The sequence below is a fragment of the Lethenteron reissneri genome, chromosome 24 (assembly GCF_015708825.2).
Source record: "Lethenteron reissneri isolate LAM-NWPU_2019-01 chromosome 24, ASM1570882v1, whole genome shotgun sequence".
NCBI classification, from domain to species: domain Eukaryota; kingdom Metazoa; phylum Chordata; class Hyperoartia; order Petromyzontiformes; family Petromyzontidae; genus Lethenteron; species Lethenteron reissneri.
In genome coordinates, this window is record NC_083802.1 from 18,728,203 (window position 1) to 18,784,976 (window position 56,774).

Sequence of the window (56,774 nt, forward strand, 5' to 3'; positions counted from 1 at the left end):
CAACTTTCCGGGGCGACTGCCAGTCGCACCAACTCTCCCACCTCGTCGTGTTTTATCCGCCCGGCGCCCTGCTCGTGGTTGTGAGCTTCGACCCTCCGCCTCAAAACAAACACACAAACACACAGATACACACAAAGATCCCCTGTATAGCCTTAACAAACTCTAGGGCCAAGTGCTGTTAGTGAGCACTTATTAAAGGCAGAAGGGTGTGGTTCGGGCCACATGCCCACGCCTAGCCACTGCCTTGTTGCTGCCTTGCCACCGCCACACGTGGTGCTAATTTAGGCCAAGCTGACTTAGGAGAAGCCGAGGCCAGGATCAGATTCGAGTTTCAGCTCGGGATACGCAACACAGCCAACAGTCACAACTTTAATTACTGAGAGGCTGTCGCACTACGCCGTTGCACCCCTTGTTCTCCACACTCTCTCAACAGACGCGCACAACAGCCGCCGTTCGCCACTAAGTAGCGGTGATTCAACACGGCGCTTGTGCCAGGCTAGGTGCACTGTGAGGCCAAGTGAAGTGTCCATGGCCCGCTGGCAGGCGGTCACGCAGCAGACCCAGATGCCATGCGTTGACGGACATGACTGGCAGTTGCACCAAATGTGCTCCCCAATGTGCCAACTCTTTGCGCTTTACCCAGGATCAGAATATGTATTTGTACTGGAGGAATCCGATTAGCTACCAAGCTCTTTCTCACAGACACCCGCCCGGGGCTCTGCTCGTTGTTGTGCGCGTCGCTCCTCTGCCCTCCATCCTTCACGAACCTCCTCCACAGAGGCCGATCTTGACACTGCTGGCTCCAGTCATCGGCAAGTCCACTCAGCTCCACATCCTTCTGTACCACATCAGTCAATCTGTGCTCTAGCCTGTGTCGTGCCAGTTTAGCCCCCTCGATCCGGCCGAACAGAGGCTGCTTGGGCATGCGGTGGCTGGGCATGTGGGCTACGTGACCCAGCCAATACAACTTTGCTTGACGGAGTAGCTCACTGATGGGACTGTGTTCAGGATCTGTGAGCTCACACAATCCTGTATGATTAAACTCACACACAAGACAAAGATCCCACGTATATCCTTTAACTATTGCGGTCCCCAACCTTTTTGGCACCAGGGACCGGTTTCGTCGAAGACAATTTTTTCATGGACCGTGGCAGGAGGGGAGTCATCATTGGGTCTTTCCCACTCTTCAAAGAAGCTCTCCGGCTACGTTTGTCTTTTTTACTAATTTTGGCTACTAGGGTTAGCAGCTTGTGGGCTTACCAACACTGTGACTGAGACAAGTGCGCATTGCGGGAAAGAGGCGCGGACTCACCGCTCACCTCCTCCTGCTGTGCGGCCCGGTTCCTAACAGGCCACGGACCGGTACCGGGGGTTGGGGACCCCTGCTTTAACAGATTGTTACGGAAAGTGCTGTTAGCGAGCACCTGTGAAGGCTGGCACGGAATGCGAGTGATGTTTACACACCGCAGCAGGTCCCACGTACTCATTTGAGGCCGAGCCGACCTCAGGGAGGCCCAGGACCCGTTCAGATATCGCCACTTGCGTTGGCCGCGAGCTAGAATCGAACTCGGGTTTGCCGGGTTCGTAGCGCATAGCGTTAGCCGCGACATGACCGCTCCAACACACTCGCACGCACACACAGGCACACGCGCGTATACACTCATCCGTATACTGACTCGCCTACACCTGTATTTAATTACACTATGGTGCCTGTGACCATGGCTATCGGTAATGGAAACAACTCAGGAAGAGACCAATTGTGTCAGAATTAAACTACTGTATAATACTACGTAACATACCTTATTTGAAACATGACCTATATACAAGTCTTGAAAGGCACCACCTTCATTGTATAGCGAAACACACCTCTAAAAGAGCTATAATCCTATACCCAACACAATACCTTAATTATAAGATGTATGCTGTGGGAGGTTATGGATTCGATTAATTACTGTAGATATGTGAGAAAAAAACCCTCTGCAGGCCAAAATATTTTACCTATGTTATCATTAACTCCGGGCCAATTTCCCCACCATTTAATTCCCTGGGAGCTGCAATAACACAGGGTGTCCACAAAAGTATAATCTGTTATTAAAGGATTAGAATTAGACAGCAGTTCTGAGCCCGTTTCAAACCAAAGATCTCCCGTGTAGCCTTAACACTTGCCCCTACACACTGTAGGGGCAAGTGCTGTTAGCGAGCACATATGAAGGGGTGGGTGACCAGCACCGTACTAATTTGAGGCTGAGTCGACCTAGGGGAGGCCCAGGACCGGTTCAGATAATCCTCACCGGTGTTGGCCGTGAGTGGGAATCGAACCCGGGTGGCCGGGTTCATAGGACCGTGCGCTACCCGCTACACTACCGCTCCCCACTAAGCCCGGTCCACAAAGCTACACACACACGTGTGTCTGCACTTGGTAGTGTGAAGGTGTTGGCAGGGTGACGAGTCTCGTCCCTCGAAACCTCCAACATCTCCACCACGATGAAGGTGGCGCACGTTGTATCGAGATTTAGAGATGCCCAGGTGTTCACCGAGATCTTGGATGCGATTATTCCGATTGATCCTGTGCTGTTGAAGACCACTCAAGATGTTTTGGCACACATTTCATCCTTCACATAACCCCGACATTCAGCTTGCTCTTCAAACTGCCTGCTAATGTACAATTATTTGAAAGCGGATGCTTTACTTGCGTGGTGGTGGAAAGCGCTCATAATCCGGTGACTTTGAGACAGGGTTGATAGACTACAAATAGATCATTGATGTGCGAGATACTCAACTTGCAGGCCAACAGGCAACCTTAAAAGGCAGTCGGGCAAATAGATCACTGCCATCTCTATGTGTTATCCCTTCTGAGGTGAAGTTTTTCTAGGCATTTTAGTTCTCTATCTCGTGAAAAAATGTAAACAAATTAGGGCCCCACCATCCCAAGCAGAATCCTGATGAAAATGAGCCTTGAGAGTCAAGTTTTCCTGAGCAAAGCAGAGTAAAAAATATATATTTTTAAACGTGTAAGGTCTTGTTAGGATGCGATTAATCCACAAGTACAGAGCCACCAAAAGATTTGCACAACACATTTACAAAAAGCATTGGTGTTAACATGAAAGAATTTTAATTGCCAGAAAAAGAAAAACATCGTTGTAGCGCCAAGCGGATAATACCGAGCAAGCGGAGGGAGGCGGCGTGAGGAGAACGTGGTCCCACGGCGACCATCAGCCACGCTTTTGGAATGGAAGTCGTGAGGCAAAGCCTCCACCTCAGGACGCAAGCCCCGTTCCAGTGTTGCCAGATCCAGAGAATCAAAACCTCGAGGGCCTGTGGTACTCAAAATTGGGTGCATGGTGTGAGGGGGCGGGGGATTCTATAAATCCTGAAGGGGTCATGGTCGGTGACCATGAAGGGGACTGAGAAGAAGAGGCCTCACTCGGGTCAACGTTGTGGACTGCAAATTGTTGGATTTGAGGATCTGTGGCATTTTCAGAGTAGGCCATCATTCGTGTTGCTCTCAAAGCGTTGAGAAAATAATTCTCTCGAATCGCGGCCAACGGATACAAAACCTCCAGATTGTACCAAGAAAATTAGATGGGTGTGGGTCATCTCCATTTCCAAGAGACACTTAGAAAAAAACAATGATTCTCCAATCAACCAAACAAGGCACGTTTGCAAGCATTGTTGCTGGCTGAGGGAGGGGAGGATAAAAATAAACCCTCAATGCTGGAACCTTGAAAACGAAATAGGACTTCTTGCCAATGATAACAGTTTCCTCAATGCAGTATACATCTTACAGTATACTGAGAGAAGTAACCTCCGATCTGGAAACACTGTCCTGGGTATAAAAAAAAAACGGAGGCAGTCAACAAAAACTGTAATAACCAGGCTGGGTCCTGCCACAGCCGTCCTCCATCGCCTCGTGTTGCAAAGCGAACACATCATTCTATATATATACGCGTGTCTTTATTCTCAGTGGGATAAAATATTACCCTTATATGGCATACCGAAGCACCAAAAAGCGAGCGTGTCTACATATTTCCGAGCGGGAAGCTTCACCGCAGCTCTGGCGACGAACGCGCGCAAACCTGCCCGCCATCCGCCGCTAGGGTTTCCAAACACGAGAGATGGTGGTGGTTGTTGTTGTTGCTGCTATTGTTGTTGTTTTTGGATGGAAGCTGCCAGCCACCACCTGTGCGTGCCGCCTGCCACGAGGCACGATTCACAAGTGACAACATGCTTGCGAGCCACGCCGCTGCAGGACATCGTCCGCTCAAGCGAGCCACTGGGATCGTCAACCATCACCTCGATTGCGGTCAGGGGAGCGAGCCGGGGCAGAGATTCACAGGTTGGCAAAACGGTCAAAACTTAGCGCATTACATGATCTATACAGGGGGGGTTATCACCGTCTGAGGTGAAACAAAAGTCATAGGCAAAATATCTCAACAATGATGGAAGAGAACTCCATGGAAGAGAACTCCATGTAAAAGCGTCGTCTCTGCTGTCGTCTATACGACGGAGAACCCGAGAAGATCCACGGCTTCACCAAGGACAGGTTGATTAGCGAAAGACAAAAACGAGAGAGAACCATCCCGGGACCAGTGGCAACCCCGAATCAGGATTTTAAGTTTTCGTGACTGCAAGGATTCATACTCTTTGGTTTTTTCGGTAAAGTCACGTATGTAAAAAATAAAATAAATGAAAAAACAACTAAATTAAATCACTGTGATTTAATTTAGTTGTTTTCTCATTTATTTTATTTTTACCTACGTGACTTTATCGAAAAAACCAAAGAGTATGAACCCCTAATCACATCGCCTGGGGCCGATTTGCGCCTCTCCTGGGGTTGTCAGCGGCCGTGGGGACACGAAGCTGTGTGGGGACTCTCTCTCTCCAAAGATGGATTTATAAAAAAATGAAATTGGACATTAATCATCAACGAGTGAATCTGGCCCACGGCGGAGTCATGGGGGGGGGGGGGGGGGGGTGGACACGGACCGAAGAGGAGTTTGAGGGACTGGAGGAAGACGGCGAAGGACACCACCACGCCACGGCCGTGCCGACGGCGGGGCAGGGTTGAGGGCGGATGGGAGGTTTCCAAGCAAAACAAAGTTCGTAAAAGCGAGCGAGTTCTCGAAACGAGGCACAGAGGTGTTGGTGGTGGCGATTCGTGTTTTGCATCGTTATACGCTGGAGTTAAGCTGGAAAGTGCCAAGCCATACGAGATATTTGTAAGAGCATTTTGACAACAAAGACACCATTCGATCACAGGAATGTGGGCATAGCAACGCCGAAAAATCAAAATGCAACGAACAAAACCGTTTCATTCAGGAACGAATCCAGAAGCAATGTTGTAACACGCGCGCAGACACACCGTGTGTACACTGTAATACGTATACATATCCCCACCCCTCAACTCAAAAGTATATAATAAGCGCATTGTGTTCACATATAACCGTTAAGCAACCTCAAAAACAGAACATGCAGTTGCCACGAGATGCGATGGCACACTGCACGGCAAAGCCCAACACACACACACAGGTAAGAACGTCAACCTAGACCTCCACATGCATGTTACTACATGTAAATAAGGCATCCCCGTTGAACGGGAGAGCGGAGGGACACACCAAATTAAGAACAAACGTGTTGTTGTCACGTTCCATTCCCGCCACCCCGACCCCTCAAAAAATAGAAAGTTTTGCAAATAATATATTTTAGCATTTTAAAAAATCACCAATTACATCCAATTTGTGCCATCGGAGAACAGGTTGCCAGGTGACACAATGTCCCTTTACAGCCCCTACAGCAATGGTCCTGGAATTACACCGCATAAATATTTCTCCCTCGAAACGACCGCCGAGAATGGGTGCCGATCGACGCTCGGTAGCACCGTCGGCTTCTCTGTTGACATTCGGTCGCAAACCTACCAACAGCTGCGACAGCGGAACCCACATCCAACCCCGTCAATTGTCGCGCCGGGCCCATCGGTGTGACCAAATCCAAAGAAACTTACCAAAATCTTACGAAAACCCCCGATTCGTTCAAACCTCAAATGACCACCCCCATATTGTTACCCATAATCTCCAACAGCCATTACTGGGCCAATCTTCCCTGCCCAGCCAAGTTGGAGTCCCCCGCCCACCCCCCCTTCTAGAAAGGCCACCGCAAGGCATTATCTGCGCAAGAACGAGGCGAGGCTGCCTCGCGGCACCTGGCTCGTCTCGACGCGCTGCGTCGTCACGCTCGTCATGCTCTTCACGCTCGTGCCGCTCGCCTGCTGCGCCGTCGACAGGCGGACGGCGGCGACGGCCGCCTCGCCGCCGCCCAAGTGAATTCCGCCGCGGGGCTCGGGCGAACCCACGCCGGCCGAGTAGATGCCGAGACGGAGGATGGCCTCGTTGGGCTCGTTGGGCCCGCCCGACCTGGACTGGCTCGCGGCCGACGCCCTCGCGGTGGTGGCCTGCGAGCGGGTCGCGGAGCCGGCGCGGCTCGACCGGGACGAGGAATTTCCGCCGCCGTCGCCGCCGCCGCCGGGCGTGTTGTGCTTCACCGTGCGGGAGCGCAGTTCGTACTCCGAGATGGTCTCCTCTGTCGAGTCGGCGCCGCGCTCGGCGCCCTCCTGCTGGTGCGTGGACACGACCCTGGGTTTTGGTTTTTGAAGCCGTGCGGCCGTCGGTGCTGGCGGCGCCGGTGCGAGCACGGGGCTACACCGGCTCGAATGCCGGGCCGCTCTGGCCGTCCCCGCCTGGCGCCAGGCACGACGGGAGCTTTCGCTTGCCAGAGTGGCACGGCGCAAACCGGACGGCGCCGTCGCTGAAGGACCAGCGAGGGACGCCTGCACGGCGGCTGTGCGATACTTGTAATTTGACACGGAAAGGACCACACCTCTGAATTGCTGTGGCCGGTATATTGCCGAGTCGCACTGCAACATGGGGGGTGCGAGCTGCTCGTGCATTGCACTCTGAACCCGGTGAGCCGAATTCGATGCCCAGCCATGGTTAATAATGGAGAGAGAGAGGTATCTGAACCGCATTCACCAACCCGCACTGACCAGCCGTGGTGAAGTAGGATCAAAGAGCCCCGTGTCCGATGGGGTAATGAGATTGGGGAAACCGTCATCCAGCAGTAGATCGACAATGGGTGGTAAATAAAAAAAATTGAAACACTACCATCGTCTCATGGACAGACTGACCCCTGTCACGGTGATGTGTCATTTCCACCACTGGCTCAGGGCTGCTGACGTCCCCAGTTCTCGTTTGAGCAATGCACTGGGATTTATAATGTGACAACATTGCACGGTAGATTAGAATCAAATCAGATTGCGACTGTACCTCAAAATGCAGTTCGACAACCAGGGGCGGGGGGGGGGGGCGGGAAATCGTGAGCACCGTGGGAGGTGTCGCGATTCCAAGGAGAACGAGTCTCGTTCCGACTGCACACGGCCGCTAAGCTCACGAGCGTCGTCATCCACCGTGGATCTCTCCACTGCTGGATAAATGCCTCCCGAACACGGGACCATCTCCCCGCGGGGCCATCTAGGAGATGCGTGCGAGTGCAAATCTCTCGCAGGCGATCGCTCCGGTCGTGGGACAGCGCCGAGGCGTGCGGTGCCACCAAGCCCCAGCCGGCTCCCGTGGGCACGCGGGCACGGGGGTGGGGGCAGAGCGGTGGCGCAGCGGTCGGTGCAGGGCACTGCGATACGCGCGCACAACCAGACCGGCAACAGGACAACCCCGGCACGGTGCACCGTAACGAGAGAGCCTGCGGCAAGATCCACAGGCGATTGTTTAATCAAACCCAGGCGGTGCTCGTCTCGGATTCACAGCGACACCAGAAACCGCAGCAAGAGCTGCATTTGAGCAGCATCTGGCCGGTGAACGGTTTAGCCCCGGGGCTGCGAGGGCGGCTGACGGGGGACTTAGCAGGGCCTTGGCAAGGGAGCGGTTAGGGGTGTATTTCGCGGTAATATCGCAAACCCTTTGAAGCCGTTACTGTATAGAACAAGAGTTTGGTGAGCTTAGGTGAAAGCCCAACAAGCTAAAAGTGGGGGACAAGTCCCGACAGAGGGGATGTCTCAGCCCCTAGCTTCAAATTGGCCACATCCTGGTAAAGGGGACTGCGCTCTGTAGGACGTGTGTGTGTGTGTGCGCGCGCGCGCGTGTGTGCGACACTGCTTAGGGTTGGCACATTTCCAGCGTAGCCCACTAACCGTAAACCTCCTGGTGTGTGTGGGTGTGCTTGTTGGTGCATGTGTACACACGTTATATATGCAATGAGAGAGTCACGTTCGTCTCTGTGCAGCGTCTCCACGTGCAGGTGCGTTTTAGACACGACTCTGTAAATCCAAATCTTATTATAAATTGTGTTGGATCGAAAGGCCGGCTTGTGCAATGGGAACATGGAATTTGCACTACGCTAGCTTATTAGGGTCACCATGAATGAATGCCATCATTATTTAATTTTTTTCCTTCCCCAAACATGACTTCTCTCATTCATATATAGAGAGAACAAAAAAAAACGACATTTTTATTTTCCCAATTGCTTTTTTTTTTTTCAAAAAGTGAAGAAACTAAACCACCACTTGAGAAGATGCGAGGGAGGGAGCCGGACGGGGGCAGGCAGTGACAGGAAGTGACATGGAAGGAGGGAAACCGATCAAGGCACAGCCATGGAACGCGGCACCGACGCTCGCGGGACCGGCGTCGCAAAGGCACGAAGCGACGATACACGCAATGAGCCGTTCTGACCAAAAGTTTTACCTCCGAGAGCCACAGACCCCCCCCCCTTCCCCCCTCCCATCAAGTTCCAGCAATCACCCATCAAGCGGTCAGCCCCACGGAAAAAAGAATTACCGTTCAAATGTAACAAAAACGACTTGTTAATATTCCCAGATTATCGATTACGTTCTACACGGACCGTAGAGTTGTGGTTACTCCTGCTGAGCGTCGAGTTCTCCACCTTCACACCTTGTTGAGTTGCAGAGGTGGACTATCGCAAGCCCATCATCCGAGCGCCACAATTCTAGCGATGTCACAGACCTCAAAAACCTTTCTGAACCGGACAGCGAAAACGGAAACCCAAAACAAACCAAACGAGCCCCTACTTCATGGACGTAGCCCAGGCCGCAGCGTTCACGGCTGTCCAATACAAGTTGCAGGCTGCGCTAGACAGAAAAATAAAACACTTTAAATTCGCTTGAACGAGTCACCTTGGGTCGGTGGTGGTCATGGAGACGGTATGCAAATAACATTTTTGTGAGATCCTCAAGAACCAAACGATTTTAGTGACCTCACAATTTTTTACATTTCTTTCACATGAACGAAGCTGCAATCTTGTGTCAGACCGCCCCGCGCACACAAGTACATATTTGTGAAGTAAGCGCCCTTGTTAATTTTGTTTGCGTCGTTCTTTAACCATGTTTGTATTCCAAATTCAACACAGGAGCGACTAAAACTTGGTGGGGCTTGAGCAGGGTGGGCGAATCTTGGATATGGACGGGAGATCGCTTGAGCAGCAAAAGGGGATGCATTCCTTTTTTACATCCAGCTTTTGGCCGAAGCAACTCGACAGGACGATTGTCCAAAATGCTCCTTCTGCCCCCGAGCACCGCTCGCGTGCAGCTAAGACCCGAAGAAGCCTCGGAGATCCGTCAACAAAAGAAACATGCGACATAGCAAGCAGAGAAGAAAACTAAACAGCTGCCGTCTTCATCGGCGAAGGTGGAAAACGAGGAGGACGGGATTTGCAGCCCTTTGCAGAAGCACCCTTGGCCCGCTTACAAAAAAAAGCACTAAGAGGCATGAAGCCTACTACTGTACTACCAACTTTTCATGTTTTTTTTAAAAAAAAGCAAATGTTTCAAACATGCGAGGACACGAATCTTTGGTATCGACTGGAGGAGTCGCGAAGGCCCCAGGGCCTTGTGCTCGCGCGATACGCGAGTGGCGTGCGTGCGTGCGTGAGCGAGCACTACCCGCTCACTCGCACGTACGCACGCCTCTCAGCTGCCCCCCCGCCCCCCGCTTGTGTCGGAGTGAGGAACGATGCCATGATGGAGGAGAAGAGAGATGGCGGTGGGGGGGGAGGGCAGAGCGCGCGGTTCACTTCCTGCGCGATACCTGCTGGTGGAAGAGCACCTCGTTGGCCTCTACCACATCTTCATCTTCGTCGTCGTCTTCCCCAGCTGCGCCCTGCCGGCGCAGAATCTGACGCATCGCGACCTCCTGCTCGGGGCACACGCACGGGCACACGCACGGGCACACGCACGGGCACACGCACGGGCACACGCACGCACGGGCACACGCACGCACGCGCACGCACACAAACACGAATGCACATGTGCATGCATACACATACAAACACACAAACGCACACGTACACACAGTGCTCAGATAAAAAAAAACAGTAGCTTCGACAATAATCCCCAGCATGCATCTCCGCAAGCCGTCGGTGTCTGTGATGGCCGTGTGTTTGTGACGGTTGTGCCTCGGGCTCCTCCAGTCGATTTTTCTGAAGCGGTCGTCCTGTGAATAAACCACTTCCACTGGGGGGAACGTGGAATTTCCACTGCTGGCTCAGGGCAGCTCAAGTGAGCACGTTGACACTGGCATTATTTATATCGATTTATATAATATAAAAAAAACACAACCCCTGATGACCAAATGGTCCCCGTGTCCCCGTGTCTCCGTGTCCCCGTGTCACCACCGGGACGAGGTGAGGCCCGCTAGTGGCGCGTGCTGCTCCCCGCCATTACCTCTCCGTTGGCGTTGAGGACGACGACCCTGACCTCGTCGCCCGAGCCCCAGGTCGTGTGCTGCTTCATCAGCAGATCCCGCGGGGGGTTGTGCTGTACTCCTGCGCCACCCGCCCAGATCTGCCGGTGGCAGAGTGGAGGAGGGGGAGGAAGGAGAGACGGGGGAGTGGGTGGATGAGGAAGAGGAGAAGAGATGATGATGATTATGCAGCAGAGGAGAACCGAGGGAAACGAGCCACGTGACCTCTCCAGATTCACGTGGGTGACATGAGAATCGTCGTCGTTGTGATCCAGATCTCTGCTGACATAGGTTGGTGGATGACAGAGATGCGGGAGATACCAAACTTGCTCAACTAACTCCAAACTTGCTCAACTAACTCTAAACTTGCTCAACTAACTCCTCTTCCCACCTCCCCCCCCCCCCCCCGCTCCAATGATGGTCGTTATTTTTGTATTTTGGATTGGAGAGCAATTTGGGAAATTTGTTTAAAATAAATATTATTATTATGACTAGTCAAGTGTTCCTTGTGAAAGAGTCTTGAGACTTGTGCAGCAAGGCAGTGAGAGATTTGTGCCCCCAGCTTGGGCTGATTGTTGCAAGGAACATGGGAGAGGGGGGGGGCATGGGGGGGTGGGTAGTCACGTGGGCGGCTCACCGTGATGCCGTCACCGGCCTTGACGATTGTGCGGCCCGTGAATTTGTAGACTGATGTCGGCGCGGCCGTGGATCGAGCGCTTCACAGTCCACCCGCCCACCGCCTGGTCCTGCTCCCCATGGGAACGCGAGTGGGAACATGTACACGGGAACACGCGACACGCACGCGTGCGGGCACGGGGCAACACAAAGACGCACGCAGACGAGAGAACACAAATCGCACAGACACACGCACACACGAACAAAACAATTAAAAAGCTGCCGCCTTGAAGTCACTGGGGCAAGAGTCACAAACGGAGTTCAAATCCAAGTTAGAGGCCTACGACCTTTTGGGTCATCAAGATGGGGTGCGACTTTTATGGGAAGCATTCTGTGGTTGTCCTGCACGCAACTCCCAGACCGGTGCCTGCTACGGAGGAATGTGGAATGCTCGGCGCGAACAGAGGCCCCGCCAACCAGGAGGCGAGCAGCAGCGCAAACGCTCGTTTGACCTCGGACTCGACCTGCTCGAAGATTTGGCAAAAAGATACTGGAAGGAATTCCTTACATGTGCCGTGGCGCCTGCCCATAAAAGTGAAATACAATCCCTTCTGTCGAAACCCGAGGCTTTCTTCGACAAGTGGGTGGGTTGCTCATTCTTAGTTGAACACGAAATAGGCTTTCTCGACCAAAATGATCCACAATATCAGGTTTTTTCGTTGAGATCGCGTAAATATAAATGTGTCGTTAAGCCCGCCACCACCCGACACAGCCTATTAGTTAAGCTCGTGACGTAAACAAAACATGCCAATTCGTTACTAGTCCAGCACACCGGTGTGTTGGAGAGTAAACCTACATCGACACTTGGAGTACGACATTTTGATGGGAATTACAACCAACATCACCAGGCGACAGCCAGTTATGTATTAATCCTCTTGTTTCGGTCTTAAATAAGAGGGAACAGAGGGATCATACTCCTCTGCTTTCCCCCAGCCATCTGTGCTGTCGACTCCATGCCTAAGTCCAAGCCCAAGGGCCTCATTTCCTCTGCCTATGACCGGCTTTCCTTTCTCTCTATAGAACACATTTCGCCCGTTATTTTTGCACAGCGTCTTGAGACGCAGACTCAATGAAAAGCTGCATGAATCTACATCATATTCAAGTGCCACGGGAGAAAAAACGGTTGCGCCACTGTCCGGCTCTCCCTATGCGTTTTTGGGTCATGCCACATGCCGTCCTGCACAATGTGCGGGAGCGAAACGTCGGACACCGTGTTGGCACGCGCGACCAAACGTCGGGCACCGTGGCGGGAAAAAAGAGCGGCACGACCCCGAAAACGCATCGCAGGGATTGGGGGTCGCCGTCGTGCGCGGCGCGGCTCTGCCTCCTTGCCTGCTGCGAGTCGTTGATGAGCTTCACGAATCTGCCGCCGGCGTCGATCTCTTCCACGGCGATGACTCCCGACGCGGAGGCGCGCTGCGTCACGCTCACGCTGCTGGTCGCCTCCGACTCCTGCACGTCCAGGCGCTTGCGCTTGGCTGCCGCCGAAGACGACAGCGACAGGCCGCCCGAGATGGAGCCCGAGGCGGCCGCAGCGGCGGCACCGCCGCGAACCACGGCCACGCGGGAGGACGCGACCGACGAGCGCGACGACGCGACTCCGCCGCTGGCGCTGCCGCCGGCGACGCCGCCGCTGCCGGCGGCCGCAGAGCCGGCGCCGGATGAGGAGCCGGAGACGGCGCCGCTGCCGCCCGAGGTGCGCACGGTCTCGGAGGAGCGAGTGACCGTCACGCGGGACGAGGGGCTCGGGGAGAGGTGCAGCCTGCGGGCGGGCGGGGGGAGGGGGGTGACGTGAGCGTCCGTCGGCATCCGTCATCGTCGTCAGTTGCCGTGAGCTATCCGCGACCGGGTGAACGGTTCACCAGGACGATGCAGTCCCTGGCGGTTTCCTCGTTTGGCCGCTACTCCATCATTAGTTTTGACCACGAGCGATCGTCCACACTAGCGACACGACGTGCACTGCCCAAGCCAATTTTTCCAAGCAATAAATGGATATGTACACGTGTGTATGCATGTGTGTGTGTGCGAGTGCATGTCTATGCACGTTCTGCGCATCCGTGCGTGATTACAAATCAGCGCTTATGTGTGAGTGTAGGCACACGCGTGTTCGTTCAAACATACTGACAGTCATTGGGAACGATGATGCTGATGACAGTGATGATGCCGAGGACGGCCACGATGATGACGATGATGAAAACGATGATGGCCAAGATGACGACGATCCCAATGACAATGCCGGTGGGCGACAACCACTCACCTCTCCTCCTCGCCCTCGAGCAGCTTGCGGTAGGCGGAGATCTCCATGTCGAGCGCCAGCTTCACCTCGAGCAGATGCTCGTACTCGTTGATCTGCGCCGTCATCGCCTGCCGGATCTCGGTGAGCTCGCGGTCCTTGTCGGCGAGCTGGCGCCAGTGCGAGTCGCGCTCGCGCCGCAGCGTCTCCTCCAGGTCGCGGATCTGCGCCTCCGCCCCTGCCACCTACGTGCGGGGCGCCGCCACGAAACGACAACACGTGACCGTTATGACGACGGTGACGACGATGTACGTTCGCACCGTACGTAGCCAACCGTGCTAATCGGGAGGTGCGGGGAAGGGATGAGAAACCTAACACAACGAGCAGTTCTTAAGAAATTAGTTTGTCAATCTCGATCATTTAAAAGTGAAAAGCTTCCAGTGGCTTCCTCAGATCGGAAGGTGGAGCGTTCCAGACGGTCGCAGAAGCGCATCTCAAAGCACGCGATGTGGTCACCATCTCTGTTCAATGGTTAGTCACAAGCTGCTGCGAGGTGGATCCGAGCTTGCGTGATGGTTCATCATGCCACCGAACACGATTGATGACGGTGGGGTGATGGTGAACATGACAATTGTGACAATGTTACTGATTATCACGACGATGATGACGATTGATGACGATGATCACGATCATGACGACATCAACGACGACGGTGAGGATTACGATGATGACCACGTCGATGGCGACCATGGCGTGCGAGTGGGGGGCTAGCGGGAGTGTGAGGGGGTGGAGGGGGGGGGTCCCACCTGGCGCTGCAGGGCGCCCAGCTGGTTGTTGAGCGTCTCGATGCGCATGCGAGACTCGGTGAGCTCCTCCTGCACGACGCCCGACATCGTCGAGTTCTGCTGCAGCGACATCTTCGCGTTCTCCATCTGATCCGGCGTGCATGGCCAGCAGCATCATCAGCATCATCAGCATCAGCACCACCACCACACACACGTTTCGCGAATCCCGCACATTGTACGATCGAGAACACTGAGACACAGGAAGGTGGAGATCACAGCGACTCGAACACCCTCATCAGCAGCCATGGTCTACCCACTGCTAGATGAAGGCCTTCATCTAGCAGGCCACAGAGGCACCAGCAGAAGTTGATTCGGCCTCACGCGAGGCCGCCGAGTGGGTTTCAATTGTGGACACGGACCTCTAAGTCGCGACACACCGGGCCATACGCTCGCACGAAGAAGTAGCAGCAGCAGAAGCGAGAAGGAGCAATACAAAACATTCTTGCTCTGCGTCCCTCGGCCTCACCTTGGTCTTGTAGTTGTTCTCGAGCTCCCGCTTGTAGAGCTGCACCTGGTCCGTGTGCTCGGCCCGCAGGTCCTGCAGGGCCTGCGCCAGCTTGTTCTCGTACTCCTGCTGATGCCCGGCGTCGATCTCCACCAGCCGGGACTCGTGCCGCTTGCGCGTCTCCTTCACCTCCTGCGGCGGACACGGGATGGGGGGCGGGGGGTCGTAACATTTAAAAATGAAGTTTAAAGGTGCAGCCCTGCAAATGCCTGCTGCTCACCCCGCCGCCGGAGAAAAAGCACCGCCACTCGAGTGAACTCTGTGGGGTTTTTGGTCTCCTCTTCCGCGCCGATCGGGCGGGTCGGAAGGTGCCGATCATGGACTGCGGTGGTGAACGTTACGGCGGTGAACGCCGCGGCGGCAAACGCTTCCCGCACTGCGGGTTGGTGAACGTTGCCGTGGTGGTGAACGCGTTCACGCCGCGTGGGTGGATGGGCAGACGTCGCCGGGACGTACGGGGGGGGGGGGGGGGGGGATTTTAGAAACCTGCAGCGTTGTTTCAACTGCCGGGCAGGGAGATGGAATGGAACCGCCCATCTCTGGTTCCAGTGTGCTGACCAATACACCACTAAGACAGGGGGGGGGAGCGGGTGCGGGTGCATGGGGGGGGGGGGTGCATGGGGGGGGGGGGGTGCATGGGGGGGTGCATGGGGGGGGGGGAGCTCACGTTTTCGAACATCGACCGACGGAACTCGAGCTCTTCCTTGAGGCTCTGGGCGGCGTTCTCGGCGGTGACTCGGGCCAGCGTCTCCTCCTCCAGCTGCTTCTTCAGGTTCAGCAGGTTCCCCTCCAGCTGCCCGGTCACACGCAGCGCGCACACAAACACAAGCGCATTAGCGTTCGCACAAAGGCAAAGGTCGCCTTGTAGCCTTGTACTAGAACTTCTTTCGCACCGTACGTAGCCAACCGTGCTAACCAACAGCCTCAATAGACTGTTGGGGCAAGTGCTGTTCGCGAGTGGCGCCTATGAAGGCCGGCACGGCACACGAGGGGATGGGTAGCCATCACCATGCCAGGCTGCCTTGAAATGGTAGCCATTTAAGGACGAGTCGACCTAGGGGAGGCCCATGACTACTGTGGTTGACTGTGTGCTAGGAAGTGAACTTGGGTCCCCTGGTTTGTAGCGCAGTGCGCCAAATGCTGCGTCACCTCTCCCGACCATGTATGTACACACACAGCAGGTTTCTCTCCCGATGCAAACTGCACGCAAGCACGCACGCGCACGCCACTGCTTCCAACTGACAATTACATTGATAAACTTAAAAATAATCACAAGCTCCATATTATAACACGTGTGTGTTGGTAAATAATTTAACCAGTTTTAACCAGTCCTGAAGACTTTGCTGTTTTTTCCTGGATGTTTCTGTTTGCGCGTCGTCACTTTAAGATGTTTTCTTGTTCACGTTTTTGTTCGTTGCGGTTGCACCCCGATTCAAGAGCCGAATGGCTCACATGGCTATACCTAATAAATGAAAAAAAAACTGAAACTGCATGTCTCGATTATTATAGTGATCAGTTTGTTTGGATAAACGCATTTTATGAAAATGAAAATCAGCTGAGAGTGGAGCAGTGGTGCAGCGGTTAGCGCACTGTGCTAAGAACCCCGGTGACCTCGGTTCGAGTCGTGCCAGCGGCGAACGCCAGTGCCGAGGAGCGATATCGGATCCGATGCACCCTCGGCAACGACCCCATTCACATCCCCCCCCCTCCCATCGCTAGCCGCCTACGGGCAGAGACAAGTTTCCTACCGCATGAGATCATATCTTCCGATTTGACCACTTTATTTTTCTTTTGCGTACATTTTATGCATAGTTGTTGTTGAATCGTTTCCCGTGTTGGAGTTTTATGCGGGTTTGAGTTCATCGCCGCGCATTTCAAGGTCCGTTATCATTTCTACGCCAGGTCTGAATCTCGCATCCTTTGTCTCCATGGGCTCGCACTCGCTCAGAGAGACTTTGCCGTGGGCGACGATCCGGCTGCAGCGTGCGGTACCGCGCGGCGAGGGAGGAAAGCGTCGGCAGCCACCGCCCTGCGGCTCGCGCGCACAGATTCTCAGGGCGTGCCGAGACTGCCAGCTCCCGCTCTCATCCGGCCTTTGCTCAAACCTGCCCAGCCAGCCATCCCACCCTCCCACCCAGGCCTCCCACTATCCCCCACACAGCTCCCTGGAACCCCCCAACGTGAGTCACAGGCAAGATTAAACATGTCTTTCCTTTTTTTACGTGATTCAGAAGAATAACATTTTTTTTCAGGTGCGGTCTTTTCTGGGCTCCACTTGCGCAAAACGTTGCGCTTTAGGTTTCGACTTTGCAGAGATCGGGCCGTTATTACACACTCGAACAGACGTCTGATAACCCTGGTGAGGCCCAGCCCCGGTGAGGCCCAACCCCGGTGAGGCCCAACCCTGGTGAGGCCCAGCCCTGGCGAGGCCCAGCCCTGGTGTCGCTGCAGTGAGCAGCGACGTCAAATTCACTCCTTGTACAAGCACCGTTGTCGACACAAAGGGGCCTTTCATTCATCCCCTCTGCTCTCATAACTACTGCCACCCCCCGCCCCCGCTCTGACGCCTGCCCACTCTCAGTGGCATCTACTCTCGTGATTTATTTTTGGTTCAATCGCTCGTAAAGAAATAAAGTAATGCTGCAAAAATGCAACGTAAAATGACTCCCCGCATGGCCGGATGGAAATGCCCGAGCTTCACTGAAATTGTGGGAGACGATGCGGTGATCGTGCGGAATAGTGGGGCGAGGTTTGAAGGATGGTGTTTTAAAGAATTGGACCGAAACTTTCAAAAGGTTGAAGGCTACAGTGAATGTGATTCACAGGTTATTGGGATTTAAAGAATTGCCGTGTGTGGATGTTAAAGAGGTTGTTCACGCGGTTATCCAAAGCATGACTATCGAGACTAAATATAAATATGCATGTAATGTGCAGAATACGATGTTGAAAAAGTAAATTTTGTAACGAAGATAATTTTAGGACACTAATAGCAGAAAGATGATATTAAACAAACGTGAATATAGATTATAAAGTTCTAAGATGTTAACAGTGTACAAGAAAGTTTATTGGACGACAAAGTAGTTCCATAAATTTGTCGAATTGCCCGAGATGTTTCAAACGTTTAAAATCGCGTCTGTTCTGGCTGCCTACTCCAATTAGAAACCGTCACCACGAGTCAACCGGACGTTTCCTTTTTGAAACCGCAAAGTATTTATGGGACGGGCTTTAATTGAAGTGAAACCAAGGATGTACGAGTCCCCGCTACAACGGCAGCAGTGGCAGCAGCAGCGGCAGCAGCAGCTGTGGTAGCAGCAGCAGCAAACGGTCGCACAAACCCAACGTTTACACCGATGGGCACTCTGCGGTTTAATCTGCTCGGGTGATGAGATCACGTTTCCAACTGTACCGTGACCTCTGCCAAAAACATGTGCCCCAACCGGCCGAAAAAAAAATGTAACCGCTCCACTTCACGGTCGTTATCTTTTCATGAGGTCATTCGCATTTCTGAGCTGCAGCAGCAGCAGCAAAGTGATCGCGACGGGAATAATTACATACTAGTGACACACACCACACCGTATTCGCTCGCTCTCCGAGAGAGAGAGAGAGATGCACACAGAGAGAGATGCACTGAGAGAGAGAGAGACGCACACAGAGAGAGAGACGCACACAGAGAGAGAGAGACGCACACAGAGAGAGAGAGACGCACACAGAGAGAGAGAGACGCACACAGAGAGAGAGACGCACACAGAGAGGACGACTTTCCGAGGTGCAGGGAGGAACCGCGGGCAAGCAGGGAATGCGGTAGCAGCAGCCACACGGTGAGCCGCTGCCAAATTCTCCCCCCCCCCCCACAAAGCTCTGCATCCTCTAGGTAATTTTTTGTGTGTTTTGTTGTCTTTTTATTTTTTGCGTTTAGTTCGTCGTTCTTCCCACGCACCTCCGCTTAGCGTGGTCGACTACGTATGGCGCGAAAGAAGTTCAACGTAAGTACGTACACTAGCACGTACGTACAAAAGGTGCGATAGATGGTAGTCGTTGCCTTCACGTGGCCGGCCGCGAGCACAGGAATGTGGAATTATACAGCAGCAGGGGCTGGCGGCTGTAAACGCTCGCTCGAATGGGAAGCCACTTCGCACCCCACATGGCCCGGTGAAAGTCCACCGCTGCAACAAGCGCTCGCCAGAGATGCCTCCAAGCGATGGGGCGTTCTTGAAACGTCTCGTCATTAGTCTCTTTTTGCAAAGGAGACATTTGGAGAAGAGACTTCACCACTTAAAAATACCAACTTATTCCACTTCAATTATTTTCTTGCCGTGTTTGGGGTGGCGCGGTGGTGCAGTGGTTAGCGCACCACACTCTGAACTCGGCAATGGGAGTTTCATTCCCGGACCACGGCTGATATCGGTGGTGGACCCTGGACAGCCCAGCTTCACCAAGGCCAGCCTGACCCATCGCCGGCGCAGTGTGGGGGAGGTCTTGAAGAAGGCCGCGGGTTCACGACGGGCTGTAAAAGGAACTTGTCGATGCAATTGTATTTTCTGTGGCTCAGTTTTTTTGTTTGTTTCCGTAGGCGATTACTTTAGCAAGCGATGAGAACAACCCCCCATTCTCCTCCTCGTCACCGACCGCAGGTCTCCCTTTGCTGAGACAGGCCCGTCTCGCTGTGCTCTCTCTCGCTTCTAAAGGTCAATGGACATCCGCGTAAAACACCCAGAGTGGAATGTTCCCCCCGATTGGTCGTTTGAAGTTTGCATTAATCAACGTGAAACATCGCTCGACGTTTTTTGCGCAACATCAGCCACCGTTCTCACCTGGTTTAGGGGCGGCCACCACAGCATGGCGTGTCCACTACTCACCACTCACTCACCCCCTGCCAGGACCACCGCTCACCACTCACCCCACCAGATCGACGGTTTTCCTCGCACACACCGCCAGTGCTACCACTTATCACCAACACACTCACACCGCCCGCACCGCCCGCACCGCCCGCATCGCCCGCACCGCCCGCACCGCCCGCCCCTTAGCTCACCGAGGACAGGCTGGCCTTGAGCGAGCGCAGCTCGTCCTCCAGGATGCGCTGCTGTGCCAGTGCGGTGCCCAGCGCGTGACTTTTGCTGCCCAGCTGTGCCTCCAGGTCTTTGTTGCGCCCTAGAGCTGCGGCCAGGTCCCGCTCCTTCTGCGCCATCCTGGGGTGGACACGGGAGACACGCGGGGGGACACGCGGCGTGGTCACCGACGGCGCCGTCACGACTACGGCAAGCATCACCCTCGATGCCAACCACAATACCGCCCCGCGCCGCCATTAACTGGACACCGTCATCACCATATCAACACCGTCGCCGGCAAAAACCACTGCCGATGTCACCGGCACTGCCAAACTACTGCCACCGCCATCACCCCTATTATCAATTCTAGCACCACAACCATCGCCACCATCGCTACACAAACTATAACAACGATGCTGCATTCATCGCCACACTGCCATCAATACCAGCGGCAACTACCATCCACCACTGCACCAACAATACCATCACTCTCACCGCTACCGCCACCACCGTTGCCAGAAAAATTTGCACCACTGCTTATCACCACCTGCATCGCCGCCTCTACGACCGACACAACCATTGCCACCAATGATTAATGTGTAACGATGTGACGTTTCCTAGCGAGTAACTATTGAACGTTACACATTCAGCGTTTTCTGTGTTATTCAGAAGGCAGGAGAGTAAAAAACTCTAAACTGAATGTGAAAAAATTTACTCGGCAAAGTGGAAGTGAGAGAGATGTCTGAGATGTTTGCAAAGTTCATGGAATCAAGACGATAGTATTTGTGAAGTTTACGGCATACAAAAGACGACGCTTGAAGCAAGCGTTCAGTGTGTGGAACGAGCGCCAAATGGCGGTGGTGGCGGCCTTCATCCAGCAGTGGAATGACCATGACCGATGACGATGATAAAGCAGAATTTATATTTTGCTTAGGCTCAGCAGCCTGTTGCCCATTGTCAGGCGCATTTATTGCGGAAAACTCAGGAAATAGAAAGTCCCTTGGAAAAATATAACAGCAATCATTTACAGGCCTTTGTCAATCCACTGTTTGGATGAAGGCCTTGCCCATGCTCTATCAGTCACGCAAATTGTTTAACCAAACTTCACCAAGCTCATCAGGACGGGTTTGTTGAAGGAAGGCGGAGCCCAGGACCAGTTCAGAGATCACCCTCCACGGATGTTAGCCATGGCTGCGAATCGAAACCGAGGTTGCTGGGGCCGACAGCGCACGGCACCCCGACCGCTGTGCTGCTGCTTTCACCTCGAAGGCCTGTACACGTTGCCTCGAGCAACACGGACACTTAGGGTGGCGTCCTGGACTCAACTGCGCCACGATTTCTGTTGAACGAGGTCATAGCCTGTGGGGCCGAAGGTTAGAGTCTCACTTTGCAAGAGTGACCCTGGGTGGGAAAGAAAGGGAAGTGTGTGCGGGCCGCTCCACACTCGCCATCGCGGTGAGCTTAGGTGATGGCGATGACGAGAGGGGGGGGGGGGGCTGGTTAATTAAATAAGTAACCCCAAACGAGCTTGCCTCAGCCATGGATGGAATGCTCCAGAACTTTGTGATGCACCCAACCCACTTAACACCCACCAACCCACATCCACGGCAGCTACACATCCGCCTGCAGTGTGAGCTCACACAAGGGCGCGCGTTTACACAGCGCTTACAAAGCGGCACATTCAAATTAAACGAAATGTATTACTGCAAAGGACGCAGGAGAATTCCTCTGCTCAGACAAGCATGGGGGGGGGGGGGGGAGGTGGGGAGGGGGGTGGACGCTCGTCTAGTTAGTGACCCCAAGCCGGCGGTGGAATTTCGACACCCTTTCCAAACAATAATTACGTTGACTCGAGGAGGAATTCACCCACTCCCCCGCTGCGTAATAATTATACGCGTGGAGGAGCGGTGGCACGGCGGTCAGCACACCCCACGAGGTATCCGGCGACCCGAATTCGATTCCCGCTCACGGCTAACGTCGGTGACGGGAGTTATGCCAGAAACGGTCCAAGGACTCCCCTCGCCTTCATTAAAAACGAACGGCACGGACCAGCATGGTGAAGTATGGTCGCACAAACCCCACGGCCGACAAGGACAGGGGAGGCCTTCGTCCGGGGTAGGATTGCCTCAAGGGCCGTACGACGATTGCGCACGGCCTTCCCGTAATATCGGCAGTGCGGGCGCCCTGAATATGTCAGAAGGGGTAGAGACTGCGTGAGTGGTGGTGGTCCCAATTTGATAAATGATCACAAGGGACAGTAAGTGGGGAGCCCCCTTCTGGCCGACTAATGCCCGCTCATCGCAGGACACCGCGTTCACAACGTGCCACACGAGGACGGCTGCCGCTGGGCGCCTCCGGGTATCCCACGTGCGGGAGGCGCGGTGCGGACATTAAACGGCGGCGATCGCGAGGCGTGGCGGGTTGACCGAGGGCATCGCCACTCGACCGGTTTCATGCCCAACTGTTGCCACCAACAAAATCCTCAGCAGCTGCCTCCGAGCGGCTGGGGGTTGGAAGGTCGGGTCCCCTGGGTGGGCCGGGAACCCGCGGTGGAGAAGGGGAGGAGGAGATGTGAGGAAGAGGTGGGAAGCAGGAGGAGATGCCTGGTGGAGGAAGAGCGGCATTGAGCGTTGGGGCGTGGGGCGTGTCCGCAGGCCCATGGCGCTCCCCATAACGAGGGCCCCGCCTCGTTACGGCGGCGACCGTGAGAGCGCCGGGATACGCCGCCCGTGCAAAATTGTTGGCAGGTTTGGGGCCTCCTGTGGTGCTCCTCGCCCTTGCCATGAGCGAGTGCCCGGCTGAGCGGCAGGGGGGGGGCCTTCCCACTCTCTCGTTGATTTTGTATATTGTCCCGCCTCTCCTCCAACTGCACGGAGGCAGTCGCCATGGTTTTTGTTTTGTAAACGACAAACTCGCTCAGCCGCTAAGTCACTGGCCACACGAGTCACTTTTTTTTGTTGCAAAAGGCTAAACAGAAGACTTCATCTGGGTCTGAGTCAGGGTCTCGTAGGCGTGGGGCCACAATGGAGCGACTGATTCCAAGCCGGAACCCCCTGGGGACACCGCTCCTGGCCCTAGCGAACACCAGCCAACCTCTACCCGCCCCACCCCCGTACCCCCACTACGAGCACGAGCGAGCGAGCGACAGTTTTAGGACATTGCGGCAAGGGGTTAAAAATACAAGGTGTGCAAACCGGGCCCTGACACCCCTCCCCCATCCCCTCCTAGCCCCCCTTATGCCCCCCACCCTCTCCCTCTCCAACCAGCCCCCACCCCACCACCCTCCAGCAGCCCACGCCTTGCTCGGTCAGCTGACCAGGCCAACCATTAACACAGCCTGTGTGGTCGCCCCCTGCATTCCAAGGCCATGATCGGGTCTCTCTTTATTTAACCAGGCGGCTGTGCGATTGGTTCACTCGCAAGGTTAAATAAAGGATGCCGAGATGGGCTTGGGTTGTCTGTGTCCGAGAGTCAGCACGGTGCGACGCCTGGCAAATCGCCACGAATGAGATTCCCCCCACCAAGAAGGAACGATTGCAACTAAACTTCACTATTTTCATTTTATCTTTTCAGAAGCGACCTGGCTATCACAAACGATAAGTGGCTTATCAAGTAGAAATGTATAGCAGCCAAATGCTCTAAAACGCAAGATGTTTCTAAATATGGGGGGAAAAACCCAGAGGGTACGGAGAAGAATTCACGCGACCACTGGGAGAGAGACACATGCAAACTCTAAATATACAGCAGCAGCAGGCGTCAGAGTTGGGATGGAGCCCACGACCTCCTGCGTACCAGGCGAGGGAGTTAATATCTACCTATTTAAACCACCCTCGTCTCTCCGAGCAGTCGGCTATCATCAAATCAAACTCCACCAAACGAAGCGGGATGGCGGCCGAGGCGGCCGAGACGCCTGACTGGGAGGCGGCCAACGGAGGGGACTCGCCCGAGATGTCGCGATGAGGCCGGCTCGTGTGCAAGAGCCGCACTAAACGGTGCCCCGCAAGACTATGAGATATGGCGATGGCTTGGGGCGGTCTTCATCTAGCGGCGGATAGATCATGTCTGCTGCTGATGATGATGAATGGGGCCGGTGATCCGCGTCTCGGTGTGCACGCAGCGACGCGTAACGATGAGGCGTCGCGTCCTCCCCCCCGCTGGTTTAACGCTGCCTTTGGCCCAGGGCCTCCCTCGAGAGGGGATGGGGCGGTGAGGAGGAGGGGGAAGCCGCGAGGGCAACGTGGCACCGCACGCTGCCACGCCGCAGAGGAGCGTCTCAATGACTGACGGGCGGGGGTCGGGAGGTTGGGGTTCGATGGGCCGGGGTGGTGGGGAGGGACACACGAAACGTGGGTCTGACCTCGTCTCACACACCCCCCCCACCACCCCACAGCAAATCGTCACTGTACAGTGGATAGCCGGGGTGGATTTGTACAGACGTTTGTTGAACTTCTTTCGCACCGTACGTAGCCAACCGTGCTAAATCGGAGGTGCGTGGTGGGTGGCCACGCATCGCCAAGGAGTAAGACAGCACCCGGCGCGGGGCGTGCCGGGCGTCGATCGCTCGCACAGCGACGCCTTCCCCCCACCGCCCAGCCCGTCGTTGGGTTTTTGCAGGAATTGATCGTTAAACGCCGCTCGGTAATGAAAATGACGATGGTTAAAGTGGGCGAGCTCAGCTTGAACGCGATTATTAACAGTGAAAATGTGTAAATGATGATGGAGGAGGGATGATGACGGAGGAGGAGGAGGAGGAGAAGGCGGCAGCTTCATCTCGAAAACCAAAAAAATAAACTTTGAACAAAATAAACAGCTGTTACAAAAGCTGGGGGGGGGGGGTGGGCGATGAGGGGGGGGGGAATATAAAAGCGCGATTGTAACGGGAGCGTGCGCCACGTCTCCTGTCAATCCGGCGTGCGGGACAGCTGCGACTCTGATCCGACGACCGTACACACGGCTCGCGGCAAGGCGCGGCTGTCAAGAGCGCAGGCGGTGCAGCTGCACCGGGGGGCCCACGGGCCGGGCCGCCGAGAAGGGCCCCCCCCCCCACCAGACCACCCCCCGGATCCCCGCCCCCCCCCCCCCCCGCCCCACCATTGCATTCCTTGCACCGAGGCCCCATGCCAACCACGCTGCGCCACTGTACACTGCAGAGCCGACCGTGCCATTGGTACAGTCGGCTCGCGTGTTTCTGTGTGGACTCGTAATTAACAGCCACGCGGCACGCTGGCGTGAATAATTAATATTACTGGGTGACGATTCCATTCGGGAATTTCTGTTGTTTTTGCTGTTGTAAGTAGCGTGGTGCGTAACTCTACAGAGTCTGTGGACCTGTCTGGGTGTGTAGCAATCGAGCGATAGAGTGGCAGGGAGAAATATAATCTACAGTGGGGTAAATAAATATCTGCAGAATCTAAAGTTGGTATTCAATCTAAAGACTCTAATTCTTGACACTCACAGAATCGTATCACGAGCATCCAGATCGATTTTAATTGGATCATTATATCCATAACCATCCATGATCACCATTGTTAGTATTCGTATTACTAGGAAATGCAGTCCTTGAATAACTTTGCTGCCACTCTTTCCGCTGATCCTTTAAAAGCCATGCCCTGCCCGGAACTCGACACGTGCTTGTCTCAACACGATGCGCGCGCCACGACGCGACACAACACGTGTGCTCTCTGGGAGGTGCGGCTACGTGGTGGCCAGTACTCGGAGAAGGGGGAGACGGCCTAACAACTGAGAAACAGGCGGACAAAAACTGGGCCGTCGTGACAACGAGCCAAAAGTCGCTCCGTCGCACAGCGCCTCCGGTCGGGGAAGGGAGAACCGACGGTGTAATTAGAGCGGAAAAAGTGCAAAACAAACCTGGACGTCCCTAGAGTAAAAAAGATAATATGCCTAAATCACAAGAGAGTTCCACCGGGATTTAATTATACGCAGCAGACTGCTACACAATCCTCACCACGCGTGGTAGCTGGAATCACACCCTAAAATCACCGCAATGCCCTCGGGCCACCAAGTCGCTACGTTCTGTCGCTCCGACAAAATTCCGGCGCGCCGGAGAAACCCAAAAATGCACTCAAATCGATCGACAATAATCGTTAGATTGGCAACACCGTGAAAGGGCTCTCGACGTAGGCAGAAGTAGAGGGGGGGGCCAGGTGAATGGCGGGGAGGGGGTGCCAGGGGACGGGGGGGGGGGGGGCGCGGGACGCCCACCGGCTGTAGAGCTCGTTGAAGTCTGCACGGAGCTTCCCGCTCTCGATCTCGATGCGCGCCTTCTCGTGCGCCACATTGTCGAGGCAGCGGCGCGCGTCTGCGAGCTCCCGCTCGAACGACGCCTTGATGCCGGTCACCTCGCTCGTCACCACCTCCTCGCTCTCGGACACGCGCATCCGCAGCATCGAGTTCTCCGCCTCCAGCGAGCGCATCTGTGGGGGGCGAGCGCACGGACACGCACGCACGGTTATGCACAAGCCGGGTAGAAACGCACGGCGACGGCCGCTGTTCGCCACCGTGTGGCGGTGACTTTGCCACAGCGCTCGTGCCAGGCTAGGTGCAATCTGAGGCCGTCATGTGACGTGTGTAAGGCTCGATGGCAGACCCAGGTGGCTGTGGGCTACATGAGCGAGATGACTGGTAGAAGGCGCGCACACACACACGTGTGCACAGGTGGACAGAGTCACGTAAACACACGATGTCATCTTTGGACAAACTGTGAACCCAGGTGTGCCTCGACATCTTCCAGCAGTGGGACATCTTGCAACGACCTCGGTCCAGCCCGCGTCCTGTGCCGTATTACGATTCCTTTGGGATACTTGGCCAGTTTGAATCTGTCCAATCTGGCTGTCGCCATGGGATAGAGGATTGGCTGGCGAGGCAGGGAAGGAGGGGCGCAGGTGGGGGGGGGGGGGGGGACTGTGTGAATGATGTTGGACCGACGTTCCATGCCACAGATCCATCATTAGTCTCAACAACATTGTCGCAACTTTACTCTTCATCCAGCGCTGGATTCATCACGGCTGATGACGGTGATGACGACGGTGAGGATGAGGATGATGATGGTGACGACACAGGATAACGAGCAGCTGTAGCCAACGCGAGCTCGCACAACAGAGGCGACACCTGCTCAACGTGTGCGTCGCCATCTTTGTGTCAACCGACGGGCGAGACGTGCGTGTTTGTATTTCAATGCGCTGGGTAATCGCCCCCAGGCTGAGAGTCCCTCCCCGCTCCCCCGTCCAGAGATCTCCTGTAGAAGGGACTCGCGGAGAGAGACTCGCGAAGGTGCGGCGGCCAAAGGTGAGAGAAATCTTGCCCGATGCGGAGATGGAGCGATGAAATTGGCTCGCGTGATGACGATGGATTGTTAAAGTCGTGAGACCCTGGAAGGAGGAAGCGGCAGCTTGGGGAGGCATTCAGCCAGCAGTGGATAGATCATGGATGATGATGTATTTTACTGAAGGTTTAAATTTAGCATGGGTCGCGATATCATCTGACAGGATCACATATCCGAGTGTTTTTCACAACAAAACCGGCGGTCTCACTTTAAACACGGGCTTGTAGAGACCGCTGGGAGCCAACTTTGACTTCCTATCCACCCGTCGAAATCCTCGTCCTCCTTTTCCCACGACAAACTTCTCTCTCTCAGCCGCATCTCTACCGAGAGAGAGAGAAGTTTGGTTTCCTCCACAGGGAGGAGGTTGCGGATGCTGCCAGGTGGTGGGGTGTTGAGTGAGGGGGGAGGGGGGGGGCGTTTGGGTGGCTGTCAATCACCAAGCACCAACAGAAGCAACACCTTCAGCTTCCCACAGCCCTGATAACGTCCGAACCCTCCCACGCGTTCCCCCGATCCAGACCCGCGATCCTATCGACTGCATTTCATTCATTCTGTACCATGCCGTAATCCCCCCTCGCTCCCACCTTGTCTGGAGGCTCTGCCGGCCGCTTGAACCCCACCCAAGATGGCGTAGGAGGGAGGCTATGCGCACAGCTGGTGAATCACGACTAACAACCTCTAGACGAGCCCTCTTAGAGACGACCCCTCTATAGATGACCCCTCTAGAGATGACCCCTCCAGACTCATGCTGCAAACGTCACAAAAAGCACCGACCCCTCGGCCCCTCCGTCATCCGCCGGTGGTCGCAGATTTAAAGTTCATCTCTCGCGTCCCAGCTGTGAAATATCACGGCCGTGCGATGGCAGAGCGAGCAGCAAAGAGGGAAACATCACACACACACAGAGAATTAAGGGAAGGAGAGGAAGACTGAAGATGAAACGGCCTGGCCACAAATGCTAGCTCGCCAAAGTGGCTTATTGTGTGGACATGTATAGCCGCCAAATAATCTAAATGCGCGTTTCTAAAAGTGGAGGGGAAAAAATGGAGGATCCGGAAAAAAAATCCATGCGACCACGGGGAGAGACATGGAGACTCAAAATAAACAGGCGTCAGGGTCGGGACCAAACCCACGACCTGTACATCAGGCGAGGGAGTTAACATCTCCTAGCCACCGCGGCGCCGTTGACAGAGAAAGGTAACATCGCACGATGTTATCCTTCTCAAGATGTGCGCGTGTTTGTTGAACTGCTTTCGCACCGCATGTAGCGAACCGTGATAATCGGAGATGAGAGGGAAGGACAAAACAGGCGGTGACTGTGCCTGGCGAGGGAGGGAGGGTGGAGGGAGGGAGGGGGCCTTCCACAGACGGTTGTTGAGGACTCCGGCCGACCAGACGGCACTCTCACCCACACCGCGTCCAACCGATCAGCGCGGTTGGCCACGTACGGTGCGAAAGAAGTTCAACCACTCAACCTGCAGGTAACCGCAGACCTCACACTTCTCTCTACGATCCATCCCTCCCACAGCTGCACTCTGCAATCCCCTCTCCAATCGTCGTCGTCTCTTTCCCACCCTCCCCACCCCAAGCTTTGCTCAACTCAAGAAACGCGTTGATCTATTGCAACTGTGACGGTGCCAATTGTTGCTGGCTGCTTGACGTTCAAAAAACGTCGCCACGGCAGCCAGGAGGAGGAGGAAGAGACAGCGGCGGTGAGGAAATTAATGCCACGGTGTAAACCGAGTCCCCATATAGAGCTGCCCCTACAGCTACCATCACAGTCACCACCACCGTCACCACCGTGCTACAGATTACTGAGATGTGCTGCCACGGTCACTCGCTCCTCCGAAAGCAGAGTCGCTCACTCCCGTCCAATCGCAATGGGGCAGCCGGCAATTAAAAATAGCCCAGAGCGCGATTACAGCCACCAATCTCAAAACCGTTGACCGCGCACAGTAACGCCACCGCCCGCTTGGATTGTTTGAGTCTATGAGTGTCTACATGGACGTCTCAGGGTCTCCATGCACGTCTTTGAGCGAGTTCACATCTCAAACTGTGGACCAAACAGTACTGCCACTTCCCACTTGGATTGTTTGAGTCGTGGTGGATCTCTATGCACGTCTAAGGGTCTCTATGCATGTCTACGAGGAGTTGACGTCTCAAACCGTACACCACAAAGTCAACGCCACCGCCTGCTCCCATCACGTCGCTGGCACCATTTCAGACGCCCACCACAAGGTTACTCCTGAAACCGGTCCACTGTCTCCCCTCGCCAACTTTGGTACGAACACAGAAACCGACTCCCCGCCGTACATAGATTACACAAAGTGTCAGGAAACATTATTGAGAGAGAAGGAAGGAAGGAGAGATTAATAATTATTCAACTTAATAGCTTGTTTAAATTAGGACCACGCCTCGTTGACGCATCGCCCGAGGAACGTGGGAGAACTCGAGATCGCTTCTCAAGGCGGGCGCGAGGAAGCAGCAATGCACAAAGGCCCCAAAAGCTGCCGTCGGGAAAACGTTCACGGAGAAGAAACTGCGGGGCTGGTGCCAGGGGCGCGGTCACGGGGAGATCCAGAGGCTGACTCACTCGGGGGCCCTGCGAGACCCAGAAGGGAGTGGACACACCCTGCCCTACCTCTCCCCTCTCCGCTCACTCTACTCCCCTCCACACACCCTCCTGTCACCTCAATCCACTCCACTAAATGCGCACCCTTCTCAACTTAAAAATAAACGAGCATGTGATGAGCAACTTGGCAGAAAGCACAGTTTTGTATCAAGTAAGCACATGCTTGCCATTCGAAAGAATTATCCTCGCCACAGGAATGTGGAATTTCCACCGGTGGCTCAGGGCAGGCCGATGGAGAGGACCCCCCCATACCCCCTCCACCCCACCGCCGTTGTCCTAAGAGCCACGCTCTGGGTCCGATCCGCGTGCTGATATTGGCGAACGCCTCTATTTTTCGTCCAATATCTGGCACAACCGTGCCCCTGTCTCCGCCATCGCGAGGAGCTCGGCCAATCGGCAGGGGGGCGAATCCCAGCTGCCCCAGCCGGCCCACCAGCACGTGTTGGCCCTGTGACTCCAGAAACTACACGCGCAAGCCCGCTGACCCGTATGAAAGTTATAAGAGCAACCCTGACATTTGTATTCTTATATTGTTATCACGGTTGCTGAGCACAGGCCTCAAAGGTCAGCAACAAACAGCACTAATTAACGGTGTAGTCGATCAGAGTGTGTGCCTGTGGGTTTGTGCATCTGCGAGTGTGCGTACATGGCTATGTACGTTTCTGGCGACAGCACCGGCTCTCGTGCGCCATCGACCTTAATAGGTGCTCGCTGACAGCAGCTCGTCCCCTACTGCGGTCACGACGGCCGAACAAGGGATCTTTGTCTCAGTGCATGTGTGTGTGTCGTGGGCAGGCGGTGTGCCTGTGGGTAGTGCTCGGGAGGGGTGGAATGTCAACCCCCACACCTCCCCCACACCCCCCATGTGTGACACCTCAAATGCACCCCCACCCTACACCCCCCCCGCCCTACACCACCCCGCCCCCCCGCCCCACACCCCCGCCCCCTACCCAAATGGACGAATTGGTGCGAGTCTGGAAGATGTCGTTCTCGTTTTTTTGACTTGGCGCTCTCAAACCTCTGCATGGAAAAAGGGGAAATCAATTGTTTTTCAAACGTTAGAAAAACAATATTCCAAGCCTTCCTTTGCTGCATACCTACCCACCCACTCACCAATCCACCCACCTACCCACTTTTCTAGCCACCCCTCCGCCTACCCCATTAACTTTCCTACCCACATATCAACTAACCTGCCCGTCCACGTCCCTGCCTACCTACCCAGCTACGCTCACACACTCGGCGTAATCGCTCCCCGTCTCTGTTGCCACATGAACCCGGGCCACGGAGTCCCGTTTGGCTCTTTCATTCATTTGGCTCATTTCAACATTTTTACTTTAACTTTCTTCTTCTTTAAATCAAAATCCTCGGCACGTTGAAGCTGTGGTTGAGGCACAGCCACACCCGAACATTCCTTCCTCCTGCACTCCCGCGCACCCATAGCCCCCCGATCGCCCCCCCACCTCCCACTCCTCTCTCCGGCCCTCAGCTCCCCTCCCGGCCGCCCCTGGGTGTGGTCCCAGATGAGAGCCATCTGGGCGTGGAAGTCATTTCTCCATCGCCATGATAATGATGATGATCGGGGTGATGATGATCGTGTGATGATCGTGGTGATGATCATGATGGTGACCGTGGTGATGATGATCATAATGATGATCACGATGATATGGGAGGTTATGAGCGTAAAGATGATCTTTAGCTATCCAGAACAGCCGTACCGCGTGTAAGATGCACGCGTTATTTTCAGGAGGGCCCTGCCATATTGAGATGTTTGACCAATGTGTGTGTGTGTTTTTTTTTGGGGAGTGTTTTGTAAAGGAGGAAAGTGGAGAACACGGGCGTCATCTGACGATGATGATGACGATGCAAGTCAGACTTTTGGTTGTAATGAAGATTGAGTTATCACAGCGAATAACTTGCACAATCCAACAAACCAATAAACCATCAACGACTTCTGGTGTTTACAAACAATCATCTTCAAAAATATTTTTACTATAATAGTACTTCTACGATTCTCATGTAAATGTATGGTCTGTGTAAGTCTATGGTCTATATGTAGCCTCTATGGGTCTCTATGTAAGTTTATGAGTCTCTATGTACGTCTATGGGTCTCTATGTAAGTGTATAGGTCTCTGTTCGTCTATGGGTCTCTATGTAAGTGTATGGGTCTCTATGTAAGTGTATGGGTCTCTATGTAAGTGTATGGGTCTCTATGTAAGTGTATGGGTCTCTATGTAAGTGTATGGGTCTCTATGTAAGTGTATGGGTCTCTATGTAAGTGTATGGGTCTCTATGTAAGTGTATGGGTCTCTATGTAAGTGTATGGGTCTCTATGTACGTCTATGGGTCTCTATGTAAGTTTATGGGTCTCTGTTCGTCTATGGGTCTCTATGTAAGTGTATGGGTCTCTATGTAAGTGTATGGGTCTCTATGTAAGTTTATGGGTCTCTATGTAAGTTTATGGGTCTCTATGTAAGTCTATGGGTCTCTATGCAAGTCTATGGGTCTCTATGTAAGTTTATGGGTCTCTATGTAAGTTTATGGGTCTCTATGTAAGTTTATGGGTCTCTATGTAAGTCTATGGGTCTCTATGCAAGTCTATGGGTCTCTATGTATTTCTACATAAGAATATAGTCGCGATGTCAGTCTATGGGTCCCTTTGTAGGTATACAAGACTATGGGTCACCAGGCTTTTTAAGTACTATGAAGGTCACTGCGTCGTACCTCATTCAATTTTGGCCTCCCTTGCAAGAAGGGGGGGGGTCTCGCGGTTTCAATGGACATAAATAAAGGCCCCCTCTATGCCACTAATCACACATCCCCACTCACACAGCCTTCCCCTGCAGCGAGGTTATCCATGCTTCAATGGCATCTCACGCCCCTGACCAACGTGCCGATTGCCTCAAACGATGAATGGGACTCTACGTGCGCATGTATCAAGATGGAATTCTAACCGCGGCAGCAGTATTCTGCAAATTAAATAGATATCGGCAATTAAAACCAACGAGCGTAGTTACCGGGTGGTGGGGAGGGGGGGAAAGAGGGTTCTTGTAAATTGATCATAAACATATACAGATGCCCCGTATAGCCTGCACAGATTGTTGAGGCAAGTGCTGTGGGCGAGCATGTATTATTGATACCGACAGGGCACCACGCCCGACCACATTTGTCTCTCCACTGTCGGGTGGTGATTACACGTCACACCGGGTACAGCACTCATTTAAGGCTAAGTCGATCTAGGGGAGGCCCAAGACTGGCTCTGTTATCACTCACCACTCGTGGTATATAGATGATGCACACGATTAAGCCATCACATTCGATACGTATTTTTTGCATTCACCGAAACCCGTAAAATACAAAACAACTCCAAGCAAATCGACTCAACGTTGGCGGGCACGGCTCGCAATCATAAGGTTCGGAGTTAAAATCCTGGTTGGGGGTTGACACTCAACGCCATCAGAGGTCAACAGTGGCTGACCTATGGAGAGAAATGTTGGGGATTCAAATGTGGAATGTTCCACCACTGGCTTCTGTGGGCTGTCAACAGAAGGTTGAGCGCCAATATAAAACTATATTTTACTTTACCAGGTAAGGGCCACGGAGCTATATACAGCTCTTTTTCACACGTGACCTGGCCACAAACGATAGATCGCCGAAATGGCTTATCGTGTGCAGGGAAAATCCGGAGGACCCGGAATAAAATCCACGCGACCACGGGGAGAGAGAGAGACACGCCAACTCAAAATATACAGCAGCAGGCGTCAGAGTCGGGATAGACCCCCACGACCTCCTGCATAAGAGGCGAGGTAGTTAACATCTCGCCACTGTGACGCCCCGATGTGGCGGCTCTTGTGAGCAGAAAATCACTTTCACGATTCAAGTTTATTTGTTTAACCAGGCGAGAGAAGGGAAGAGATCAGGAATACAAAAGTCTCATCTGCAAGTTACCTAACTCACCAAGAAAACGAAAGGAATCAAATAATCATCGCAACATCTTAAAACAACCACGGTCCGTATCACATGAAAATATTGGCAACAGAATTCGCTGCTGTGCAGATCGGTTGGAGGCAAATCACCTCCGGATTAAACGAGACACAAATTTAAAAATGCTAAACTCCACAAACATTACACAGTAAAGGGATATATGGTGACAGTAGCAGTCCAGCACTATGTTACTGAATGCTGAACTTCTTTCGCACCGTACGCAGTCAACCGCGCTAATCGTATATGTTGGGGAGGGGGTGGGGGGGAGAACGCACACGTACACCCGGGTGTACAAGATCGGTGACGATCTCGCAGCGGAACAGGGCCATTACCAACGGTTGAAAATCTTTAAATGCGAGGGAGAATTCAAATCGATCGTAAACAGTGGGGGCAATAAATGGTTGAAACGGATGCCCGGGGGGAACCTGGGCGCAGCGCAGCGAGTGGGGGGGGCACACGAACCGCCCCATCTTTATCCCAAGTGGAAAGTCCAGTTCACTGTATGGATGGCACTTGTTTGTGGACACCGCACATGTTGTGCGGAGTGTAGCTGTTAGCGCTACGCCGCGCTACGAACCCGGCCACCCGAGTTCGATTCACGATCACACGGGCCAACACCAGTAGCGATTATCTGAACCGGTCCTGGGGCCTCCCCCTAGGTCGACTCAGCCTCAAATGAGTACCTGGCGCGGTGTGTAAATGTCACCCGTGGAGAGACAAAGGCGGTCGGGCGTAGTGCTGGCCCTAACTAGGGCTGAACGATTTGGGGAAAATATCTAATTGCGATTTTTTTTGGACAGATATTGCAATTTGATTTGGGATAAAAAAAAATGAAGGTCAAGCTTCAGTGCAATATTCACTGTGTAATAGATTTAAAACATGTGATGGAGCATTACCACATGATACCATCGAAATATGAACTGCTCTATATATTCTAGTGCAAGATTGAAAACTTAAAATATATGAATTGCTTCCAATTATGTATTTATGAAAATGCTTTAATTGAAAAAGAACAATCAAACATAGTACAATTGTTAAGTTAAATAAAGTTATTAAAAAAAATTCCTATAAGAAAGTAATAGGACTGTTCAAATCGAAAAATAATCGCAGCCTTTACGATTTGCTAATCGCATTGTTTCAAATTGCGATGTCGATTTCAAATCTATTAATCGTTCAGCCCGAGCCCCAACACCACCCCTTTGCGTCAAATAAATGTTCGGGAATAGCACCGGCCCCAACAGTCTCCACGGGTATGACTTTGTGCATCTCTCAGCTAATAATGACGCGGGTTCTCGCGTGGGGGGGGGGGGTGACCGTATGCACACGCACCGACACGTGCGCATTTGTGCGTTAGTCTCTCCGTGTGCATCCGCGTACGACGACTGAATGATGCTCGCACGCGCACACACGCGCGCGCGCATCCGTGTCTCGCCGTGTGTGTGCGTACAGGCGCGTGCATCCGCGCGTGCGCATGAGTGTTCGCGTGTACACGTGCGCACGAGTGCAAGGGTCCATCGGTATCTGTGCCCCGTGTGTATACGTACACACGCACGACTGTGTGTGTCCGTGTACACGCGTGTGTGTGTATATGTGTGTATATGTGTGTACGTGTGTGTGTGTGTACGCGTCCTCCGCCTCGCACCTTGTCGATGTAGATCGCCAGGCGGTCGTTCAGGTTGCTGAGTTCCTCCTTCTCCTGGGCCCTGGTGATGCGCGCGGGGCTGAGCGGAGACGAAGATCTCACCTCTGTCCTCACCTGCCTCACCTCCCTCACCTCGCGGCCTCGGCGTGGGCTCCCCATTGCTCTGTCTCACTGCGTCTCTGCGTCGCCCTGTCTCGACGTCTCTCTCGCCGTCTGTGTCGTATCACTGGCTCTGTGGACCAGAATGTATCTCTGCCTGTCCCGACGAGTCTGTAGCTCGCTCTCTCTCTCTCTGCGTCTCTCTCTCTCGCTCTCTCGCCAGTCTCCTCCTACCCCGCTCCGAACAGCTCACAACCACTGGGATGGGCTCTCGATTTCAGTCGAGGCTGGGTGGTGCCAAGATGGGTGGGGTTAAGAGAGAGCGCGTGGTGGTGATGATGCTGGTGTGGGGAGCAGTCGCGTAGCGCGCTGCGCTACAGAACCCGGCGACCCGAGTTCGATTCCCGCTCACGGCCAACGCCAGTGACGATGATCTGAAACGGTCCTGGTTCTCCCCTAGGTCGACTCAGCCAAGACATCGCCACTGCGGCGACAGAGGCGGCCGGGCGCGGTGCCGTTGCCGGTATGCATATGTGTTCGCTTTTAGCACTTGCCCCAATTATCTGTTAGTAAGGAGGCTATAGGGGGGATCTTTATCTTTGGTGCTGATGAGTGGGGCCCGGCCGGGGCAGCGGCGATTGCTGCGCGGCTGTCGGCGGCCTGGGGCAAGAGACGGAATTTGGTCCGGGAGTTGCCGTCCGGTGCGGTCCGGTTGGTGCTCGGCAATAATGACGCTCCCCCCCCCGTTCATTCTGGCAGCAGCCATTGACAACATCTGTATGCGATCTCTCCTTCTTTCGTATAATAATAATAATGTAAATGTATAAAGCAGCCCTTAAGCGATCGTTCACAGGGTGCTGTGCATGGAAAATACGGAAATAGTTAAACATCAACTAAGGACACGTAGAAGGGAAATAATAAAATCATAAAAATAAAACATAATAAAATAATAATTTTATTATGTTTTATTTAATATTATTTTATTATTTCCCTTCTACGTGACTTTACCGAAAGAACCAAGAAGATCAACTAAGGAGAGAAGAAGTGAGAAAGACGTTTGGGAATTAAGTTTCATTTTCAGTTTAATTTATTTGGTCTAGCCCTGTGAGCCATTCGGCTCTTGAATCTGGTGCAACCGCAACAAACAAAAAACAAAAACATGAAACAAAAACATGAACAAGAAAACATCTTAAAGTGACTATGTGACTGAGTGCAAACTGAAAATCCAAGAAAAGACAGCAAAATATTCCAGAAAAAGCACCGTACACCAACGCTGTGTGCAAAAATCCCAGTGGGATGCAAGTCAAACAACAACAACCACAAGACAACTTAGATGAAGGCCATCAGTCTAACTCTGTACTACAACAAACAAACATGGCCAAACCAAAAAACTTTTCGAAATCACCAAAATGAAGCCATAAAAGCAATGAAACAGTGATCATAGAAACTGACCGAATTTTCACAATAAACGACATAAACAACATGTACCACCAAACCCTGCAGCCATAGCTGGCTGCATGAGTCACTCCACTACAGCAGGGGCATCAGTCGGAGTATCAAAATGTTTCAATGCACCTTTAAGATCAGCACACTAAATCAAAACACATATCATACTTTGCAGCGGTCACCCGGATGAAAACATTTTATTTTATTTTAGGCCACTGAATAGCAGTGACAGCTAGGGGTGTACAACTCCTCGAGAGCAGTTTTGAGTGAAGATCTCATAAGTAGGCATAAGGAGAGAGAACGCCGTTTTAAACAGAGACGTTTCTCGTCGGGATTTGAAGAGTTGCAAGTGAATCGGAAGTCATCACCTCGAAGGGCAACGAGTGAGGCCGAGAGACCGTGGTGACAGCGAGCAACGTGCAATCTGGGACTCGTCATGATCGTGATGGAATATTCGTGGCTGAAGGAGGTCACGAACGTAGAGAGAGCAAGTCCACGCGGGGCCTCGAATACCAGCAAGAGAATCTTAAAATCAATGCGGGGCACGGACAGGGAGCCAGTGAAGGGACAGCACACAGACTTGTGATGTGATCCTTAAAGGGTGTTTCAGATAGCACCCTGGCCGCCGCATTTTGAACACTGTTACATTGCTTATGGCTTTATTTTGGTGATTTCGAAAAGATTTTGGTTTGGCCATGTTTGTTTGTTGTAGTACGGAGTTAGAATGATGGCTTTAATCTAAGTTGTATTGTGGTTGTTGTTGGGATTTTTGCACACAGCGTTGGTGTACGGTGCTTTTTTTCTGGAAGACTTTGCAGTTTTTTCCTGGATTTTTCTGTTTGCGCATAGTCACTTTAAGATGTTTTTTTGTTTATGTTTTTGTTTTTTGTTTGTTTTTTTGTTTGTTGCGGTTGCACCAGATTCAAGAGCCGAATGGCTCACAGGACTATATCAAATAAATGAAACTGATAAAAATAAAATAAAACATACTGCAGCCTGTTGAGGGCCTTGCTCGTGTGGTTCTATGGCTGCTGATGTCGATGTGACGTCTCCTTCGTGTTTGTGGATCGGTGCATTGCGGCGTCACACGCTGCACTGCGGTCTGTTCTGGATGGCCACAGTCGCACACTGCTACTGGAGGGCGTTTTTACTGGTTGGAACCTCCTGGTTACACCAGCCCACAGGGGATTATTGTGTCCGTCCGTCGTGCAGGTAGGGGCTGGGTGGGGAGGGGCTGGGTGGGGAGGGTGGGGAGGGGCTGGGTGGGGAGGGTGGGGAAGGGCTGGGTGGGGAGGGGCTGGGTGGGGAGGGTGGGGAGGGGCTGGTCACCCCGTGGTCCCCTTATAAAACTCAACGTTTAACCTACTCACGCCGGCTTGTGCCCGCCCTCACAGTCGGGCATATTTGCGGAATACACCACGCCGCCGTTGACCCTGGCCATTGACCGAGCAACCCAACGTTCCTACCAGCTCCCTCCGCAGGAATGTGTTTTATATTTTCCATCTGTGCAGCATCACAAGGTGGTGTCCGCATCTACTACTGCCATGTTTTGTGAAATGGATGCGGTTTAGGGTGGACCACGAGCTTCGTGGAAGATCCCATCTTCTGTGTTGGGTCATCCCTTTAGTCTGGCTCCGATGATGGAGACGACGAAGTCCGAACACGACTCCGAGCGCTGCCAATTCGTCACGGCCTCGTCCACGCGCACCGCGCGGTGTTCGTCGTGAACGCAGCAGCGAGTGCCACTGTTGACAATCCTGCGACGATGTGTTGACTTACGTCGACGCAACCTTTTTTCGAGAATCGTAACAACAACAACAAAACGGACGGACGAGGATTTTGTATTTTTTGCGTGCGTCATTGTATCGCCACGGAATCATCGTGATCTCGGTGTTCCACCAGGCGGAGTGTGTGCGTCTCATCCGCACGCCGTGCATTCAACAACCACACTGGCAGGTCACAACAACAACAACAACCACACTGGCAGGTCACAACAACAAACAACAACCACACTGGCAGGTCACAACAACAACGCTGCTACCGCTTTCCTTGGGCGGAGTTTACGGGGGGGGTGGAGGGCTCGCACGCGGACGCTGTCAGCTGTGACACTCAAGTGTCACGTGTCACTCAAGCCACGTGTCACTCAAGCCACGTGACACTCGAGTGTCACGTGCGTCTCGGAGGTGCCACTGCACCCTGGCGTGCAAGGAGAAGCCAGGAGCAGCGAGTGGACTAATCTCCGTCTGTTTCCGTCTGTACGGGGGATAGAGCGTTACCCCCTCGCGCGCGTGGGCTTTCTCCAGGTTGCTCCGGGTTTCCTCCCACGTGTGTGTGTATAATGATCATATTAAACACCACGCATCATGAATAATATTAAACAAAACTCATCTTGAATTGGCTGGAAACTTAAAAAATATATAAAAACGTAGCAGGGCCCCCTGAAAAGCAGTCCTATGACTCGGTCCCGCGAAGATAATTGTTTATTTACTTATTAGTCTTCGTCAATTCACAAAAAGAATCGTTAAACTAATCTGTAGCAACTAATCTGTAACAACTAATCTGTAGCAACTTCGTGTCTCGTGTTGTTTGTTGTTGCTCGACACTTGGCGATTTTGGGCCTTCTGGGCCCTGTACTCAGCAACTGTCTTCATACGAAGAAAAGCCTAATATATAACCAATATTTAACCAATATATCAACTAATACATAAATAAAACATATGATAAACAAAAAATATAATATAATTTCCAATATATTAATATAATATACAAAAAATAATATACAAAAATAAAACTAATATACAATATACCAAAAAACTAATATATAGGCAAAAGAATGTGCTATAGTCTATGGTGAAGTGTGGACTCAGTGATGATTGTGTGGATCATCGCGGCGATAATAATGATGATCACGATGATGATCACGATGATGATCACGATCATCTCGACGACGACGACGATGATGATGATCACGATGATTACGATGGGTCTCGTGAAGACCTGGTGATGATGATGATGTGTTACCAATGGCTTAACGTCTCACTGAATATTTTTGGCTCACTTGTAGATCACGTGCTGTGCCAGGCTAGGTGCACTTTGAGGCCACGAAAAGTGTCGATTGATTGCTGGCATCGTCAGCTCACGGGGGCCGACTCAGACGCTACGGATAATTATCTGAGACGACTGACAGATGCACCGCATTGTTGTCGCTGTGTTTTATCCGCCCGGCGCTCTGCTCGCTGTGATGTGCGTCACTCATCCGTCACCCCACGCACACTCATTCGCACGTAAAGCCAGAATCCTTTACGCACACACCCAGAAACATTGACAGCCAGAGGCAGTTCCTGAAACCATAACCAAGCATTTTAATCCCGATGTCTGTAAATAAATCACCCGCAATGCACCAGATTTCGTCAGATCGCGGGAGTTGAGCAGGTTTGAGCCAGGACAATGCTCGGGTGGGCGAGCGCCATGCATAACAGGTGTTATAGGCTGCCACGGGCGTACGTGAGGGTAGTGCACGTATCCGATGTTGTGCTGTACCTACACGGCTTGACTAACGTGTCTGCAGCACGGCGCGTGGGCAAAGTTGCGTGCTAGAGAAGACGAGATCTCAGTTGCAACTAAACTGACACCTTTTTGCAAGGAGTCATGTTTGCATAGACCGCAATACCTGCAGTCATAATACAAACAATAAGAACATAACTCTGATAATGTGCACTGTCCCTGAAGTTGATTGGTCCACACCCGAGACAGCTTTCCAGCTTTCCTACCCGAGACAGCTTTCCTGTCTCGGGTGTGGACCAATCAACTTCAGGGACAGTGCACATTATCAGAGTTATGTTCTTTTGTTTGTATTATGACTGCAGGTATTGCGGTCTATGCAAACATGACTCCTTGCAAAAAGGTGTCAGTTTTGTTGCCAGATAGAAGGGTAAAGAACCAATTATCATATTTTTTACTGGCAAATGAGGTCCCCATAGTGTAGATCTCAGTTGTAGTTCTGCAATGTCTTCTCCGTGGTCGCGTGGAATTTTCCCCGGGTCCTCCGGGTTTTCCCTCCACAATTACAATCAACATCACCACGCGTTTAGAGTATCTGACTGCTGCTATACATGTCCACACGATGAAGCCACTTCGTTGAGTTATCATGCGGGCCCAGGTCGCTTCTGAAAACCTGTTTTATAGCTCAGTGGGCCTTCCCTGGTAGAATTTTTAAAAATGTGTTCAGTTTTATAGCTTCAATATTTAGTTTCTTAGTTAGCATTTTGAAAACGGCGATAGGAACGCAGAATCATCATCCAACTGCCCGCCGCCTCGGTGGTTCCCGTGATTTTTTAGGCAGCAAAAGCCGACACCATCACTGATGGTGCAGATTGTATTGAGGGGTTTTAGTTTGGAGCGGGTAAAACCCCATGGGGCAATAAATGCAAAATCTTGATGGGGACTTGCAGGTTACACAGCAGTCACCCGGTTAGAGCAATAACAACAATTCCCCCATGAACAATACAACAACGACTGTGGACACGGCTCGAGTTCCGAATGGCAAGTGGTGTATGGATGTGTGTTGGACTTCTTTGGCACCGTACGTAGCCAAACCGTGCCAATCGGAGGTGCGGGGGAAGGACGGCAAACGCTAAACAACATCATCATCGCGGTACAGCGAGCACACAGAATGCAGGGCGAATGGGACGCATCACATAATCCTACAGCAAATTCCTCTGGCTGGACCTCTTTTGTGTTTGTGTGTGTTTGTGTGCGTTTGTGTGTGTGTTTTGTGTGTGTGTGTTTGTGTGTGTTTGTTTGTGTGTGTTTGTTTATGTGTGTGTTTGTTTATGTGTGTCTGTGTGTGTGTTTGTGTGGGTGTGTGTCTGTGTGTGTGTTTGTGCGTGTGTACTGACACAATGCACACACAGGCAGGTGCACACAACGTTCACAATTGTGTATACGGCACCGTAGGGACCCGGCTACCTGGGTTCGATAGCTGACCAAAGACGCAGCGTCAGTAGTGATTGTGGTCTGGACCTTACTCGACATTCACGGACTCGACTCGCCCTTAAAGGGTTTGGGAGAACTACCCAACATCAATGGGGATCTTCTGGGCTCGAATCCGTATAGAAGAACTTCTTTCGCACCGTACGTAGCCAGGATGATTTTGTTGAGCTGCCCTCTTCTCCTACTCACCACGCCTGTTGGTGGTCGCCCATCCAAGCAATTATCCAGGCTCAACCCTGCTTAGCTTCCCAGGCGCGACGTCTCCCGGGTGAATTGGTCAGAGGTGTCCGAGTTTGGCACGTGAGCGTTGTTCGAGGCTCACCACAGCCACCACCACCACCCCGACCACCATCTGGCTTTCTAAAAGGGGCATCATCCTTCTCTTGTTGTTCCGTGTCGTTGACAACGCTTGGCCCGGAGCGGTGCGTGCTTTGAAAGGTGAGGCGCTGGGGTGGATGGGGAGGGGAAGCAGGTGAGACGGGGTAGCGAGAGGGGCCGGGGGAGTGAGTGGTATACAGGTGCGCACGTTGAACTTCTTTCGCACCCTACGCAGCCGACCGTGCTCATCGGAGGTGCGGGCGAGAAGGCTGTTCTAGATGAGTGTTCATCCAGGTTTAATCGAGATACACGGGACGTGTCCAGACCAGGCGGATGTCACGTTGTGCTCTCCATGCACGGTGTGTATGCAGGTGTATCCTGGCCAGGGATACAGGTTTGTATCAATCAAGTATAATACATACGCGTACCGAATTACGTTCCGACCGGGCAAGCACACAGGTGCGTTTTGAGCTGGGTGTGTATGCCGACTAAGAGATACGCACAGGTGTGTCACGGCCAGGTATACACATAACAGGTGTGTGCTGAGCAGCAGCTATACACACACACAGGTACACACAGGTGTTTCCCACCAGCCACCAGGCACATAACGCAAATAGCGACGGTTTTTGGCCCGTGGCGAAACGGACGAGCTTCGAGGTGAGCCGAGCATTCCGCGTGGCATCTGCCTCGCTCGTTTGTCATCGCCCGCGGCAGCCTGAGTTTGACTCCAGGTGCGGAGGGGGTGGTGGTGGTGATGAGGATAGAAGCTGCAGAGAGGCCGACAAGGGGTTTGGGTAATGAGCCTCACCACACGCAGGTGCGACAGGCGTCGGTGTGTGTGTGTGGGGATGACGCGGCTGATGGTGATTAGTGTCAGGTGCGTTCATTATTTAGTGACGCTGCTGCGTTTGGCAGTGAGGCACGATCACAACGAAACAAACTCGTCACATTCGGCAATAACGAGACTGTGTGGGGGGGGATGAGCTTAATTGGACAGATATCAACATGAATCGCTGTAGGCAATTCGACTCTTTACAGAACATACATAGAAAGGCCAGAGATATATAGTGGATAATAGGAATTGGAGACTGCACTTGATTACACCATTGGGCCTGATGAGAATCAAATAGGTTTAAATATGTTTTGATGACCAGTTTTTAAATCGGCGTATGAATAGTTGGGTAATGGCAGCTTTTGCGTGACGGACATCTCCGTTCAAGCGTGAGACGCGTCGTCTAGGTTGTACCCACATTGCCACCTTACCTGCGTTGCCGCAGAGAAGGTGTCAATGTGCTGCTTCGCTGAACGCGGTGCGAGTCTTTCGTGTACGGCGGGAGCGGTGGCGCAGCGGTTAGCGCGCGAAGTTCCGTTTCTGTTGGCGAGCATCTGTTCAAGACGGCACGTGGGCACACACACTCGCCATTGGCAGTAAGTATAACACCTACACGCGCGTATCTCCCTCGACTAACACATTCCTGCGGAGGGAGCTGGTAGGAACGTTGGGTTGCTTGCTCAATGGCCAGGGTCAACGGTGGCGTGGTGTATTCCACAAATATGCCCGACTGTGAGGGCGGGCACAAGCCGGCGTGAGTAGGTTAAACGTTGAGTTTAATAAGGGCACCACAGGGTGACCAGCCCCTCCCCACCCAGCCCTTCCCCACCCTCCCCACCCAGCCCCTCCCCACCCTCCCCTCCCCACTCAGCCCCTCCCCACCCAGCCCCTCCCCACCCAGCCCCTCCCTGCACGACGGACGGACACAATAATCCCCTGTGGGCTGGTGGAACCAGTGGGTTCCTACCAATATAAAACAAGCAATGTCTTGTCATCAGTCGTCATCAGCGCCACTATCGATCCACAGCTGGGTGAAAGTCTCTGCCATCGCCATATCACGCGTCATTGTGACGCATAGCCGCTTGCACGCGAGAAAGCTCGATGCTATCTCACTTTGTGTGTGTGTCGAGGCAGATCTGTATTACTTACCGTATTGTCTGGCTCATAAGACGCTCAGGAAAGTAAGACGCACCAAAAAAGCTTGTGCCCGGTTTTAAATAAAGATACGTCAAGTTGAGCACTCGCACAAAGATCCCCCGTATAGCCTTAACAGACTGTTGGGGCAAGTGCTGTTAACGAGTCGCAGCACCTATGAAGGCCGGCACGGCTCATGAGTATTGGTGGCCAACACCACGCCCAGGCCGCCTTTGTCTCCCCAGTGGTGATGTTTTACACAGCGCCCCAGGTACTCATTTCAGACTGAGTAGACCCAGGGCAGGCCCGGAACTGGCTCAGATGAACGCCACCGGTGTTGGCCGTTCGTAGCGCAGCGCGCTAACCGCTGCACTACCGCTCTCCGCACGAAGACACAACAAAACGCTCACCCAGAGACCATTATAAGGCGTGTTCCTTTAAACACAGAGGGGGGGGGGGGTTATAAGTGCGTCTCACAATCGGGAGAACACGGTCATGGCAGCGAGTGCCTTGTTGGGGCTTCCTGCGACTCTCTCGGCGTGCCGGGTGCCGCACGCGTTAGCGGCAGCTGACGTCACCCCCCCCCACTCCTCCTTCCCATCTACCCTCGGTCTTCCCTTGCCACGTTGGATATATCCCCCCTACCCCCCCCCCCCCGGCTTTTCCCTCCACATTTAAATCTTCATCTCCCCCCCCCCCCCAACGCGAGATCCCCCACTGAGTTGGAGGCAGCGGGGGGTGCCCCATCACTCTCCATCACTTCCCATCACTCCCTTCACTCACCATCACTCCCATTCACTTCCCATCATTCCCTTCACTCACCATCACTCCCATTCACTTCCCATCACTCCCTTCACTCCCCATCACTCCCTTTCACTCCCCTTCCCCCCTCTCGCGTGGTTCCCCGTCTCGCCGGGACAGCGCCGCCCCTGTCTGTCGCTGGAACCTTCTTCACGGGGTGCTCTGCTGCGTTGGGTTCGCGTTTTGTTTGTGATTGAAGCATTGGGGGTTTGTTTTTTAAACGAGCTGACGCCAATCAGCTCGCAGTGAACAGAGACTCACTACCAGTGCCGAGACGCCGATATGTTCAGCGATGTCCACCACCCTCCCCGAACCCAATACAAAGAACCCCCGTGTAGCCGTGACAGACTGCTGGGGCAAGTGCTGCTAGCGAGCAGTACCTATGAGGGCCGGAACGGCACACGAGGGCGTGGGTTGGCAAGTACCACGCTCCGGCCGCCTTTGTCTCCCCAGTGGCGATGTTTACTGCACACCGCACCGGGCACTCATTTGAGGCTGCGTCGACCTAGGGGAGGCCCAGGGACCTGTTCAGGTAATCCGTCACTGGCGGTGATCCGTGAGCGGGAATCGAACCCGGGTGGCCGGGTTCGTAGCGCGGTGCGCTAAACCACTCCCCCACCGCTCCTCCACCCGACAGCTCCACATCGCTCCCCCACCGCTCCCCCACCACTCCTCCACCGCTCCCCCACCGCTCCTCCACCCGACAGCCCCACACCAACCCGTGGCTGTGGCGCGGCCCTGCGGCATCGCGTTGACTCCGCTGGCTGCAAAGTTTCACGGTTCGAATTCGAGCGGCCGCCCTGGTTACGCGAACGAACGAAGTGGGATTGATGTGGACACCTCGCGAGGAGGGGGGGGGGGGGGTGTCGAGACTCATCACGGAGTGGCATCCGAAGGAGGGAACGCGCGCAAGAGAGGAAGGAGGGCGCCACCCGCGGAGACGGAGCGATGAAACCGGCTCGGTGGGTTGTTAGATCGCATGGGGTGGCCTTCGTCCAGCAGTGGATAGACAATGGCCGCTGCCAATGATGACGATGATCACATTGCGCTCGAACTGCTCGACAGAGGAGTCCAGAAGCGCTCATTTACCGGAATATTTTATTATTTTGTGATACTGATACACGCGCACAGCCAGCCGAAAACTCAAAGCATTCAGAATCACAAGTTGTATCTCTGCTGGAGGAATCCGATCAGCTATAACGCTCTCTTCACAGATGCCCAGTAGGTCATTCGTCAATAACGCTGCATGAAAAGCGGGAGTGGGAAATACAACCGGCGACGTTTCGCTACCACCCCCTCTGCCCTGCCTGTGCAGGTCCTCCCGCTCTCTGTTCGGCCCGAGCTGCAACGTCGTCGCACGCCGCCGTGCGGAGGGAGACACCGCGTGGCGGTGCTGCGTGGGCGAATCACGCGGCGTGTTACACGTTCGTCATCCCACAAATACCACGGAATTTTATTTTAGCAAAGGTAGAGCCGATATGGCCACGCACGATCAGAGCTCATTGCAATGGCTTTTTTTTTTAATCACACGTGGGAATCTAAGCACGTGTTTACAATTGTGGAGGGGAAAACCTCGGGGTAACCCGGGACATTTTAAAAATGATTCCCTCATTAACAGTTTTTTAATTGTCATGTGAGTGGTTACACTTTTAGTAGCCATTGAATAACGGACAACCCCTTGGGTTGTTTAAATCGGATACAGTCAATGGTGCAAATTCCAGAAATAGTCAACGAGACCAGAGCCGATGTCTCGCTGGTCCGTCCCACCGGCATTGGCATCTCTTTAGCGGCTTCCAATTTCTCAATGTGGCCATTAGCAGCGAGTTGAGTGATAACCACTCTACTCTCATTAGGGGCCGTCCATAAATGACTTCACGCGATTTTGGACAATTTTTGACCCCCCCCCCCCCCCTCAGCGTCACACGGCGTCACAGAAAGTCAGACCCCCCTCAATTATGACGTCACAAAGCTCTGCCCCCCCCCCCCCAAGAATAAAACATGCTTCAAATCGCTTTAAACTATTGTCATTGTAGTGCGTATTTAATGTGGCGCTGCACTCTGATGTTGTAGGAGAAAACATTTATGAAAAAGTCAATTTAATTAAGTAGAACGTGTTGTCTATATTTATTTAAAGTTGCGCATTTTGATGTGACGTCACATTTCTCAACCCCCCCCCCCCCCTCGTCACACATCGTCACAAATGTCTGACCCCCCCCCCCCAGGTGCGTGACGTCATTTATGGACGGCCCCTTAGTCGTGTTACGACATCGGCGCTACTGAGGATGCTGTTTAATTTTAGGTGGCACCAGTTTCTGCTCCGGCCCGTGGACTGAACCCCTCCGTTTAGAGCAGTGGTTCGTCTTCGTCTTCTTCACGTGGGGCTCACGCTGAACCCCCTGGGGGTGCGAGATGCCCTTTCTGGGGGTGCGAGACGTGGGAAGATTTTTTTATTTTAGAATGTAAAATAATCGAAAACACAAATTAAGTATGGGCACATAAGTACAACTACTTTATATTCTTGGTTCTTTCGGTAAAGTCACGTAGAAGGGAAATAATAAAATAATATAAATATAAAACAATAAAAAATTCTCACGACGTTTCGACTGCAACACAAGCAATCATCATCATATTTATATTATTTTATTATTTCCCTTCTACGTGACTTTCCCGAAAGAACCAAGAATATGAATCCCTGCAGTCACGAAAGCTTTAAATCAAAATACAACTACTTTGTTTCATCAAACCCATGTATTTATTGCCATTGTACATTTTTTTTAGGATTGAGAACCAATGGCTGCAGTAAAGGTGAAGAACCACTGGCTTAGAGAATGCCACCAGATTGGACTAGAATGAGCTACATTCACCACGAAATAAATACACATTATCACTCGTGAATTCATACACGTGGCGATTAATAGAATATCGAGGTGCGATTCGTGTAAGCCCCTCAAGCCATCGCGGCTTGTCTGCGTGCTGCTCCATCGCTTATACTTGAGACCCCTTTCCAACCAGTTGCGAGCGGTTGCGCAGCTCCCCGCCGGAGTGATTTTGTTGTTATCAGTTTCACCACCAGAGGGCGGCACAGACAAAGACAGAGACGAGTCGTCAGAAGGAAAGCCCAGCGATCTGAGTTCGAATTATTTGGCTCCGGCGAACATCATAGGCGACCAATACGTTGAAGTATAGTCAAGCAACCGACGCGACGTGGGGAGGTCATCATCCAGCAGTGGATTGCAAATTAGAGTTATTAATATAATTACCCTGTACGTCCACACCATGTCCTTCCATCCTCAATATTATCAAGCGTATTTAGTTTCACCAGGCGAGAACCCAAGAGACCAGGCCTGACCTCATGGGTAAGGGTGACCTGGGGCATGAGGCTGCCAGTAAAGGGCCATCATTGCCGCTGTGTGTGTGGGGAGCGGTGGTGGAGCGGTTAGCGCCACGCTGCGCTACGAACCTGGCTACCCGGGTTCGATTCCCGCTCACGGCCAACACCGGTGACGATTATTTGAATCAGTCCTGGGCCTCCTCTGTGTCGACTCAGCCTCAATGAGTACCTGGTGCTGTGCGTAAAAACATCGCCACTAGGGAGACAAAGGCGGCCGGGCGTGGTGCTGGCCACCCACCCCCTCGTGTGCCGTGCTGGCTTTCATAGGTGCTCGCTAACAGCACTTGCCCCAACAGTCTGTTAAGATTATACAGGGGATCTTTGCCTGGTATACAGGAGGGCGTGGGTTCGATCCCCGACCCTGACGCCTGATATATATTTGGAGTTTGCATGTTCTTTTTCCCCGTAGTGTGGATTTGTCTCTGGGTCCTCCGGGTTTTCGCTCCACATTTAGAAACATGCGTTCATAGTAGTTAGCTGCGAAACATGTCCACATCAGCCACTTCATTGGGCTATCACTTGTGGTCAGGTCGCATCTGAAAAAGAGCCATAGAGCTCACTGGGTCTTACCTGGTAAGACTAAAAAGACTTTGGTTTTTAGTTTTAACACCAATTTATTAATGTTCAGCGTAATGTTTGACCCTGCTGCCGGCACACAATGATGGCCCACTAGTTTCGAATGACGTCAGGAGATGGTCAACGTCCACTGTGAATGAAGCGGACTGCGCGTGTTATTGTTATATTATTATTATTATAGTTCTTACACTGGCAGTATTAACCAGGGCGGCCCTCGATGGGCCCTGCACGAGGCCACGTGGTGACGGTGGGGACGGTGCGATGTGCACTCAGCGCTGCGTACGGGACGTTCCGTGTTGCAGATAATTAATAACGGGGCATTAGTCATGCGGAGTAAACACGTTACAAGCTCTTTACGGGGGGGTGGGGTGGGTGAAATATGAAAATAATAAACATTCAGTTTGGGTCAATTAACAGCTCACTGCTGCTGATGATGTACGATGTTAATGATATGCGCAAAATATGAACATCTGCTTCATTGCTTCGATCACTATTTATTTATATCAGATATGTTTCAACCAAGCAGTGCTGATGACTGTCAAGATTCGTTAGGACCTCGTAATTGTGATGATTATCATCATCCAGACATCACCATCATCAGTGCCATCGTCTGGATATCAATCATGATGGCTGTTTGAATGAATACCATCAGCATACACGCGCGCGCACGTATCGTTCCGGTATTAATGCTAATGTATTTCACAATGTGCAGCGTTGTGAGGTTCTATTTGCATATATATCGCAATATTAAACCGAATAATAGTAATTAATTTTTATTTTTGACGTTCATAAAGCCAGTGCCATCATTGCAGCCGTTATCACTTACACGTTAATGAATTTCACAGAATAATTACAATAATCTTACATAATTAATATCGATCCCCATTGATCAATGTTCATGTTATCCATGAAATTAGACGTATTCACGGGCTATCATCTTCAATATTATCTTTATGACTAAATATTAATAATTGACCTCTTCAGTCACTATCATCAGCGACTCGTTCACAATATTCATAGGCGTATTTATGAATATCATGAAAACATGTTTAATAATTGGCCGATTAATTAACGAGCATTATCTGAATCATCATCGTCGACCCATTGATGTCCTTAATCATCAAATAATAGCAAATAGTAATAATGATAATCATAAACATGATCAAAATCCGTTTCAGGATAAGCACATCCCCAACCAGAGATTTAAAATGCAGGCTGCATTTACGGCTCCCGGCCCAGCAGCAGTCCCCCACCACCACCACCCCCCCTTGCCCCCCTCTCCCGCCCCTCCCTTCCTCCCCCCTCCTCCCACCACTCACCTACACGAAGCTCAGATACCGCCGGTGCCGTGGGCTGGAGGGGGGGGGGGTCCCATCCTTGCCCGTGCTGGTGACGACGTCAGAGTGACGAGCGAGAGGCTCCCCTGGGACCGTCCGCTCCCCCAACACCCTGCCCCAAACGCCCCCCCCTCCCGGCACCACCGGTACCCCCAACCCCACCACGCGCTGTCAATTGGACTCCAGCAGAGGCAGCGGCTGAATACCAATTGACGAGGCGATGCTGCTCACGGCAATTAGAGCCACACGGCCGTCGAGCGGAGCAGGGCCGGGCTGAGCGTGCGGGGGAGGATATTCAGACATGCGGGCGGACGGACGGAGCACAACGACGGGGAATATACACAGCGTGGTGGACTTCACGTGCGGATACCGAGGCAGGCAGATGGATAGATAGGCCGGTACATGAAGAACTAAAACAGATGCACAAACAGAATTGGTTAAGCATAGAGATACAACATAGACAGTCAAATAGACCGATACGTCGGGTGACAGACATACAGATACATAGAAATGTTTGTAGACAGACAGGCAGATAGATAAATATGAATATATAGGAAATGATATTGATTTTAAAAAAGACAAATAGTATAGAAACATTTAGACAGGTGGAGAAATAGACAAACACGGAGACAGATAAAACACATGGACATACAAATAGACATCCACACAGATATACAGAAGACACAAACAGAAAGATACATGAAGACAGATATACATGGAAATAACGGTGTCTTGGTAAATATCTGAATTTAATTAGGTGAGGGCCGATTAGAGACATGCATCTGCTTTGCAAGGTATGCCTGGGATAGATGCTAATTCAGTGCAGGGTAGATAATTACTGCCATGACAGACATGGGAGCTGATTCTTAATGAACTCTGTGAAACAAGACAGATTTCAGATGTGTGCCGGCTTGTTTTTCTCTTACTATCAATGACTCAACAGGCTCTTGCGATTCACGAAACGCATTCATTTACAGCCGATCGTCAGTCCACTGCTGGATGAAGGCCTCACCATGCAGTGTCAGTTCGTTCATGAGGGTTGTTTTCACGATAAGTCACTTTGCTGGTCACGGTGGTTGAGTGAAATTGTGAGCGTGTTTATACTCCAAAAGAGGCCGGTTCGGATATCACTCGCCACTGATGTGAGCCGTGGTTGGGAATCAAACTCGGGTCAAAGGGTTCAACTGTGCAGTGCACAAACCATCGTGGTTACAATACGCGTCCTTACTCTTTGGTTCTTTCGGTAAAGTCACGTAGGTGAAAAAAAAAAAGTTATTTCTATTTTTTATTAAAAAATAGTTATTTCTATTTTTATTTTTACCTACGTGACTTTACCGAAAGAACTAAAGAGTATGGATCTTTGCAGTCACGAAAACTTCAAATCTAGAATAAGCGTCCTCACGAGACTTGGTTGGGAGGAATGGTCACCTTTGATAAACTTGTGTGAAATTTCCCCGGTCTACAAGTGAGGTGTGGGACTGTGGCTGGTTTGCATTAAACACCTCAAGTGTGTGCGGGGTTTTTTCTCATTAACTTGAAGAAGTTTTAACATTGAGGGTAATTTAAGTACAGTACTGTCACTTATTTTATCCAGTAAAGCCTAATTGAATCTCAAGACTCTGATTCCAGGTGAACCCTCCGTGCGACCACACATTACATAATTAAGAGCTGGAAGTTTGCCAAATTAAGTACAAAACCGTGCACGTTTTTGCGCGGTAGATTTTGTGTAAGCACTCAATGGCGACTGGATTCACACCATCAGCTCACTGATAGGCGAGGGCCCGGTTTAATCACAACTCAATCTACGCGAGTCTATGGACATCGACGCAAGCCTATGCGTCTCTATATAAGTCACTGGTGACCGGTCAGACGCAATCACTACAGTTTGAGAACGCCGTTTAATCGCGAGCGGCCAAAACCCCCCGAAAAAAAAGAAAACTCGTGTTAGAACCCAGGGTGCTCATCGCTGCCAAGCTCAGGGCTCTGACCTCTTTGTGCCACCCGGCCACCGCACCACACTCGCTGTGACCTTTGGCAACCATTAATATATAAATAGGACCCACTCAGCCGGCGGTGTCTCACGGGGCTCGCCTCGTTAATTAAAGGACATTGCGTTAAGTGGAATTTGGTTGCACATCACAGGTGTGAGGGCTTTGAGGGTCAGGGCTCCTAATTGATCAAATTTGGAGGGGTAACTACAAAGGTGTCGATTAATTAACGGTGTGATTCCTCACCGTTGCATTTCCACGCCGGCACACCGCATCCAGTATACATATCACTAGCCTTTGTTGCTGCAGCAGAGCGTGTGTGGAGGGGAGTAGAGTGAGAAGAGAGGGGAGATGCAGTTTTGAGACTGAATGGGGGATTTCCTGCATAAACAATGAAGTTATGTCAAAAATATATTATGACATTTGATTTATCACAACACATTGTTAAAAACAACTTCGAGTTTTATTCATATATTTTAATTCTCACAAATCGCACCAGCACCCTGACTCCCAACAACATTTGTGTGTATCAAGTGACGTCACAGATTCTGCTCAAATAAGTATTACAGCAGTGACCCACATCTATTTCGGCTGTCAAAAGTCGGCGGTGGAAATTCCACATTCCCATGGCAGGATTCACTAGCTCTCTCTATTCCATGGCCGCTGTTGTGTAGCCCACATCTCGTCAAATCCAGAAACTCAAGCAGGTTGGAGCAAGGTCAGTAATTTGGATGGGGAACTGTCAGTTAATTGGAGATCTGTGAAAAAAAGCTGTATAGCTCATCGGATTCCTCCGGTATAACTAAATATTCTGATTCTGAATTGCAGATGTTGTTGACGCAGGCTGGAAGGTGGGCAGCAGTCACTCAGCAATGCATCATAAAATCCATCTGTTTCCAAGCTTTGAGCGTTTTCTCCGGGTCCTCCGTTTCCTGCCCACACCAAGTCGAAACTCCTGAATGGAATTTGGCCAAACAACCCAATGTGGTAGCAGGACCCCTGGGGATTCAGTGACGATGTTCTAGGAGGTTTAAACGGCATTATTAATATTCTTATTCTGATTAAAAAAAAAACTATCTGCGTATATATGTATCGTGGGCTTCACAGGTACAGCCTCTTGCGTGAGTTGGATCGAACTACAAACGAATCTAGTTTCACAGTTCACTCTTTGAAGTGGCGAATAATATATAAATGTGTACGCATTTTTAATAAATCAACAGATCTCTGTTCTTTGCGATAATAGGCGTCCTCTTCCAAAAATAGACGGCATTATACAGCATCAGCGTGCACCTCGAGGGGGGGTGAGAGGGCGGCTAGGGAACGGTGGGGGGCTGCTAGATTTGGGTGGCTGGGAGTGCGGAAATGATAGAAACATCTGTACAATGAGATGGACGCACTCATGCACGCAGGCACTCGGTTGAGTTCACGCGACACTGAAATAAACCCAGCTCGGTGACTCGGCCACTCACCATCGCACTACGCTCACTCGCTCACCCGTTCACTCGCTCACCCGCTCACTCGCCCGTTCACGTACCCAATGGATCGCACACCCACGAACTCGCTAATCCACCCTATCGGACACTCACTGGCTGGGTCACCGACCACTCTCTCACACACTCACTCACCAACCACTCAACTGAACGCCAACTCGCCCATTCAATCGCCCCGTAAATTGCACTCCCGCTCAACCACTAACCCATTCCGTTACATGCCCACACACTCACCAAACCTACATACTCACCCACACATCAACACACCTACCTACTTACACACTCACTAAATCACCCACCCATCCAGGCATACACCCATCCACCCACCCTCTCACCCATCCACTCGCTCCGACCACCAAAACCATCACCACATTTGCATCTGATTGAACTTATCCTTTCCACCCTCCCTCCCTCCTCGACTGTGTAGGAGACATTCCTGTAACTACGGAGGGCACAGCAGAACGCGAGAGATGTTTTTGTTCGTGATGGCAAAATACTAAATAACATATCATATGTAACATTATTAATTGCACACGACGGTTGCATTGGTGGAAGATGTGTGTGCTGGTGCGTCAATGAGATGGCGCGTGTGTGTACGTATGGATGTGCAAGTACGACCGTCGACATGTGCGTGATTGCACTGGTGTGTGTTGGTGTTTGTTGGTGTTTGTTGGTGTGTGTTGGTGTGTGTGTGCTGGTGTGTGTGTGCTGGTGTGTGTTGGTGTGTGTTGGTGTATGTGTGTTGGTGTGTGTGTGTTGGTGTGTGTTGGTGTGTGTGTTGGTGTGTGTGTGTTGGTGTATGTGTGTTGGTGTGTGTGTTGGTGTGTGTTGGTGTGTGTTGGTGTGTGTGTGTTGGTGTGTGGTGGTGTGTGTGTATTGGTGTGTGTGTGTGTTGGTGTGTGCGTGTTGGGGAGCGGTTGTGCACCGGTGAGGGTGCTGCGCTACAAACCTGGCGATCCGAGTTCGATGCCTGCTCACGGTCAACATCAGTGACGATCATTTAAACCAGTCCTGGGCCTCCCCTAGGTCGACTCAGCCTCAAATGAGTACCTGGTGCGGTGCGTAAAAACATCGCCACTCGGGAGACAAAGGCGGCCGGGCGTGGCGCAGGTCACCCACCCCTTCGCGTGCCGTTCCGGCCTTCATAGGTGCTCACTAACAGCACTTGCTCCAAGTCTGTTAAGGCTATACGGGGGATCTTTCTTGGTGCACCTAGCATGGCACAAGCGCCGTGGTGACACGTGCTCTCACGTGTGTGGTTGGCACATTCGTGCTTTGTATGTGCTGGATGTTTTGGTGCGTGTGTGTGTTGGTGAGAGAGTGTGGCGTTTGTGTGCAGACTGCCATATACAACATCATAACAGTCTGGATCACTGGATGGGTTCTACAGGATTGGAAGAATGCTCTGGTGGTCCCCCTCTTTAAGAAGGGGGAACGCGCAGATTGTAAGAACTACAGGGGCATCTCACTCCTCAGTGTACCGGGAAAGGATTATTCAACATCGCCTTGTCAGGCACGCTGAGGAGTGGCTTGGAGAACCCCAATGTGGTTTCATACCAGGGCGGTCTTGGACAGACGATATATTTTGTCTGTCTGCTACAGCAGAGGTGTAGGGAATTCCAACAAGACCTATATCTCTGCTTTATTCACCTGGTCAAGGCCTATGCCATCATCAATAGACCTGGGCTCTGGGATGTTTATTGCGATTTCAGAGTCCTTGAGTGGGAGTCATTTCCTGTCCTCTGGCGCCTACATTATTTTACATCTTTATCGACCACATAGTTTGAGTATTCCATGGCTGTACTGGATGAATCCCCATCGAGTACAGACACAATGGGAGGCTGATTGATGGTCAACCATGTTACGTATGCTGATGATCTGGTGATTGCTGCTCACTCAGAGAAGGAGTTGGAGGTGCTTCTGCTTGACCTGGAGCGTGCTACTAAGAGGTGGGGCCTTACCATCAGCCCCTCCAAAACGAAGCACCTGCCTGGGTATTTTGTGTTATCAAATACTCCACCCCCTCAACTCCCCATTGGCGGGGCAGTTTTGAAGTGAGTGGAGAGGTTTCCATACCTGGGCATGTTTGACAGCAGAGGTCTCACTCTGAATCAGTTGAGCGGCATTATATTTTAAACGACTGCGTAACGCTGTGTGGACCCAACCTGGTCTGTCACTCCACCAGAAAATTCGGGTCTTCTTGGCCACATTCATGCGCTCCCTTCTACATACTTGCGAAACGTGGATCCACTTAATGGAACATCTGCGCCGTTCAGAAACATTCAGGCTGGCCTGCCTACGATCCATCCTGGGTTTAACTAGCCTGTATTGTGTGAGGAGCTCACACATCCTTGAAATATTTGGACAAAGTCCCATCGGTGGGCTCTTCATGCAGGAAAGGCTGCATTGGCTGGGTCATGTAACCCGCATGCCCAGCCACCTAATGCCGAAACAGCTTTTGTTCGGCCGGATAGAGGGGGTCAAACGGGTGCGGCACGGGCTAGAGAACAGATGGACTGTGGTACGACAGGATATGAAGCTGAGTGGAATTGCCAATGACTGGTACCAGCGGTGTCAAGATCGGCCTCTGTGGAGGAGGCTCGTGAAGGACGCTGCTACTGGGGAGTTGGAGGCAAGTTGGCACAGTAGGGAGGGCAGTCATCTCAGTCAACTCATGACACCTGCTGGGTCTGTCCCGTGACCTGTCCGACA

The 56,774-nt window shown here is 52.3% G+C and overlaps 1 protein-coding gene across 1 annotated transcript; it reads right to left on the reverse strand.

Annotated features, from left to right (window-relative positions):
• Window positions 1–3,095: 3,095 nt before the first annotated feature.
• LOC133346729 (lamin-B2-like) lies at window positions 3,096–36,073 on the reverse strand. The gene is given in 13 exon segments (XM_061558551.1): window positions 3,096–6,607; window positions 10,107–10,211; window positions 10,742–10,861; window positions 11,398–11,445; window positions 11,447–11,506; window positions 12,768–13,197; window positions 13,693–13,913; window positions 14,475–14,600; window positions 14,980–15,150; window positions 15,686–15,811; window positions 20,048–20,204; window positions 26,286–26,497; window positions 35,659–36,073. Coding segments are annotated over 13 exon segments (2,382 nt in total). The 5' UTR covers window positions 35,818–36,073; the 3' UTR covers window positions 3,096–6,160.
• Between the last annotated feature and the right edge of the window lie 20,701 nt (window positions 36,074–56,774).